General features: G+C 43.3%; 3 protein-coding genes across 3 annotated transcripts in view; 1 reads left to right on the top strand and 2 right to left on the bottom strand.

Moving 5' to 3' along the window:
* Positions 1-1,010: 1,010 nt before the first annotated feature.
* Positions 1,011-33,350, bottom strand: LOC311001090 (protein unc-13 homolog A; the record flags this gene model as incomplete). The annotated part of the gene is made up of 37 exons (XM_083992053.1): positions 33,340-33,350; positions 32,691-32,761; positions 32,404-32,458; positions 31,976-32,005; positions 28,935-29,148; positions 25,004-26,164; positions 24,792-24,894; positions 23,432-23,475; positions 22,755-22,833; positions 22,099-22,173; positions 21,771-21,990; positions 20,881-21,108; positions 19,721-19,862; positions 19,461-19,630; positions 18,605-18,720; positions 17,396-17,559; positions 16,512-16,665; positions 16,146-16,214; positions 15,840-15,929; positions 15,205-15,343; positions 14,933-15,050; positions 14,163-14,248; positions 13,862-13,988; positions 13,667-13,763; positions 12,535-12,678; positions 12,326-12,403; positions 11,780-11,857; positions 10,968-11,056; positions 10,723-10,866; positions 10,366-10,489; positions 8,903-8,959; positions 8,703-8,783; positions 7,756-7,903; positions 7,333-7,389; positions 6,445-6,531; positions 6,155-6,311; positions 1,011-1,299 (listed from the first exon to the last, which is right to left on the bottom strand). Exons 2-37 carry the CDS (start codon positions 32,703-32,705, stop codon positions 1,011-1,013), a joined length of 5,229 nt encoding a protein of 1,742 aa, XP_083848179.1. The 5' UTR covers positions 32,706-32,761; positions 33,340-33,350.
* A 9,397-nt stretch (positions 33,351-42,747) lies between these two features.
* btbd2b (BTB (POZ) domain containing 2b) lies at positions 42,748-48,510 on the top strand. Its single transcript, XM_083992070.1, has 9 exons — positions 42,748-43,292; positions 43,429-43,548; positions 43,746-43,902; positions 44,349-44,454; positions 44,539-44,736; positions 44,872-45,064; positions 46,159-46,246; positions 46,346-46,492; positions 46,587-48,510. Exons 1-9 carry the CDS (start codon positions 42,772-42,774, stop codon positions 46,746-46,748), a joined length of 1,692 nt encoding a protein of 563 aa, XP_083848196.1. The 5' UTR covers positions 42,748-42,771; the 3' UTR covers positions 46,749-48,510.
* A 300-nt stretch (positions 48,511-48,810) lies between these two features.
* Positions 48,811-56,356, bottom strand: part of LOC311001092 (elongation factor 2b) — a 10,967-nt gene continuing 3,421 nt past the window's right edge. The window contains exons 3-14 of the mRNA XM_083992056.1: positions 56,264-56,356; positions 55,927-56,138; positions 54,910-55,088; positions 54,626-54,731; positions 54,111-54,363; positions 53,828-54,023; positions 53,584-53,707; positions 53,196-53,438; positions 51,013-51,366; positions 50,286-50,468; positions 50,036-50,168; positions 48,811-49,499 (exon numbers count right to left, since the gene is read on the bottom strand). The exon at positions 56,264-56,356 is cut by the window's right edge and continues 89 nt beyond it. Coding sequence (XP_083848182.1) covers positions 49,306-49,499; positions 50,036-50,168; positions 50,286-50,468; positions 51,013-51,366; positions 53,196-53,438; positions 53,584-53,707; positions 53,828-54,023; positions 54,111-54,363; positions 54,626-54,731; positions 54,910-55,088; positions 55,927-56,138; positions 56,264-56,356 — 2,270 coding nt within the window. The 3' untranslated portion in view covers positions 48,811-49,305. The remainder of the gene's footprint in view (positions 49,500-50,035; positions 50,169-50,285; positions 50,469-51,012; positions 51,367-53,195; positions 53,439-53,583; positions 53,708-53,827; positions 54,024-54,110; positions 54,364-54,625; positions 54,732-54,909; positions 55,089-55,926; positions 56,139-56,263) is intronic.

Consider the following 56,356-nt stretch of genomic DNA (forward strand, 5'->3'; position numbering starts at 1 on the left):
TCCGTTTGTCGTGATGTGAAGCAAGACAAGTTCGATATAAATGCACATGGTGGCCACAACTTCTAGTCAGAGGCTCCCGCTGTCACTGTGTCTGTGAGTCGGCTCTGATTTAGAAAAAAAACCCAAAAACCTTACGGGACCGGGGTTCTACGCACCATGCTCACACAGGTTATGTGGGAGGGGGGATTGCCATGGTAGAATCACAGTGTTCCTGGGGTCAACATGCAGGACAATTAGTACATTACAGGACAGACTAGCAGAGATGTTGCCCCTGGACACTGATCTAAGGTCAGTGTTGTCGTGTGTTTTTATCTCTATTTGGGTTCTCGGGCGTCAGAGGAAGCTGATCGTATTGATCTGAGCTCCCGCTTCCGGATTACACAACACATCACACCGTGGGAAGACTACGCAGAGGAGACGACGGGAGGAGGAGGAGGAGGAGGAGGAGGAGGGGGACGGACGGGAAGAAGGACACACAGTCAGGCAGGCGAGCAGATGGACAGAGCATAGCTGGGTAAAGGGGCTGCTCTCCTGAAGACACAGACAACAAAAAGTGCAAAGTGGTCGTTGTCAAACTATTCACATGGTTTTTTTGATGCCGCTCTGCGTTGCATTTCATCGCATCTAAATGTACAGCGTATAAAAGGTGTGATGTGTTGTAGGAAAGAGTGAGCGAGGGGTCGACAAGTGCTGACGTGAGGCTGATGTTAAACTGAGGAGTGTGAGTTGAGCTGCTAAAATATTTGAAATAAATCTAATTTTCTTTTTTAAATAAACATGTTCCATCATGTTTGCATTGATACCATTGCGATGTAAATGTTGCATAATGTATGCAGATAAAGTTTATGTACAATAGAGGGTTTACATGTGTGTGCTTGTGTATTGCACATGGTGGTCTATCTACGTGGGTGTGAATACTATACGTGTGCATAATACTATGTCTATCAGGTCTCTATCAGGTGTTTCCGTGCACACGTGTGTCCTCTCTCTTTCTCTCTCTAGGTCGTCCCTCAGCTGCGGCCCTCCTCGGCCGAGCGCTGGTCCGACTTTAGCTTCACGAACTCTTTGGCCACGTCGTCGTTGTTGCGCTGGGAGAGGATGCGCAGCACCGTCAGCCCCGTCTCGTCCATGTGGACGCGCCGGCCCAGCGGCATCCAGCAGGTGACGCTGCTCTTGTTGGCGATGTCCTTCACCTGCAGCACGGCCATGCCCACGGTGCGGTCCTCCCTGGCGAAGCAGTAGTCCTTCACGCACACCTGCAGCTCGTAGCTCTCCGGTCCGACCTCGGTGCCCAGGGAGCTGAGACAAGACGGGAAACACAGGTCACAGGTGGAGTTTTATCTTATTGTTGCATGCATTGTGTATGTATGTGTATGTATATACAGCGGGGAAAATAAGTATTGAACACGTCAACATTTTTCTCAGAAAATATATTTCTAATAGAGCTATTGACATTAAATTTTCACCAGATGTCGGCATCAACCCAAGTAATGCACACATACAAAGAAATCCGAACATTAATGTCCATAAATTAAGTTATGTGTAATAAAGTGAAATGACACAGGGAATAAGTATTGAACACATGAAGAAAAGGAGGGGCAAAAAGGTATGGAAAGCCAAGAAAGCAGCTGGAGTTTGTCAGTATTTAGAATGTAATCCTGTCTCCTATCAGTGCAAAGTAATATCTGCTGGTTTAGTCCTGATTGATGCCTTTTAAAAAGGTTTCTCACCACCAAGGTGTCAGACAAGAAGTATTGCATGGTGGGCAATGGCAAAGAGCTGTCTAAGAGCTGTCTAAAGACCTACGTAGGGCTGGGCGATAAAACGATAACGATATATATCGCGATATAACTTTACTCAATAGCAATATGAAACGTGGTCGATAGAAAGTCGATAGGTTTCATTCATTCATGTTTTGAAACAGCCAATGAAAACGAGAGTTGCGCCGCGCTGAACCACTGGCTGAGCCAACCAGGTTAGATTGACACGGCACAGGAAGACTGTACACAGCACAACAACACGTGGGCTGCTGCAGCCTGGCGTCAGCAGCGGGGCATCGCCAGTAAAAAAGAGAGAGAGAATGAGTGTTGCCTCGAAAGAAAAAATGGAGGAGAACTAGGACGAGTGACCGCGAAAAGACGTGGTACGTCATGTTTACATTAACCCCGATTGATGGAACTCTAATACAGTAGGTGTAAACAACCCTAAACTTTAACAGCGGAGACAGCAGGCAGTCGGAGCGGCTCGCCGTCACACATCAAAGGGAGCGCAGCTCTGCTGCTGCTGCTGCTGCTGCTGCTGCCGCCGCCGCCGCTGCTGCTGCTGCTGCTGCTGCTGCTGCTGCTGCTGCTGCCGCCGCCGCCGCTGCTGCTGCTGCTGCTGCTCACACCAGAGCGACACTGTTCAGCTGTGCCGACATATACACTGGCCACTGGCGAAACAAGCGCTAACCGCGGCGATTTCTCTTCCTTTTTCTTTTTCAGCCTGGTTTAGGCTGAGAATGATCGCTAATTAGACGGACCACGTCAGGTCCGGGTTTTAATTTTCACGTCCGTTTATAACTGTAGCAGCAGCAGAGAGGTGGAGCAGCTCCTGTATGGCCTGGCTCTAGTCTGACCTAACTCCTGTCTGATGTGATGTTAAAGAACGCCTGAACAGCGGAGTGATAATGTCTGTAAAAAGACCCAGTGCTGTTGTACTGTATCAGCACTCATGTATGTCTCTTGTCCAATCAAATTATTTGGTTGAAACTAACTGTAGGCTATATAATACCAGTTTTATTTATCTGAAACTGTTATTAGGCTACTCATTGCTTTTATATGTTAATCATTACATCTGAAATGTTCAATTTTTGACGAAAAATAAATATTTAAATCAGAAATAACCTTCTGATATCTTCAAATCTCACTTGTGAGTATGATGGAACATTTAGGCTTCACAAAAACAGTGACTTGAGTCCTATCGTGATATATATCGATATCGACTGATATGAAAAAAATTATCGTGATAGGATTTTTTCTCATATCGCCCAGCCCTAGACCTACGCAACCAAAGATTTCAGACAGAAGAGTCAAAACAATAATCAGAAGGGTTCCCTAACAGTCCAGGACACTGGTGGAGAGCTTCAGACAGACCTGGAATCAGCAGGTACAGTTGTTTGAAAGAAAACAATAAGTAATGCACTCAACCGCCATGGCCTCCATGCACACACACCATGCAAGACTTTATTACACGTAACTTAATTTATGGACATTAAAGAGGAACTAAACCCCCAAACCACTTTTTTCTGCTGAAAACAAATATATTTGGGGATAAGGTAGTGTTGTCAGTTGATTCTGGTCCAACTTTTGACATTTTAGTCAAAATATTTCAACTTGGTGTATTTTGTAGTAAAAATGCAGTGTGACTGCCCTCTATGGGTTGAAACACGGCTATTACAATCGAATTTTTCTATTGATAGCTTTCATGTGACGTCACGGCCCGTATGGAACGCCCCCCTGGCGGTCAAAACAATCCACTTCCCCGCTGTCCGCGGATTAGGACAAGGCAGAAAAACACACACTGCTCCCTGCTGCTTCAAAAATACCGGTGTTATGGCCCAACTGGTGTCTGATTTAACTGGTTACCGTACCGAACAACAGCTGTGCTGCACTTCCGTCCGCAGATTTGTCACAAATTCACAAATAAAGCCGCAGTTCACATGTTAGTGCAGCCAATATGCGTCTGTGAGTGAACCTGTTCAGGCAATCTACAGTCAGTCAGCGCCACACTTCTCTCACTCTGCACAACACTGCACAGTACGACAAAGCCTGTCATGTTTAAGTTACCAACTAATGGAAAACACTCTGAAAATACGCTAAACAACACCGGTCATCGTCCTCGCCGCGCCGCGGTCGGTCCCGACCCTCGTTACCGTGTCGCTGCCGCCGCGGGCGGTGCTGTTGCCGTGTCCGGTGGCGGCGGTCCCGCCGGGTTACCATCGCCGCCGCCGGTCCTGCTGCTATCGGACCGCCGTCATCGTTGCCGTCGGTAGCGGTGCGTAGCAAAGCTCCGGGGGGAAGGAGGGGGGCAGCTGGTCACCGTGCAGCCCAGCTAAGGGCTCTGGTTTGTGGGTGAGAGGAGCAGGGAGCCTGGGCTCAGTGGGCTGGAGCTCAGCTGTGGAGCTCAGCGGAGCTGCGGTACCAGGACGGTGTTCCCGTACAGGAAAGTTACAGGTACATTTCTACCACTTCAATGAGTTCAGAAACATTATTTTAAGATAAAAAAAAAAAACTACAAAATGGGGCTTTTAATCAGAAACCAGTTGAGCCATAACACCGGAGGTATTGGTTGCAAGCGGTGGAGGATGATGACTCTCCACCAGGTAATACATCGCCCAACTGGAGCTTCGGCAGGGAACTGGTCATTTTAAACAGCTCGTATACAGCAGCTGGTGTTGAATATGGGTCACAAGTGCCCAAAACTTCAAAGTTGTTTTGTCTTTCTTTCTCGGCCGCTGACAGATGATTTAAGTCATTACTCGGTTGTTTGTCCATAGAAAGTCCATTGCGGGGCCATTTTGGAATGTTGCTTTTTGACCGCCAGGTCCCTGGGACGTGACGTCAGTGAAAGCTATCAATTGGCTGAGATGGAGGCAGATGACGTTTTGGAGGCAGCTTTCGTCACCGGCCACCAGCTCCCCGACCAATCAGCACCGGCTGCTGCCTGCAGCTAACGGTTGCTAGGCAGTCTAGCTGCTCTGCTGCGGCTAACGGCTGCTAACAGCTGCCTGAACGGGAATCGTTAGTGCGGCCGCTGCCGGCGCTAACGAGCCGTTAACGAGCTAACGAGCCGTCGGATCAGCTGTAGATGCACTGTGTCAGGGCTCCTAGTAGTGTCCGCGCTACTAGTGCTGTTAGTAGCTCGTTAGTAGCTCGTTAGCGCTAGCAGAAGTGTCGATGTGTGTTTATTACTTTTTTTTTCTCTTTTGTGTGATTTCGCGGGTGTGAATGGGGCGTGTCGCTACCCGATCCGCGACGCTACCGGATCCGTGACAGCCACGTACGGCAACTCCACTTGGACAAACTTAGTTGAATTGACTTAGGATCACTGCCCTATGTGCGTCGCCACAGACGGTTTATCTTTTTATTTATTTTTTTAAATACTTTATTAGTAATGTAAATTGAGGGTTGGTTGTGGTGGTCTGGATCTTGATGCTCAGAAAAAGGAACACAGGCGACTTTTAATGTTTACTGTCCTCTTTTCTCGCCGGCCTCATCACCATGACAACCACAAACAATCACAACTACCACAACACTCACTGAATAAACGAGTCTGCCACGGCTGTCTTATGACGGACCTACGCGGTTTTTATTTTATTTTATTTTATTTTTTAATCATTTTCACAGTACCGTATTTTAAATTCACAGAACTTAAAGCATGTACGCAAATCGGGCAGTGCCCAAATGAAGTTTGTTCAAGTGGAGTTGCCGTAGGCAGCTGTCCAAGATGGCGGCCGGTCTGCGCATGCGCAGACCAGTTTTGTCACGGATCCGGTAGCGTCGCAGATCGGGTAGCGACAGGGCGCAAGGGGGAGGGGGGAGGAGGGGGGATCGGAGAGTGCTCCTGGAGTCCCGCCCATAATCAAGGCATTTTTTGAATTTCAAGCTTAGAGCACGTCATCCAAAACTGAGGGGTTTAGTTCCCCTTTAATGTTCGGATTTCTTTGTATGTGTGCATTACTTGGGTTGATGCCGACATCTGGTGAAAATTTCATGTCAATAGCTCTATTAGAAATATATTTTCTGAGAAAAATGTTGACGTGTTCAATACTTATTTTCCCCGCTGTATATAAGTGTGTCTCTATATCTGATTAGATGTTTAGATTATTGGTTATATGCTGCTACTTTTACATACTGTATGTTGTTTATGTAGACTATTTATGGATATTTTGTGTTTGTAAATCTCTTTGTTATGCTTTGATTGTGTATTTCTGATTTGTATTTTTATTGTTACATACTGATCGGACCCCAGGAAGAATAGTTGATGTGTATCACATCAGCTAATGGGGATCCAAATAAAAGAAATCAAATCAAAAGAGACATCTGATCTATGTGAATGTGGCCGAGAGGGGAGCCGGGACAGCGAGGGGAAGCGGGCTGAAGTGGACACTCACTACTGGAAGCTCTCGCTGAACTTGGGCGACCAGCTGTTGTTCTTGGACTTGGTGGCAAATTTCCTCTTCTTGTCGCTGAGGTGAGGGCCGATGATGTAGACTTCCACGAACGGCCTGAAGCCCTGCGCCTTCCACTTCAGGTCGTTGGCGGCCACCACTGGAGGAAACAGAAAGGACGGGTGAATCACAGCTGGACGGCAGAGCGGCAGAGGAAGGACAGAGAGAACAAAGAAGTGACAGATGTTAGAAAAAGGGACCGTGAAGCAGTCGACTGTTTTTTTTTTTTTTACCTTTGACACTGATCTTGTGTTCTCCATTAGGTTGGGGTAAGATATCCACATGCATGACCACCTCGCCGACTGCATCCACTCCAGATGCTGTAAAGACACAGTCAGTAAGTGGTTGATTGGTCCATGAGTGTGTGTGTGTGTGTGTTTGTGTGTGTGTTTGCCTTGAACCCATTTATCTGAGGATGGATATAACTGGTGCTTTTTCAGTCTGCAATGTAGCACGGCTGAGATATATGACTTGAATGCATCAGCAGATTGTGAACTAAATTTAAACATGCAGTAACAACACACACACACACACACACACACAGGTTTTCTGTGATAATCAGATGAGCTGGACTTGGCTGGCTGAAGCAGCCTTTGTGCCAGCTCTAATGCTGAGCAAATGGCAAACTGTAATGCAGTAATAGCTGGTAATTCGTTCTTGACACTCGATTGACACCGAAGAAAAAGAAAAAAAGGCGACGGCACTGGAAGAAACTGCAACTCAAGTTTCTGGAGAAAAGCTGCGTTTCATCATCTGACACAGTCTGACAGCTTCACCTTGATCTCCAGTCACTGCGGTTTTTAACGTCGGAGCTCTGCTCTGCTGTTTGGGACTCTCTAGATATCGGCCTGATATCTCTGTCTGCTATCTACCACACGTGCACATGCATACGTCTGATGATTAAAAGCAGCTCCAACGGGGAAGTAAAAAGGAGCAGGATGAAGGAGAAGCAGAGGGAGAGTGGAGGTTGTGCCAAGGGCTAACGCTGCTCTCCACGTCCGGTTATCTTTAGGTGGTGACAGTTTGATCACAGAGATGTCTGAGCCTGAGTCAGAGCTGCTGTTAGCTGCTCGAGGGGGGGGGGTTGCATGAAGATTTTACAAAACACGGCTGACGCGTACCTTTCTCTGGCGGTGTGTCTTCATTTGCCGTACACCTGATCCCTTTGCCTCCGTGGACTGAGAGGAGACACAGAGCAGCGTTAACATCAAAGTACTAACACAGTGTTTTCTAATTAAAGAGTCACAGGTTTACAGATTTACAGCTTTAAAGTATATTTTGCTGGTCTATACTATATATAAAATATATAAAATCACATTTTTACATCTACTGTAATGTAACTAAAATGAATGAAACATTTCTTCCAACGTTACACTGTAAGCAAGTCAGTCTACTTAATCCCATAATCCTATTTAATTCCATAAACCATAGTAACAGAAAGAATAAGCAGTTCTTTGAATCTCTCTCTTTGAATGCATATTTGTGTCAAACTGTTTGAACCTATGCGTGTGACTCTGTGTGCGTGTGTGTGTGTGTGTGTGTACCCTGAGCGCTCTGTGAGAGGACAAACTTCCTGATGAGTTTGTCGGTGGCCTGCGTGTACAGAGACAAGGCGTAGCGCAGAGACTGCAGGTCCGGACTCTTCTCCAAGAAGGTTTTCTTCAGGCCAACGCCACCAGCGTGGAAGTATTGCTGCGTAACACAACACAAGAGTTGCAAGTGTTGTTAGATGGGTTGACTAAACGGCTTTAAGGTGCAAACGTTTGTTGACCTATGAAGGCCTGAGGCTGGTGTGGTGAGTCACACACTGTTAAATCTACAATAATGTAGACTGTGACAGACTGAAGCTGCCTGACTACAGCTCCAGCTGCTTTGGAAGAAACACTGATCAGCGTTGACCACGTCGTCTTCTTCATCTACGCAAAGAGTCAGTTTTTTTAATGTTGATTTTCATTGACGATCGTTTCACTTCTCTGTGGCTTCTGTTTCCCATTTCACCATCATGCTGTGGACTGTGAAACTCATGGAAGTTAAGTCAACAACTTAATTGTTCAGTTTTTTTTTTCTTCACAGGAAACTCAACCTTCTTGTTCCTTTAACTGAGATCAGCCCCAACTGTAAGCACTTTTAAATCCAGGTTTAAAACATTTCTCCTTTCATGTGCTTATAGCTGGCTCTTTTTAATAACTTTAAACTTTATCTATTTTATTTTATTTTACTTTTTTATTCTTCTTTGCTCCTGTTTTTAACTCTGTGTTTTTTGTTTTTATGCTGTTATGTTTTTGTCTTTATGTAAAGCACATTGAGTTGCCTTGGTATGAAATGCGCTATACAAATAAAGATGCCTTGCCCGGCCTTGCCTTGCCGTTAGTGTTTTTTTATGTTGAGTCACTCACATAAACCAAATAAATGTATTGAAAATAAGGGGGAAAAATCATTGCAGTAAATTCCCTGCTAAGTTTTGAAGTTTATGTAAGAGACCATGTGATACCTTAATAGTGTCCAGTGCCAGCTCTATTACTGCACACTGTTTAGGAGTCAGAGCCTTGGCCTCCTCTCGCCCCATGTGCTCCTGCAGGACAGATCAGACAAAGGAAATCAGACTTGTTGCTGCTGAAACAAACAACTGTCTACACTTCAGGTGCTCTTCACATGTTAGCATGTTTTGCAGTTGCCAGCTGTTCTCATCACCTTGAGCTTTGAAAGCTGACCCAGCTCCTTAGCAGCATTGAAGATCATCTGGGTGCCCTGCAGAGAAGGAACAGACAGATGAGTGAGTGCAGAACGTTAAAGGGAGGTCGTTCAGAGATCAGTGGGGGGGGGGGGGGGGGGGGGGGGGGGGTTTGCAAAGTGAGAGGTGACTTCAGGAGGTTTAGTGATGACAGGCAGCTGCAAATGCAAAAAAAATGAATTTGAAGAGTGAACGGGAGAAAAGTAAAACTACCTATTTATTATTTGTGTGACATTCAGGATAATATACAACTTGATCTACGTCTTGGCTCAAACCAGCATGATCTAAGTGCTGTGGTGCACTGTCAGTCAGTATTACAGGGACTCATGGGCAGGCTACGTTGTCAACCCAGTGTTTAACCCTTATATCACGTTTTGATGCACGGATATCCGCAGAGAGGGGAAACGAACTGTAAAAGCAGAGGTGAGGAGGCTGCAGAGGGTTGTGTTAAAGGGATAGTTCAACATTTTTGAAAATTGGCCCATCGCCATGATCCCCCTAGTAATAGCAGTAGGTTCGTTACCTTTAATTGTTGGTCCAAGCTGCTTTTAGATCGGGGGAGAAGAATACCGAGCGGCGCAGCTACACTACGGAGGCTAATGGAATTTCTTGGTTTTGCTCATCAAACTCAGCAAATACACAACCAAAAAACTCAAAAACGCTGTGGTGGACAAGTTGTGACCTGCACATTCACCACGCTATGAGATAATAGCGGAAAGTTGCGAGATGGAGTTGTTTTAGAGGCAAAGTCGGACTTTACACTCTAGACGGCTGCTCGGCGGAGTGATTTCAAAAGCGCCTGTTTACTGCAGATACGTCCGTATACTACGGCACTGGCTGAGGTGCGCACACTGTGTCCCTCCGACCAGTGGTTCACTGAAGAAAGTAGTTCCGAGTATTTGCTTCACTTCTCTTAACTTTCCGCTATTATCTCATAGCGTGGTGAATGTGCAGGTCACAACTTGTCCACCACAGCGTTTTTGAGTTTTTTGGTTGTGTATTTGCTGAGTTTGATGAGCAAAACCAAGAAATTCCATTAGCCTCCGTAGTGTAGCTGCGCCGCTCGGTATTCTTCTCCCCCGATCTAAAAGCAGCTTGGACCAACAATTAAAGGTAACGAACCTACTGCTATTACTAGGGGGATCATGGCGATGGGCCAATTTTCAAAAATGTTGAACTATCCCTTTAAGGTTCCTCTGAAGAGTGTTTCTTCATGCTCACAGAGGCTGCACACACACACACACACACACATACTTACAATAACCTAAGAAAGGGAGGGCAGTAGAGAGAATGGGGCAATGGCAGGATAGAGGGGTTAATGTACTGTCACAGTGGAACACAGCAATGAAAAGCAGTGAAATTTGGAAGGAGAGAGGGGGGAAAATACAAGTGGATGTCTTTTTTTTTATTTTTTATTACATACCGTCTGGTCAGTGAGTGTTGGAAGAACGATTGTTTTTTCCATTGTGTTCATCACCAGTTTCCACAGCTCCTTCAGCACTCTCTTCAGGACTGTCTTCTCACAGATCTTAGCAAACAGCGACAGGCTGAAACACACAAACACACAGGCTCTCAGTTATAAAGGCAGCAGTCAAACATGTTTTAAGTAAGGTTTTTTGATTCCAGTGCCAGAAAATGAAGCATTTTTCTGCAAACTTGTCCATTTCACTGAATTTTTTAATGATGCTGAAGAACTTTCCAACAAAAGAGACAAGACCAAGAACCTGTCCAAACCCTGAATGCCAACTTTTGAGCCAGATTTTTGTTCTGATGTTCTTACTTGCTGTCCAGGAAGTCCATGATGGGCTGCAGGACGTTGTCGGCCTCCTGAACCACGCTGCCATTGGCCGGTACTGTCTGACCTTTGACTTGAGCTAAGATGTCGCCCATCTGTCTCACGTTGTCCTCAATCTGGGACTGGAAACTGTGACACCACACAACACAAGTAACATGGGAAACATCATCAGGAGAAGCTGGTTAAAGTGTCTATATGAGTTCCAATGAAGGAATCAGACAAACACCCACCTGACGGCAAAGATGCGGCTGAGGTCGTCCATGACATTGTTGAGTTTGTTCTGCAGCTCCTTCAGGAAGTCACTGGCCTCCAGGTTGAGCTGGAGGAGAGTGACTGGGATTAATATAGCCTTGCTTTCAACTGATTCGTACTATTCCTATTATTTTGAAACATGCATTTAATTTAATTTATCTTATTTTCTTATTTATTTGTTTACTATTATTATCTTTTTTATTCTATCTTAATTCACCCATTCTTTTCTCTATTTTATCCCACTACACCTGCTTATTCTTACCTAGTGTCTTTCTGGTCTTCTCTTTTTATCTATTTTACCTCATTTGATCTAGTATCTCTCTTATCTTCTCATTCTATCTATCTTATTTCATTTAACCTAGTGTCTTTCTCGTCTTCTCAATTTTACTTATTTTACTTCATTTTATCTAGTGTTTTCCCCACTGCAAATGAGTGAGTATTAGATAGCGTTTCCCCGATAAAATCCAATGTTCTAAAATTATTGTGTGAATGTGTATGTGTTTGCGAATCTATGTATGTCTCCCTAACATGTGTTCCCTATGTCTCCCAATATGTGTCCCCTATATTGCTTGTTTTTAACATGTAAAGCACTTTGAGCTGCCATGGGCATGAAAAGTGCTATACAAATAAAGCCTGATTGATTGATTGATTGATTGATTGATTGATTGATTGATTGATTGATTGATTGATTGATTGATTGATTGATTGATTGATTGATTGATAATATGCGTGTCAAGTCAGAACAGCAGAATCATAACAAACATATAATACAGCGCGTGTGGAAACGTACATCTTTGCCTCCCATGGCCTCAAACATCTTCTCCAACTGAACTCTGAGCTGCTGGATGTTATTGATGATGATACATGGCTGTGCAGAGAGAAACAAAAATCATTAGACACACACACACACACACACACACACACACACACACACACACACACACACACACACACACACACACAGAGCATTTTATTGTAATCAATCAGTAATATCCCTCCTAACTTTTTTTTATTGCATCCTTGGCAAAAACACTCTCGGTGATGCAGGGCAGGAGAAGAAGGAATTTTCAGTAATTACTGCTCCTCTGGGGGCTCCTGGTCTCTCTGGGAGTGGAGTGCAGCCCCCCCCCCTCCAAGCCTATGCCACATTCAGCTAATTACACAGCCCTAATTCACTTTGAACCACTGCCATGCAGTAGCCATGCCCAGGTTGAGCAGAGCTATTGCACTGAAGAGCAGTTTACTGTGAGGGGATCAACCAAACTGATCTCAAAACCTTGATGGCCCAAACTTTTCTGTCTGTTACTTTCTGTCTTCCACTTTGAAATGTACCTACCACTTTCTCCTTCTTGACATGATTTGGAAAGTCTTTCGCAATGATGTCAGCGTAAGACAACAGGACATTGCCGATTGTCTACAAGACAGAAATAGAAGTGAGTGTTGCATAAAAACAGTGAGGAATTACAGTGGAAATATTGTTCTATTCTAAGCAGTGACAGCTGAGGTAGGAATGTTAAAGCGGGAACATTAGCGGATAAATGTCACCTTTGCGAATCTCTTCATGTAGTTCCCAACAATCTGAGGGTCCGGGCATTCGAGTTTACGGATGATTTCAAAGCTCTGATTGAGCTGAGAGAACACATCCACCACTGAGCAGGAGAACAAAGCGTGCTCCGACGTGACCTGGAACTGTAGAGAAGAACGAGACCGGAGGGAGAAGAGTGTGAGAAGCTGCTTGATGGTGCTGACGCTGCAGTACAGTCACATGAGCACACTTAACACTGAAAGCGATGGGTTCGGTTTTCCACTGAGGGGCGTCCCACGGGAGAAGTTGACTGTGCTGTCACACGGTGTAGAAGACAATGACAAAAGTTCTTCTTTAGCTGCGCGTCAAGATTCAGGACGTGAGTGAGAGCAGTGGAGGTGATCAGAGGGTCTGACGAGGAGCGGGGCCTTCATTAACAGCCCGGCCATTAACCCAGAAGTGAGTAGTGTTGTGGTGTACGACTGGGCTTGGGGACCGCCGTTCTGCTGACACAGGTAAGCGTGCACTGCCTCAGGTGACAGTAATTGGGCCCAAAGGGTCTCTGACATATGAGCCGGGAGAATCTTCAGCTGCTCCGCATCGACCTCGCCGCTGTGTGGATACGTAGGCGAGAGCGAGAGCGGGAGCGTGAGTCACTGCGCGGTATGTATATGTAGGCTGTGAGTGTACATCGACTCGCGCTGTAGCATCTGCTCTGCAAAGTTTTTTTTTTTTCTTCCATTTGCATTTGGTATTGAGTCTGTATTGATTGCCTTGAGGCCTTCAGCCTGCTCTTCTCAGCCTGGGATGTGCTGAGTCAGGAGAGATGGTGTGAAGGGCCTGAATTTGCATGAGAAATGCATGAATACATTTTTTGGGGTGGGATAAATGCTGCATGTAGGAGGTCAGATTTAAGCTTTCATAATGCATTTTATTGCTGTCTCAACAGGATTCGATGAATTTTAGTCAAACTTTAGTCTCATATAACCTCCTGTTTCCTGTTGCCTTTTTTTCCAGACTCTGTGCTCCACATTTTTCTGCCCAACTGTGTCGAATAGAATAGATGGAAAAGTGGAATAGTTTTGACATTTTGGGAAATATACAGATGCCTTTTCCTGCTGAAAGATGGTAACATGTGAAAGATAAAATTACCCCATCTTTTTTATCCCTCTCCAGAGCTCCGTGGAGAAAATCTCTGGACACCTCTTCATTTTCATCCAGCCACATGACGACAAATGGCTCAAACCAGCTGCAGGAGAAAAGCAATGAGAGGGAGGGATGTGAGTCTTTGTGCCATTCAGGCAAATGTGGCAGAAAAGGTGTGCATGCTGTACAGACAACACTCACGCTGGATATTCAGGTACGTGTTTCTGGAAAGTGGGCAGCTCCTTGCAGTACTCATTATAGAGCCACTTCACCTTGAAGTGCAGGTTCATATAATCTGCACTTTTACACAGGCGATTCTTCTCATGCTCTGAATATCAAAGAGAAAGAATTAGAAAAGTCCCACTTCACCACTCTGCTATGTTTCCATAAATAGTTTACACAGAAAAAAACAAATCCACAAAACACATTCCTGCTACAAACGACTGGCTCCTCTTTCGTCACATCTCCACCATAACAACAGACAAACAGAAAGACAACTCACCCTCCATGGCATACTTCATATCTTGTGCAAACATATTCCACATGACCTCTGCGCTGATCTTGCCCACGTTCAGTTCCTGGGGAAACCTAGAAGAGGCAGCACTCAGCCTTAAATCCAGCTCTCAGTGCAGTAATGATCCTTCATTATTTAACAAGATAACCCAGCGTCATTTTTATGTAATTCCATCAGTGTTTCCTCTGTATATATTTAGCAGCCACAGAAAGAAAAATCCGTCAGAGAAAACATGAAATTGGACAAATATTATTATCCTCATTGTCTTCCATAACAAAGCTAATGAGTACAATTAAATTCATAATAACACTATTAAATTAACACTTTGGAATGGGAGCCAAACTTCCCCCACCCTGTTGGGCAGGAACTACTTGTCTGTAAATACACAGAACTGACAAAGCACTTGGATCATAAGAACATAAACAGTAATACAGAAATCTATTGGTATTGATACTACATAGCTGTTTATGGTGTTTTTTAACACTCCTGAAGTCAAACAATTTTCTATTTTCCATTTCAGAACAGAGGAGTTGCCATGTGACTACAAAACAAACAAAGGTTGTTTGTTTGACTGTTTGGCATGTTTCTGTTTCACCCATGTTTTGACACTCCCCTCCTCTATTCCTCTCTTTCCTTAAACAAATTCCCCACAGTCGCTTCCTTGTAACGCCCTGGGGTATCTCTAAACTGGCCTTGACAACACTGCCTCTATATGATACACTTGAGCAGGTACACTGACATTACAAGCAAAGACTCACTGATTAAGGCAGGGGGTGTAGGAGTTTTTGTCCTCCTCTATGATGGAGACGATGAGGGTGATGAGTTTGGACCAAAAGTCCAGGTTTTTGGTGCTGGGACCCTGCTCATCTGGAGGCACTGCCTTCGACTGCAGAGAGAAAGAGGTTATGGATTCATATCTTAATAGATGCATCCATCAAGAACGTCTTTGTAGCAGCACAGGGAGAGGCACTAAAGAGCAAGAATACTGCAGCACACACACACACAAAGATACACACACACACACACACACTTACAGGGTCTGTTTGATATTCCCTGTTGTAGAGGTCGTGGCAGTTGTTGAAAATATACTCGTAAGTGGAGTTGAGACAGGCTTTCACACAATCCTTCACCACCTGGCTTGCCCTGGGGGGGCTCTGCAACTCCTGGACCTGAACACAAATGTTACACAACATATGAACACCACAAAGTGTCTGTCAGACAAGAGTTTCAGCAGGAGGGAATTTACCCATAAACTCACTGAACCACACAAATTGCACCAACATAGTATATTAAAACCCTTACACACATGCATGCAAACACACACACACACACACACACACACACACACACACACACACACACACACACACACACACACACACACACACACACACACACACACACACACACACACACACTCATACACACACAGTTTCATGATAATAGACTCTGTTTAGATAGGGTAATTTTGAGCTGATTTTCAGTTTGTGCCTCGGGCTACTTTCCAGAAAGTGCAGGAAATTTGTGCTGGGTATACTTTGGAGTTACATGCAGATGTGAAAAGAACATAACAGAAAAGACAAGGAAAGAAAAGAAAAGAAAAGAAAAGAAAAGAAAAGAAAAGAAAAGAAAAGAAAATGTTATATTTATTTTAATAATTCTTACCTTCATCCTGAAGAATGTGATGCTTGTCAAGAGATCCACTGTAGACTTGAGATCTTGTAGTCTTTCAGGACTGCTGGCAGGGAAGTTATTCTGAGAGCACAAATAGTTCACCCACATTTAAATTTAAATGTTTACACTTTCTTCAGGTAGAAAGACAAAGAAAATTAATATAAGTAGCTACGTTTTAATTCCCATGCATGTACAAGCAAAAATAGCATAAACAGAAGTAGCCAAGACTGTAGCACTAAGTGTCACAGAAACTAAAGGTTTTTTGAATTTGTCATATAAGTGAGAAGCCATCAGTACCCGGTACATGGACAGGTCGATTCTCAGGGAGTTGTGCAGCTGATCCAGCAGTTTGACAAACCTCTCCTTCTACACGGGGAAATACACAAAAAAGTACAAACCGCTCAGAAACACACCGCAGCTGAAAGGCTATTTGCTAATTTGCCTACACAAATCCAAGGCAGGGCTCAGCTAATTGGACGTGTTGAGAAGTAGGCAGGGCCGGGTTAAACAGAGAAACCAGGTGCTAGTCAATTCTAGTGTGTTTTTAAGAGTTGCGTTATCTTCTGGACATGTTCTAAGTCACCTCTGTGGAAAAGGGACAAAGTATTACAATAGTATTTCTAGTAATAATACAGTATAATCAAGTATTTCCCAGGGACTTACGCCAAAGTTTGATGCGGCAAATCTGTCTGAAGCAGAGACGTTGTTGGAGGACTCGGTGGTGTGTGCGTAGTAAGCGTTGATGTTGGCCAGCAGGGTGCTCATCACTGCCGGCACTCCAGGGCACATGTACTTAGATGACAAACAGGCAAAGTGTCTGTGGGGTGGAAGTGGAAAACAGAATATTATGCACATTTACTCATTCCATGTATCTCTATATTGATGGATATATTAAAGCAGAAGTAAGCGATCCGGTCGTTTTGGCTAATGCTGCGTTCCAGGCAGGCTTTTGAAAACCGTAAATTACAGCTTCAAGTCACAACTTACGACTTTGTAGCGTTCCAGGCAACCCACTCGTGTTTCTCCGACCTGTTTTACCGGTGAAAGTCACTATAACGGCCACTCGTAACTTCTGACCCGTGAACTCGTACCAGATCGAACTGGTACGACTTCACAGGTCAGAAAAACACGAGTTACGGGTTGCCTTGAACGCACCATAACAGTCCTCGTCGCTACGTCACCACATTCACGGCGTCCCTTGGCTGCACACACAGCCCTGCATGTCGTTCTCTCTCCTCATTGGATAAAAACTGTAGGATACGATAAATGTTTTCTCCTCGGCTCAGAGCAGAGCAGAGGGACTGACAGACCCGTGTTTCGGTCCAAACACTCTATGTAAGTGATTGCTGTCGGAAGATATAACTATTTAAGACTTATATTAACACAAATATATCACTCACTTCTGCTTTAAGCTGTATCTAAGCATTGTCTAAGTGTACATGTCACAAAGTGAGAGTAAAACCAATGACTCTAATTGAATGTGATCTCATACACTCATCTCATAACTTTTAGAGTTTATCATTCAGAGTAAAGTTAGAGGGACTGACGTCATGGCCTGGTAGATTGACTCTACTCCATATCTCATGGCGAACTCGTCCACTATCTCCTGAGCTGTCTCCTCGAAATAAACCTTCCAGGCGTCGTCGCCTTTGGCATCAGGGATCTTTACTACACCACTGTTCTGCTCCTCTGTGGTGTACTGGAACAGATGCTGAACACAGAGAAAAGGTGAGTGAGTATGTTTCTGTTTCTAAGTAGTAGTTCTAGTAGTAACTGTATTAGAGCTTTGTAAGAGACTAAAAATATGTTAGGCAGTTTTCCTAGACGAAGTCTTCTAACTTTATTTAGAAATATTTGTGTTTTAAAACAGCCGACTTGCCTTTACTCAAGAATAACATTTGTTCAAAACAGACATGGTCATGAAACAAGACAGGTGAGAAAGGGTCATGTTATGATTCCTAGACCAAGAACTAATGCTATGAAAAAGACAGTCATGTTCAGAGCCACTTCTGAGTGGAATAAGTTGCCCTTAATAATAACTCAAGCAACAAGTAAAGAATGTTTTAAAAAAACAGCTAAAAAGGTTATTCTTGGGTAAAGGCCTGAAAACTCTGTGACCTGTTTTGCGGGTTTGGATTTTCTTTTATGAAATTTGACCTCAGTGTTTTTGGTAACTTGTTTCATAGGCAGGTGTTGTGTGTGTGCTTGTATATGTGGGTGTGAGTGTGTGAGCATGTGTAATTCTGAAATTAGTGTTGAAACTGTATTCATGTATGTATTCATGTAAAATATTATTGTTACTTGAATTGCATGTTTTTAACATGGACCCCAGGAAGAGTAGCTGTTGCATTTGTAACAGCTAATGGGGATCCAAATAAACAAATAAACAAATAGTACTTTACTTATTTCAGGGTTATAACTCACAATCCTGTAATGTAACAGGAGAACACATGAAACCCTGAAATAGTCTCTAGGACTTCATGATAGTCTCATATGACACTATGCCCATGCACGTCTCATATTGAAGAAGTCGAAATTCCCCTTTACTGGTGAAATGATTCAATAATCCCAGATGTTCTACTCCAAGGACAAAAGCAGAGGCAGAATTTACAAGGTGATTGTGTTGGTGTGAAATTGAGTATAACTAATTATCTTGGAACAGAGAGTTTCTTCCATTGTTTTCATGTTTTATTTTGAGTGCAAATAATCACAACAGCTTTTGGAAGGTTTCTACAAGGCGTTCAGATCAGACTGACCTCGTGTAGACAGGTGTACTGGACGTGGTAAGGAGCTACCGTCTCCTCTCCTTTGATCTCCACACTTATGTGCATCCGGATGGCTCCCGACACAGCAGACTTATCTGTTCTCTTGTCTGTAAGTTCAAAGTAAGATATCATACACAGGGTTCCTACACATTTGAAATTTCCAAATTCCATACTTTTTCCAGACCCTAATTTCCAGACTTCTCGTTAAAATATTCATATTATTTGTGATATTTGAGTAAAAAGATGTGCATAATATAAAAAAAAGCATGCAATTAATCATTTGTTTTCATTATTCTGAATGTGTATGCCATTATGTAACCAAATAATTTCCTGGAGATTGTAGCTAGGTATAATAGCGCATACAAAATAATTAACCCAAATAACTTCAGATGAGACCAAACCCAGAGAAGCATTACATAAGAAAAATATATATCCATATAATAGTTTCCATACTTTTCCAGACCTGGAAATGTATAAAATCAAATTCCATACTTTTCCATACTTGCGTAGGAACCCTGCATACAACTTAGTTTGCTAAAATATTTATTCACAAGAGACAAGGACTTAAATTATGTGTTTCTTGTTGTGTTGTGTTGTCTTTGATAGATAGATAGATAGATAGATAGATAGATAGATAGATAGATAGATAGATAGATAGATAGATAGATAGATAGATAGATAGATAGATAGATAGATAGATAGATAGTACTTTATTGATCCCTTTGGAGGTTACCCTCAGGGAAATTGAGGTTCCAGCAGCAGCACAGCACCGATCATACATTAAAAACTCACTGCTCCCCTCACATCCATCTCTAATTCCCCATCCCCTTTATCCCGCAAAACTCACCCAGGTTGTACCAGACGTCCATCTCCCCGCTCAGAGTGCGGACCTCGATGATCGTTTGACCCAGGAAGTCATCGCTCTCACGTTTGAACCTCTGTTTCACGCGAGATTTGATGTCGTCATCCTCATCCCACACACGGACCTTGATGCGGTCAGATGAGTTGTGGCATTCGCTAGATGAGGCAGAAAGAGAAAATGTTGTGATGGTTGATTTACATGAGAGGAAAAAATATATAATATACATTTCTTCCCACCCAACTCACAAGTGGAAGTTTTCCTCCCAGACAGGGTTGAGGTTGCCGTAGATGGTCTTGGTCCTCTTTTTGGTCTTCCCAACTTGAACTGTGACATACGGGTCACTGGAGCCTGTTTTGTCTTTGGCCTGTAAGCCCTGAGCACAGACCACTGAGGAGGAGACAAGAGACATTTGAACAAAAATCCTGACACCTTTTACTGTACAGTGACAGTATCTTTATTAATACTTATTTTGAATGAGAAAATATTTTTGTGTCAATAATAACAAGAACTGCAAATTGGACTGCATTTATATAAAAAATATATAAAATAATAAATTACTAATTTGCTTTGTTGGCCTTTATCCCAATGCACGTCTTCTATGCCAGAGGATAGAATAGCCAAAAAAGTCTTTAACTGGGATAAAACACATAACTATCCTTGGTATCGTGACATGAAAGCTATTTTTAGCGAGGCTGATCAACAACATATTTTCACTAATGGTTTGCGTTGTAATGTTAATTTTGTGAAACATAAGTTATTTCTTGAGTATAAAGAAAAATGGGCTAATGATATCTGGTTTAAACCAAAGCTCAGAACCTATTGCCAATTGAAAAATGTATATTGTTCAGAACCTTATGTGACTTTGCCATTGGATAGATCCAAGAGATCTTTATGTGCCCAGTTGAGGGCTGGATTCTCCCTCTGGCAGTAGAAGTTGGTAGGTTTAACTCAGTACCTGAGGATGAAAGACTATGCACATTATGTAATTTAAATGTAATTGAGGATGAACTGCATTTTGTGTTTCATTGTCCGTTATATGACGAAGCCAGGCAGTTTTTGTTTCAGAAAATGCAAAATGTGAAACCTGAGTTGTTTTGGGTTGATGATGAGGTAAAGTTGGAATGGTTCTTCAGAAAAGAAGTCTTTACTATAGCTACTTTCATGAAAAGTGCCTGGTCAAAAAGAAGAGGTGAATTATTTATGTGAACTCCATGTGGTTTCTGTTTTTGTTTTTGTTTGGTTTTGTCTGTGCTTTGATTATTTTGTTTGGTGTCTGGATGTGATGATAATGTGTCTTGTAAGCCCTTATAGGCTGGGCGCCTTAATTGGTGCACGACACGTTAATAAATATAAATTCATTCATTCATTCATGCACAATCCATGATTCAGATGAGGAAACGCTCACCAGTGATGCTTATCTTTGCTGACCATTTAGAAGTCCCATCCAGCACGCTCTGTTTGATCTGCTTCATGTGTGTGCCGTGTGTTGACTTGTCGAGGGCAAACACGTCCTGTATCAGCTCAAAGATCTCTGGTTTGTTCCTCTCTCTGATTTTCATGCGGTCCTTCAGGACCATGATGATGTTCTGGGTCCGGTCCTCCGCCCCGTGCTTGGAGCTCTTCTCTGCAGCTCCTGATGAGACAGATAATTGAAGAGTGGGATGCAGGAGGAATAAGATGAAAGTATGAAATATATTCAAGGCAATATGGCCCATAGGCCCAACAGCTTATCTCCTGTTTGCTCCCAATTAAAGCTGAGTACTAAGTGAAGACAGTATCTGATCAACTTTGAAACTGGGACCTGGGATCAAACCCCAAACTTCTCAATATTATAGTGTATCCACTTAACCACTGATCTGGTCGGGAAAAAAATAGAGAGAGTGTAAGAGATCAACAGATGTTTTGGCACCAAGATCTCACAACACTCTTTGGAGACAGGGTGCGATGAATTTTGCATTGCATATTGACTCCAAAATCAGTATGGAATTGGATAAGACACCCCTTGCTGAATTAGACAAAACAGTATGGATGCAAAGGCTATGGGGTGGAAGAGAGAGGCGAGAAGCAGGGGTATGACGGGACATTACTCAGGAGATAAATTGGAAAGGAAGAGGGAGGAGAATGTGAGAGTGGATAGAGGACAAGAATAATGGGATGTCAATCGGGCAGAAGGATACAGAGGAGGGGCTAAATAGGTCTGGTTTTTGTGTGTGGAGGACTGGCGGTGTGTATACCTGAGTAAAAATAGGTATTTTATATTTTACAGTGTGTGATTATGTTCATGTGTGTCCTTACTCTGTAGACAGTCTGCATTGAGCAGATCCTGACACTTGTCGTGGCATTTGACACCACACTCAGAGCAGCGCATGCCTTGGCGGGCGATACCCCACAGCAGCCCTTCACATTCGTAGCAGTAGGTGGGGGTGGTGGCGGTCCACACCTCGAAATTGTGTGGGGTGGTGGAGGAGATGGGGTAGATCAGAGCCTGCAGGGTCTTTTTATAAACATGGCTCTTCTGCAAGGGGCACAGAGGAAAAGAAACACAAGTTTAATACGAGCAGTCATAATTAGTTAGAAAAACCTGAACAGAGATGTGAAAAATAAGAGTGAGGAGGAAACCCACCAGCTCTTCGTTCCCAAGAGTGGTGGAAGCCATCGCTGATGTGATTCCAGCTTTACGAGAGTTCTGCACTAGAGACTGTGAACAAGAAGGTGAAGAGTAAAATGTTTATCTTTGAATGTGAACTACGGTGCAGTGGTCAGATTGGTATTTGATTATATTAGGGATAAACAAGTGCTCACCATAGCCTGATGAGGGCAGGCAGTGATGAACAGAGGAGGAGAGGAAAGGGAGATACAGAAGAAACAGATGTGAACATATATTCTATTCAAACAATGAGCTGTACAAAACTTTATGATGGATTGTGTGCATGTGCATGCGCACACCCCTGTGCATCTGACAGGTGTGCCATAACCTCTAGAAGTAAATTACATTGATTAATTACCGTAATTACATTAACACCAAAGATATGCAAGCATTTCATTTATCAATAAATCAAGCTGATGACACAGCTGTGGAAGGGGCAACAGTGGGAAATCAAAATGGATAGCCTTGATGAGTTTATTCACTTTGGATTATTTAGAAATAAAAAAAAGATCAACAGAAGGAGCAAAAACATGCTCAGACTTTTTTTTTTTTTAAACCAAGAACAAAAAAAGAAGAACTGATCTCGGGACACCCCACAAGACTGGTGCATAATGAGTGTGTGTGTTTCTCACCAGGTCTCTGACAAGAGGAATGGCTTTCCTCTTGCGAAGGTCAGGCATGCTGTCAATGCTGTAGAGTGCACCTCCCATTCTGAATAGGAAAAGATATTAAACATTCATATATTCATATAGTTACACTCAGTCACGTGGTTTTATAATCAAGGAGTCTGGCTGTGTGGATTTGTGTTTTGTTACCAAGGGGCTGATGTATTTCCCTCAGTCAGGGTTTCTAGTGCTCCTCCAGTCAAGGACCTCTCAAGGACTTCAGTGGAGAGTTTAATTACGCTGGCTGCCTCATCTCAAATAGTGGGAATGACACTCCACACACCTGGGTATAATTATTGGGTTTCTATTTGGCTAACTTAGCACTTCTTCAGTATGCAGCTTCAGTTCCACTCTGAGGTCTGCCTCCTCTACAAATCACCTGCAAGCTAAAAGTCAGGGCAACCTACTGCTGTTCAATACTCACTGGCCAAATGCCATGAGCTGAATGAGACGGTGTAACAGAATCAAACAGAAAGGAGGATTCCCAGACTAAAGAAGGGCATTTTCCATCTCAAGAAGTGATGGCAGGTTTCCACAATGATCTGGGTTTAATTTCTGGAGTTACTGTATTAACTTGTGATATATACAGTGTGTTTAGCCTTAAAGAAAGGTCATTACTGGAGGGACTGACAGCAATCACTCACCCTCCTTTACCAAACCACAGTGAGCTGGAGGTCTCTCCTCGAGCCTGAGAGAGAAAGAGAGCAGTGTCAGAAAAAGAAAAAAAGCAATCTCAAGTTTGTTCCTGCAGCTTTTTCTAGACTCCATAAAGTGTATCAATAAAATTGTATCACTCACAGTTATTAGATTACAAAGCTGCTTTATCAGGCTCTTCACATCTAAAATCCTGCCCCATTTACATGTTATTGCATCAGGGGTGGCTCAAAAGTCTTAGGTAGTCTTATGCTTCAGTGGGGGAATTGGATTACCAACTTGTACAACTGAGAAATAAAGCTGAAGAAATCTGCTAAGCTATGTAATCAATTAGCAATCCATGAGACCTAATACGAAACATGTTATTCCATAAATATTCCCCTTAGTTTAATTCATTACTGAATACATAAACTGGTTATGTAACTACATGTTATGTAAATTTGAAATAAAGTATGCCTTTGGAGAATCTGAACCAGTGTGGCTTTTACTCAGACTGGAGGACAGCTCTTGGAGGATACAACAGAAAAGATCAAACTGTTGTGAAAATGAATGAGCAGAGTGAACGTGCCGTTTTATACACAAACAAGACGTTTCCATCTTTCTCTCAAGCAGCCAGTCAGGTTGTACCTACCTGTCAACATGCTCCAATGATGGCCGAGCAAAGTGCATGTGAGTGTCGCTATGGCAATGACATGAAACTGGAAAGAAAACAAAGTGGGTCGGCACAAAGAAACAAACGAAAGAATAAAAAATAAAAACAAAGGGAAGCCAAGTGCACAAAAACGCGACGCGACAGACATCAACATAAACATCAAAGCAAGTGATTAATCATCAGCACAACTGAATTCAAAGGTGATGAATAGCAACGAAACATATGAATTAAATATGCAAGTGGAAATTGACCAAGCAAAACTTAATGTACATAACAAAAGCAAACATTTTTGTCAAGCAGTGGTGCAGTGCTGCATCCAAAACTCAAATAAAAAGTAGCTGTCTATAGCTGTATGTATCCTAATTTTAAGAAAACCAAAAGGTATCAATTATAGAATATGAAACACAAGTCTGCTTTCTGGTGTCTCGCAAAAAACATTTTAAAAAATAACTCAAGAACTTACTGTATGTACCCTGTCTTTGCACATAAATAATGCACTACGCATACATATTTCAAAGACTTGGTAGACACTTTTAGAGGCTCTTGAACTCAAGTGTATCTCTTAGATTTCAGGGTGGAGCTGAATCAGACCTGCAGCTCTGTGACTTGACTGGGCGGCTGTGGACAGAAGGTCTGAAGTTTGGAGTGGGGGTGGGATTCAAACCAGGATTGAGACTGGGGTGAACTTGTGATCTTACCTCCCGAAGCTGCTCTAAGACTTTGTTGTAAAGTCTCAGCCAGTTCTCTTTGGCTCTGACTGCTGGATCTACTGGCTCTTTGGGCTCCTCTATAACTGGAGGACTAAAAGAAGAAAAAAAATTGAAGGGGTTTGTGATTTGTTTCTTTCTAAATCTATTTTTATTGTTGAATCAGTTTATTGATCTCATTCCCTTTTAGTCTTCACTCCTACCTCTCTGGTGGCATCTCTTTTAACTCTGCCGGCGACTGCGGTCTGCTTTCTTCAAATTGCTCCTCCATCTCCTCCATGGGGAGCTTCTCTTCTGGCTGTGCAGGCGGCGTCCTGGCCTCCCTCTCCATCCTCATTTCCTCCTCTAGCCATGGATCTTCCTCTAGGCCGGGAGCTTGGTCCTCGGGAGCAGGCGACTCTGTGGTGGCGGGATCACTGAGTTGGGAATGAGGCCGTGCAGAGGATGATGAGGATGTCTGCTGGGAGGACGGGTCCATGGCGTTGGGCGGAGGCTGGGAGGACGAGTTAGCCATGGTGGCTGGGTGGGATGGAGGGACGGAGCTAGCTGCGGCAGACTGGTGCTGCTGCTGCTGCTGAGACACGGCTGAGGCTGGAGGGTGGGCCTGGGCGGCCTGGGCAGTGGGAACTGATGACAGGAAGGTCGAGGCCAGGCCTGTGACTGCAGCTGTCAGAGGTTTGGCCATTGAGAAGAAGGAAGTGGCAGATGGGGCTGGCTGTGGCTGAGGCTGTGGCTGTGGCTGTGGCTGTGGCTGAGGCTGTGTTTGGGGCTGTGTTTGAGGCTGGGGCTGTTTAGGTGGTTGGGCGGCTGCTTGACCAGAGGGGGGCTGCGCTGCTGGCGTCGCTCCAGGGGGATGGGCCTGGTTGGATGTTTGGTTGGAGGGTTGAGAGGAGGGCTGCTGCTGTTGGTGTATGGAGGACTGTTTCTCTAGAGGAGGCCTGGAGCTGGGTGCATCAAGAGTTGGAGGGGCAGCTGATGTAGGTGTGGGGGTGAACGGGGGCTCCATATCCTCACTGAGGGTCCCTTCCAAATTGTACAAATCCTCATCATCATACATCATCTCCTCATCCTCATAGAGGCCATCCTCCTCCCCTTCATACAGTCCACCGTCATCCTCCTCGTACAGAGCAACCTCCTCTCCTCCGTCTTTGCTGTAGCCGCCCTCGTCGCTGTACGCCCCCTGGGTCTCATCGGGGTCCCAGTCCGGAGAGCCTTTACTGTAGCTGACTGAGGAATGGCAGGAGTGGTAGGAGTCGTTCTCATCGTAAGGGTCCCTCTCACCGTACTCGGCAACATAGTCCTCCTCGCTCAGCTGACTGCTGCACCGACTCAGCTCTGCGGACGACGCATAGCTCCCCGTGGGGCTGAAGAGACAAGACGAGAAGAGAAGAGAAGAGACGAGAAGAGAAGAGAAGAGAAGAGAAGAGAAGAGAAGAGAAGAGAAGAGAAGAGAAGAGAAGAGAAGAGAAGAGAAGAGAAGAGAAGAGAAGAGAAGAGAAGAGAAGATCCCAGGAGAGAAACTCATGTAAGTACTAAAGAGGGACACAGTTTTATAATGAACACTTTCATGTTATCATTGCCATATTATATGTATACTAATTACCATGTGCACATGGGTAAAATAAAAAGACTTAGCCTCCGTTTTCTGAACCATAATCTCAAAAATGCTCACATAGCACTTTATTAGAACACTTTCTGGCCTGTACACGTCACTCTATGGGACAACCCTACTTAAAACATTTTCTACATGTCTAGGGGTGGCCAAGAATAATGCTGATGGCTAATCAATAAAAAGCACTGAGGATACAAGAGTAGCAGACAAGCAGCAGCAAGAAATAGAGCAGAACAGAAAGGTGAGAGTCTTCCAGAAAGCTGACAAAAGAAAAAAGAAAAAGCAAACAGAAATGTAAGAAAGGGGGAACTAGAATTACCGTCATAAGGTAGTATCCCTCGGCCACTCAGGTCATTTTAAAGATAACATCCCTGTTCATCCACAATTGTAAGAAATATTTACCGATTGTACGATTTTTTCCCCCTAATTGCTGTGTGTCTTAAAATGTTTTCCGAGGTCACTGTGATCTTGACCTTTGACCCCAAAAATCTAATCAGTTCATCCTTGAGATCTAGTTACAGTTTTTCTCGATTGCTAAGACACATTTCTCGAAAGCTTCTCTCATTTTCTCTAAACTGTGAACACAAACCCCAATTTTCAAGCTACATTCACAAAACCTCAGACTCTTCTTGCAAAACCAAACTTTCACCTCAAAACAGTTTAATCTGTTCTCAAAACTGAACTCTGTTGTCAAATCGTGCCCCGAGTCAATCAAAATTAAAAACACTACTGAGCAGCCACTAAACACTACATAGAAAAATAGAAAACACAATGCTCAGCACATGAAGCTGTAGAAATAAATGTTTATCGTTCACTGTAGCTAAATGCATGTTGCAAAACAAAAAACCTGTGCATTTACTGTAGCACTTCTCTCCTTCTCTTTCTTTCACCCTCCTCCTTCTCTCTCCACATCCATTTCATCCCCTTTTCCTTCCTTCTTCTTTTTTCTTCCCAGTTCATCCCTCCCTCCCTCATCCTTTCTTCCTTCACCCTGTCGTCTCTCATATTCTCGTCTTGCAAAACAAAAAACCTGTGCATTTAGCACTTGTACATAGTACAGTAAAAAAAAAAAAAAGAAGAAAAGAAGTACAAAAACCAGAAATCTTGTGCATTTACACGTAGCACTTGTACAGTACAAAGACAAACAGAAATCTTGTGCATTTAGCACTTGTATACAGTAAGCCAATGTAAAAATAAAGTACAAAAGTACAGAAATGAGAAGTGCACAACTCAGCCACAGCATCATTTACTGTATCTGTACTGGATCAGGCCACAGGACTTCATCCTGAACTAGCTACAGTATATGTGCCCTCACATCATTGGCCACAAGTGTTATCAATTTTGAGTTGTTGTTTTCAACCGGTGAAACTTGTGCTTTACTTGTGTTTGACTTTTGCCACCTGTGCTCAGCATTATGCAACACAGGTGCATCACAATGAAAATGTGTTGGTAAGATGTGTCTAAACAGGTAAAAAGTGCTGATGGTTTTGCCAAAAGAGACTGATTCAATCAGTGGGTTCAGGCAACTGAGAATTTGGTTCAGACAACAGGGTTTAGTGTTTTAGCAACTGAGAAAAACTGTAATATTTCAGTCAAATTTAAAGAACTTCCATCAAGGCGTTACAGAAATGTCCACGGAAATGGGACGGACGTGTGTATGTCCATTTGGATGGACGGATGGACAACCCAAAAACAATATGCCTCCGACTCTCGCTGTCACCACAGAGGAGGCATAAAAAGTATTTATACTCCTTGATGAATGGGGCTATTAAAAACATAATAGAAGAACAGAGAGGAAAGAGGATGGATGGGGGGGGGGGGGGGGGGGGGGTGGGAGATAGTGAAAGCAGGAGAGGGGTGGAGAGCACAGAGACAAAATAGAAGGACAGGAGACAGGAAAGTAGGGGGGAGTGGAGAGAGCTGAGAAAATGAGATGAAGAAAAATGGGTGGGAGAGTGGGGAAGTCGCCCCGTCCAATACACTCACACAGGCAGCTAATCTTGTGTGTAGTATTGACCATTAGATTGCTAGTGGAATAATTCATGAAGCAAGAGGTGGAGGGATGTGTGTGAAAAATGCCTGGAACATGTAACAAACACTGCATGGCAGGACTCCATTGAGCATCTTCATTCACTAATGGGTGTTAAGAAAAGCACACATATAAATAATTAAATGAATGATGAAGAAGCTCAATTTAGCTGCTTCACTTCCAGGGACATGGTCTATTCAGGTTTGAATGAAAATGAATGAAAAGCAGGTGTCATTAGTAAAAGTTTAATTTGTTAAAGCAAAATTATGTTATTTATTCTTTCCTACGTAAGTTACATAGCCTCACTTTAAACTTTCTATCATATGAAAATACTAAACTTTCAAATCAAGCTCAAACGTAAAGAGCTTTATATTTAAGTTTCAAGTCACTATAAACTCAAAACAAGCCATCTGAAGTAATTTTACAGCCCGGGTGATTAATCAATAAACTATATATGAACAGATAAACGGATTGACTGAATAAAGGCACATACCTGACAGTTCTCTGATTGTGGTAGTCGAGGTCTTGGCTGTTGCCCGAGCGTGGATAAGAGAAGCTTCTGGAGTTGCGGTGCTGATGGCTGATAGGATATTGGTGGACAGAGGCGTTGGGCTGAGATGTGCTGTAGTAGGGCGGGGGGATGCTGTTACTGGTTTCACTCCGATAATCGCTGTCTCTGTCATCCACGGCGCTGTCTGGGTCCTCATCTACACACAGATACACATTGACATGGTGTAAGAAAAAAGCAGTGTCCATAGAGTGCAGCAGCAGTATAAAGCGGGACTTTAAACCTAGACTTTTATAAAATAAAGCAGGAAAAAGAGAAGAGCACAGCATGAAAGTGATGATCCCTGTCCACACTGTCACGTGGCACAGAGATAATACTCTAATCAGCACTATGGTAATTAAAGAAAATATAGATGAGCTGGCAGCATGCCACATCTGAAACCCTATTAGACCCATATAGGTCATTCAGAGTGCATCTTACATGAAGCACGTGATGAACATCATCTGGCACTTCCTCTGCACTCCCATCATCATAACTGAATATAGATCCATTCTGCTCACTGAGGAGATGCTTTATTTTTCTGTGGTGTCCATAGATCAGAGATTAACACCCCAGAGGGAAGTGATGAGAGACTTTAACATTGCTGAATCAGTCAAAAGTGAAACCAGCATCTATTAATCATTCAACATTATCCATCATCATCGTCTCTCACACTCTCAGGAAGGGCGCTGCTGCACCGCTAACGCCGTCATTTCCATCTGTCTGGGAGTGTAAACATTAATTAAAGGCACCGAACTTTGTTTCTCACTTTAACCGTGTCCCCCACGTGTCTCACTCTCCCTTTCTGTCTCACTCACCCCATCGGTTCACCATCTATAATCACCCCCCCCTGCTCTTACGTTTTTTTTCCTCTGAGTGAATTGAGATGAGATGAATCGCTGCAGTTGTGTGGGTGAGACACTTACATAAGACCATCTGCTAATCACAGCAAGAAAGAAAGCGATAGACAGGCAGGGAGACAGGAGAGGGAGAGACAAATGGAAGGTTTTTCTATTGCATAAATGCATATATGTTATCTAATGCAGGGGTTCTCAACTAGTCTCACTCTGGGACCCACATTTTCCCATGGTCTTTAAGTCGCGACCCACTTTTATAGAATTCAAACCAAGATTTTTTTTTTTTTTAAAGCCTTTAAAAACTCATTTTGCTCTTTATTGAGCAAAGTGCATTTCAGAGCACATGAATGAAACTGAGGAGGACCATGACAACTGCATGTACGGAAGTGAATAAAGAAATATCAAACTGCACAAAATGGAGACCAACAAACAATATATTTGACTTCTAATGCATCTCTGCATTCAGAGCATGTTCACAAAAGTGAATAAATATCAAATTGCACAAAATAAAGACCCACAAAACAAAACAAGATTCACTGCATTCAGGCCACATTAATAAGAAACTGATATCTTTGCATTCAGAGCAAATAATAAGAAACTGAGGAGGAGCATTACAACTGCATGTGTTCACGTGTCTCGTGTGCCTTTCAATATAAGTTATTTTTCAAAATAAAAGACATGTCCAACATCAGATGTGCATTAAATATGATTTACTTTTTTGACCAGCTGTCCGCGACCCATCCAGAACGGGTCCGCGACCCACTTTTGGGTCCCGACCCACCAGTTGAGAACCACTGATCTAATGGATGAGCTGGATATACGTACGTATGTTCATGTACTACAAGTTCCTGTATGCAGTATGGACAGTAGAGTCCATGTGCATGTGGACAGTACCACTTTCCCTCATTGTGGCTCCATACCAGATGAAGAACAAAAAAAGGCTAAAGGGTCAGTTCACCCAAATTACTCTCGATGATCCACAGACCTCACTGTGTCTCATTAAAACTACTTTCTATCGACGACAGGTATGTGAGTTATGATCGCTGTCTAGTGTAACAAGGACATCCTTTCTGGATGTTGTTTAATTTTCTGTACGTAAATCAAGGAAGCATAAACCTTATACCAATTCAATAACGTAGGCCATATTTGTGACCTGGTCCCATATTCACAAAGTATTTCATCACTAAGAGTACTCCTAAGTCACACTAGATGTTTCTAACTGTTTTCAAACAGTTTTCTCCTTAGTCCTACTCAGCAAGCAAGAGTGTTAGTGTTCATAGATTGATGTCACAGCAATTGGTTCAAGAAAGACCATGGAGAAAGTCCTGCTGTAATAATACAAAACCCGCTGAGAAATAAACACAAATTAACCCATAACAGATTAGATGCTGTTTATAAAAGAAATGCACTCAATCTGTATGATGTGGTTTGCCTTGACCCACGAGAATTCAATTTTTACAATGAATGCTTATATTGAATTCTCTGAATGAAAAACTCAAATGTCACTTGTCATGGAGTACCTAACTGAACCTAAGTGGCAGCCTGTTAGGCACAGTCAGTCGTACCAGGGTCAGAGTGCATTTGTTGTTTGGTGAATAGATCGGCTGACGGACAGCTGGGAGATCTCCAAGTTGTCAGCATTGCAAAGTTGCATTTTTTCTGTTGCCAAGTAGCACAGTGTTGCCAAACATTTCCGCACTGATGGAGTTATTTCAGTTGGTAGGAGATGTTATTGCATCCCCCACAAACTCCACAACAATCATTATTACGTTGTGATTGGGTCTCTGTATCTTTTAAGTAATTAAAAAAATACTAGTTCCACTCCTTCATACTTATTTTTAGCTGGGTTTTTTTTTCTAAATTAGTTTCTCCTAAATCAGCAAGTTAGGAGCTACTTTTAGTTGTAAGATGCTTTGTGAATACGTTCCCTGAAAATGTAAATAACTGACAGTCAGCTTTTAATAGTGCGTGAAGGCGAACAATCTGCGATTTGTATTTTATTGCGTAGATACTCCCTCTAATTAATGAACAAAGCAGCGAGACAGTGACAGAAGTCAGACACCTGTTTACCCTCAAACTACCAAGACAGTTAAGAATACCTATGGACTCACTCTACATATGTACACTTACTTTGTTGTTCTCCCCATAGGCTCCAGTTACCTGCAATGAAACAAGGGGAGTGTCAGTATCGATTATGAAACAGACTGGTATCTAGACACAAACACGCATTCACGTTATGAACGCTTCAAAGTTCCCAGATGGAGCGAGTGAATGGAAAGAGGGCGCAGAGTGCTGAGCCTGAGACAGCTGGCTCAGCAGGCTCAGCAACATGGGCCAGTGGTCTAAACGCAGCAGCGTCCTGGAGGAGCTCACCTCCGGACATCTGATTCCACTATTGATCCTTTACAGTGCAGCGATCCAGGACCTTTTCCTCTCTCACACACAGCAGCCCATGTGTGGTAACATGCATAATGCACACTAAAGTAATGTAATTACATCTCAGCAGCACACATAATTCTTGTGTTCAGCAAGAACAAATGACTGGTTTGGTCACTTACAGCACTGAGTGCCTGGTACACGGAGAGGGCGTTCCTGTTCCTCTTGGTATGAATACTACAGAAATGAAGAATGTACATTAATGGGAGAGGTTAGCTGGTGACAGAACAAGATTTAAATTCTATATTACATGGGAGGTCATTTTGGTGGGATTGGAGGAAAGCACATTTTTCGTTATACTTGATCTTGTAATGTGTAACATACTGTCCTCATTCCACTATGCTGACATATTCCTAAAATGTGAGGATCTGCTGGGGTATTAAATCAAATGTGGCAATCGATGGCTTACATCTTGGTCCCTCATGGCGTTGAGCTGCTCCAGTTTTTTGGCCCAGTACCTTGCCTCATCCTCAGGGATATCTGAGAACAACAAACCCAACAAACTCAGTAACAAAGCAGATCTGATGGCGCTTCGCCTGGCGCCCTGTGTACCAACTCTTTAATTAGTTACTCCTGAAACTTAACTTCAGCGTAGCTGTGTCCTGTGTAATAAATTCTACCCATATGACAACATGGGAATAAACCCATTTGCAAATATTATTTGACCCAGAACACAGTGACATTGGAAAGTGGCCTTTCACTCTACAGCCCCAAAGCCACATCCCTAAAAATAGGCCAGGTTCACCAGTTGAGGAGTCAGGTGTATAATATCGACTAGAGGAAGAGGAAAATGACACCTAATCAATTCTAAGAGGAAGACAGCTTGATCACTGAGAGGGAAAGGACACTAACACTTCTCTCCCCCACAGCATTGAACACATTTCACTGAAAGGTAGGTCAGGTTAATTAATCAGTCAGAAATTATTGGTGTTCATATATCACTGTATGCTGTGTAAATAAACAGACAGGCTTAATTTATTAAAGTCATTTTCCACTTTCCTCGAGGGAAGATGATTTCCTACTTTTCTCTCCCAACTCTCTGGCTATTGATTTCTCACCAAGAGGCAGTTCGAAGCGTGTGTCGAGCAGCACCAGATGGAGAGTGGGATCTTTGGTGCCACAGATCTCATTATCCGTCATGATGACCTGAGAGTCCAGCGTGAGCCACTCCCCTGGACCTTCCTGTGTAGAGAAAGACACACAGATGACACGCAAATAATATGATGTGCAGATAGGTGAAAATAATGACAGCAGATTCAACCAGCACCACTGCTAAAGTCCCTTAAGTACAACTGAGCAGTGGGATTTCTCAAGGGCTGGTGGTTAGTGGCAAACCTCATTGGACTGTCGGATGCTACGGAGGGGAATCCACACAGTGCCGACCATGGTGTCCCAGATTAACCCTTTGTTCCACACCTCTACTGTCAGACCCAGGTCCAGGCGGTTAATTTCACTGCAAAGAAAAACAGAGTCTGAAAGGTTAAATACAATACTCTTGCTGCACATTTTGAGATACTTTCATTGTACTTCACTATTTCTTTTGTACTTTGTACTTGTATTTCATTTCATTTCACTTCTGAGTGAACTCTACTTTTTAGTCAAATCCTTTATTGGATTAATAGTTACTTTTACAAATAGACATTTTGTAAAGAAAAATGAGATAACTTACAATGGACATGTCATTGAAATTAAAGATTAATGCAGTCGTTCCTAAACATTTTGGTTTGTGACCCTTTTCAAAAAAGCAGTGTCTGCTTGGGGTTCCTTGTTCAGTTCAGATGAAACAGGTTGGTAGCAGCTACATGGTTTAATTCACAGGCCCCATTTCTTGGCATGATGCTTTTATCTTCCAGTGCTTTTATTTTGATTTTTTTTTACTGATACTACTGTACAGTACTGTACTTTTATGAAGGACTCTGACTTGTATATGGATTACTTTAACATTGGTGCACTGGTACTTTTACTTGGGTAAAGGATCTAAGTACTTCATCTTCTACCACCGTTTTAAAGATAAATGCTAAACACACACTGGCAGTCAGGCACAGTAATTACTTCACTGTGACAAATATAAGACACGTCTCTGTGGGAGCAGTCCTGAGAGAATCTAACATAAAGCATTTACAAGACAGCAGGAAGCAGGACAGAGAGAGAGAGCGATAGATAGAGAGAGAGAGAGAAATAAAGGGAGGGAAGGGTGTAAAGAAGGCAGTGGAGGAGGTGATTGTATCGCATGCCTGGAGCGAGAAAGTGGGAACTTTAATTAAGAAATAGGGGGACTGGATTTCCCGTCTCAGTGGTGACTCCTTTTAAGAAAAGTGCCTGTTTGATTCATGGCAGTGACTGAGGGGGCACAGTCATTCAAAGTCAGTTTGAAGGAGGGGATGAGGCGCTCTCTCTCTCTCTCTGCAGCCCAAACATTACATAACACAGCTCCACTGATGCAACCCCAGTACAATGCTCAACGCCTCCAAACATACAAATACACAGAACTCTGCAGTCAGCCTGCTTTGCTACATCCCACATGCCTAATGATTCTCACCATTTATCGCCCATATGCTGCTACACTGTCAATACCACACTGGATACTCTGCGTGCTGCTGAATAATAATGATTTGATGATTCCAATATTCACTGAAGAACAAGCTCAAACAAAGTCATTTAACTGTGGGAAATGCTGCTGCTGATGCTTGGAGAGCAGCAATAAAATGAAAGCGGGAGGGAGAATGTGGGGAAAAGTAGGGTTGAAATGGGGAAAGGAGGAGGAGGAGGGGCTGAGCAGATGAAGATCAAGAAGCTGTGTTTAGAGGAAGCGACAGAGAAGGGGAGGAAAAAAGGGGTTGGATGGGAGACAAGGTTGAGAATGAGGATGAGAGGGGGAGAAGTGCCGAGGGAGAACAGATGAAAAAGAGGATGAGGCGGTTGTTGGAGGCGGATTCGGAGAGGAAGAGCTATGTGAAACAATACAAGGATAAAGGGCACTTGTGATGGAGGAGTGGAAAGAGGAAGGAAGGAAAGAGGAGGAAGGTTGAAATATACAGAAAGAGATTTTTTTTTAAAACACAAAAGCACTGAAGCAGCTGAAGTTGAGAATGAGAAGAGAGGATGAAGAGAAAGTGCAGAGGGAGGAGCAATGGAGAAGAAAAAAACAGAAAGAGAGGAGAGTTTTGTAAGAAGATGATGAAGGACTCACAACATGAAGTCTTGCTCCCAGCTGGGCAAGTTGCCCCGAACAGCGATGGTTGTGCTCTTCACATTTTGTACCTTTAGAGTCACATAAGTGTTGAACTTCTCTGTTAAGGGAAGACGGATGAAGAGATGGCTGGGTTAAAATGAGACATCTGTGTGATCGAAAACAATAATGTGCTCCCAGTCAGCCCTGCCGTTATATACATAGATACTGTATACTCCTCCATGCATTATCTGACTTCCATCCCTTCATTTCCATTTATGGCTGTAGCATGTGATGTGTCCTCGGCCTGCTTAAAGATTTATGTCACGTAACAGCGAGCCTCTCCCCCTGTGTGATCTACCTTTTTCTATTTCAAAGATCCCAGGTCTTACCTTGGGGTCCATCCAGCTTGGCTTTCTTCACTGTGGAAACACAGAGAGAGACAAAGTCACACACAGGAACGCCATCTGTTTTCGTTTCTGAACACTCCTGCATTCTGTTTTGGCTTTTACACAGAGAGCGGACAACATGAGGGAGCTCAGGATAAATTAAAACGCAGTCTGTGAAAATTTAATATACCAATAAATGACTATTAAAACAATTATGACGCATTTAAGACAAATAAGACATATTTCCATGTCAATCCACTGCAGCATGTGCACAATACATGTTCACATACTACATGAGTGTTGACTCACAAACTAAAAAATTGCAACTATGCGCATTTGGACTAAGTCCTCTGCCTTTTCTGCCATACGGTCCAGACATGTTGGCACGAAGTGTGATGGCAAAACATAGAAGGACACTGTGCTGGAAAAACATGGGCAGCTTTCCCGCTGTGCTTCATCCGTGTGGCACAGAAATAGTGCAGTATGCCTGCATGCAAATAAAATAGCACAGATTTAACAGACAACCGCTCTCCATTTATTATTAATAAGACACATTTATTAGCAGGGATTTTAATTGAAGTCATTGTAAATGGATAGTGAAGTTTAAACCATTCAATTATTTAGGATTTCATAAGTAAAACATGTCCACAGACATATAAAGGCCAAATTTTCTCTGTAAACTTTGAGTTTATTTACTGCACAAGAATGCAAAGGTAAAATTTGCCACTGTTATCAAACTGGAAATGTTAGAGGATTTTTCAGTGTATTTTCAGAGTACAGTTAAAGCCCAGGCTCTCTCTGCAGCACCTCTTTACCAGCTTTGACGTAACTCACACATACATTTTTAATGCTCTACTACCCGCTGTGCTGTGCTCCACCACACACTTGCTCCAGAAGATCCCCACACCGACCACACTGCAGGTTTGTACTGAGCATACACACAGGTTCCAATCAGCAAATTGCAAACGCAAGCTGAGTGTGTTATGTAAGCAAACATTTACTTTTATCATCTAAAAGAAATGTGACGTGGTGTACGTGTACCCCAATCCACTCACCTCAAATATTCTCAAAATTAAATCCATATTAGAGCTTGTCGGCATAGTAACCACCACAAAATGAAAAGTTGATGTGAAATTGCCCTCAGTCAGTAATGCGCTTTTTTTTGTTTGTTTCCATTTCTCACTCCTTTTACATCATATTTTTTTCATGCAATAACACACACACACACACACACACACACCCACACACTAAACTGCAGTGAGTCACTCACATCCACCTGCAGTAATGATAAAAAATATATATATAAATCTCTGTTTCCATTCATACCTCAGCCCCACGAATGTAACCTCAATGCATACAACATACAGACACACACATGTTAACATACACATGTCTTGTGTTATCTTCAAGTTCAGCTCTGGAAAGCAGGCTCTGCATCTTTTTGATATCAAGTTCAAAACATAATGAAATGTTTGAGTATATTATTGTGGTACATGAAGGAAACCAAGCCATGTTATCATCGTTATGGCAGCAGAGATCAGAGCCTGGTTTTCGCTGGGTTTCATTGTCAACACTAAAACAGCCCAGGAAATATATCAGTTCATGAGAGGGATCAATGAAAAAGGAATTGGATTTTCGACAGTGGAAAGCTGAAGCTTAATAATAGCACACACTCATAAATCTCTCTGACTGGCTGAGTTACGATGAGAAATGTTCACAAGCCCCGCGCCTCACAACAATATTTTGCCACAGTTGCATGAATCTAAGGAGACAACACACAAATACTGTACATTTACGTGCCTATAACTCATGAACAATAAGTGTGTGAAGGGCTGTAACATTGGATCAATTGGCTGAAATGTAGGTTATGGGTGAGTAGCCTATATTCAGAAAACGAGGTCAAAGCTATAACAATTCATCACCATCTGATTAAATGACTTAAAGGCCATAACAAATCCAAAGTATGGCTGGTATTTTATTCTTTATTCAGAGGAAGCGCAGCACCATCTCTAAGACCTGATAGTAAATTGTGCGCAATGCCCTTTTCCAGCAGCGACTTCATTCAGGAAGTACCTCTGACACAGCATACTCTGGCTTATGGGAACTCAGCAGATTGCCAAGAAAACAGAGACTTGACGGAGCATCAAGCAAAACCTTCAACTCAGAGAATGTAAAGTAGGGAGTTGGTGAGCTGAGTTCAGCCATCCAATGTCAAAACCAGGCTGACATGTTTCAGAGAGACCCTGCCTTATTCTGAAGGATCGCAGATTTGCAGCAGCAGCCTTTGCGATTGCTGACAGAGACATTACACTCCCTGATTTAGTGTCCAAATCAAGGCAGGGAGAAAACTGCTCTTGAAAGTAAGTGGAATATCTGCAGAAAAAGAGGCCAAGTTTTTCAGAGTTAATCTGTATCTGTGTCTGAATTCTGCTTTGTCGGCAGATGCTCCGAAGAAATGCGGCCTATTCAAGAGGCACAAAGTACTGTGGAGGCCAGAAATAGCTCCAGTCAGGTAAGCATGAATGATGTAACAGGAACAGAAAGGGGGCTCACTGCCAAGTCTCGTACGCCACTGACAGCCGCAGCCAGTGTTTATGAATGAATAACACTCAGGGTCTTAATGACACCTGGGACTGACTCAGAGCGGGGACAGTCAATGGGTGGACCCAGCGGGACAGAATAAGGTGGAGTAGCTTCTGTAATGGGCCTGATGTATCGAAGGTGACTTTGAAACCCCTTTAACTTTCCTTGACGCCCCCATATTGCCATATTTCATCTGCGACAGATGTCTAGACCTCACACATACATGTGCACACTCATAGAAAACTACTGTACAAGTATTATAATAAACAATATAGTCTGTATAGAAGGTCATGTTTCACTTATTCCATTAGGAGGGTTTTTTTTTTTTTAGTTGTGTGTGATCAAAAGCTGAGTATCTTTTAGTTTTGGTCTGCTGGTTGTACAAAACAAGCAGCCTGAAGATGTCCCCTTGGGCTTTAGGCAGTTGTGACTGGAACTGAAGCAGCATATAATTATTATTTTAATTATGGATTAATCTGCCAATTGTTTTTCCACCAAATCAATTATTGGCTCGGTCTGGGGAACATTAGAAAAATGTAAAAAAAAAAAACTGTCAATCCCATTATTCTAAAGGCCACAGTATTATCTTTAATGTAGTTTTGCCAGTGCCAACTTGCCATGCTTATGTGCATAATTATCAAAATAGTTATTGATTAATTTGATTGATTCATCCAAATAGGTTTCAGTATATTCTGAAATTTCCAAATTAGAAATTATCAATAATGAAAATGAAAATTGTTAATTGCACGTCTAGTCAGATCAGTTTTGGGTTTAGTAGTGAAATCAAACGTCCTTTTATGGGACCCCCTGTCTGCTACCTGTCTGCAGCACTTTGCTGATTCAACACCCATCTATCCAACAAAAGCCTCACAACACGTCCTGTCGATCTCCGCCTGGACTGTATATTCTCCTTGATTACTGCGCCCTGTAGCTACTGGATGTGAAGCCATGGAAATGCTTTTTTACTTCATGAGCAATCACACCAGATGCTTATTCATCGCACTGACAGACAGGCAACAGTGTCAGTCAGCAGCAGCATCAGGTGCTTCCAGGAGGGGAGTCTGAGTCTGCTGCCTGGTGGGAGGAGGTGACGCATCATTTCAGGGAAAACGTTGAGAAATGACGCGCACCTCCTCCAGCCGGCGGTGAGTATTCCCTCACGACTCCAGCGCAGCGGCGAAGCGGCAACGCGGCAAAGCGGCAGGGGCTTTTCCTCGTCCTCCTCCTCCTCCTCCTCTGACTATACCCACGCATGAATGAACAGAGTGGATGACACACACAACACAACACAACACAACACACACATGCATACAGCCGCAACAGTAACTCTCTAGGGGAGGAAACAGCGGTTTTCCTCCTCCATGTAGACATTTATAGAAACTCAAACAGCCTGTTATGTGTATAGCTTTGACTGCACTAACAGTCACGACTGTATAGCCTATATATCTGCTATAGCCTGTAGCAGATTTTCTTTCTGTTTTTTCGTTGTGAGATAAATTATGACAACAAACAATTAAGGCATCTTTCTTTACTTAAGGCCAAATGCTACATTTAAACACACATGTCATTCAGCAACAGAGGCGTGAGAAAGTAACCCACTATAATGTGTCTCCATTGAGTCGAGCAGGGCTGCTGAGATTTAATGACTATTCAGCACAAACCCTCCTCCTCCTCCTCCTCCTCCTCCTCCTCCTCCAGAAAAGCCAGTGCTGCTGCTCGGGCTACACTGACTTTTCCACGGGGCTGACAGCTCGCAGGCTTCTCTGCCTCTGTCACACAGCTGCTGCAGTTCAACCGTGTGAGCATTGCAAGTGATATACTCCAAAAACGTCAAAGCACCTTCACACTGGCGTTAATTCCCCCGACAGCTCCGTCTCTTACCTCCCACACAGAGCAGGGACATCTCTGCTGATAGCGGCGTGAGCGTCCCCGGCTGTCCTCTCCTCTCCTCTGCTGAGTGCTCCGCGGTGTGTTTGGTCAGTCCGTTTTGCCTCCTGATTACTGGAAGGAGGAGGAGGAGGAGGAGGAGGAGGAGAAAAAGCAGAAAAAAACACAACTCTAGCCGCCAAACCGTTACCCTAACTGGCTACGGAAACTCTCGTCTCCTTTTCTTCCTGTGGGGCTGTTGCTCTTTCAGCAGGACAAGACAACCCCCTCTGTTTCCTCCTCTGCATTGCCTCAGCTCTCCTCCTGCTCGGCTGCTGCTGCTCCTCCTGCGCGCACAGCCATCTTGTTTCAGCGGCAGCACCCCTCCGCGCGAGGACAGCTCCCTCGCGCCGCGCCGTGCCGCTCCGCTCTGACGTCACGATTGATGAGTGGGGGGGGGGGGGGTCTCATGGTGGTGGTGGTGGTGGACGGAGGAGACGGAGACGGGATAGGCTCTGAATTATTATCAGTGATGCACTCAATGAAATCACGACGTGGAATTTCATTCATTGTTTTTTTTTTCAGTCCTGCCAAGCATCTCAGAAAAGTTGTCCTCCTCATGTCAGGCTATTATTATTCATTTAAAATATTCAATGTGCCTGGAGAATCAACCATCCCATAGCCCCAGACATCCAGGGCTTGAAGTCCAAGGTATAATGTGATACATCCATAGACTGTAAATGCATCATGGGTGGGAAGTAAGTTCTGTTCTGCAGTCCAACATGTGTAAACACCAGGTAAACATGGCCTTAGCGTCCAGATTTTAACACTTATCCAGCTGTTTTGGGTTATATTCACAGTAGCCTATAGGCTACTGCATTTACACTAAGTAGGACAAATTTGCACAATCATGACTGTTGAGGTTTCATATTTTTCTGGCCATGTGTCTGCAGGTGTGTATTGTTTTGACAATCTTAGCTTGTTTGCATTAGAGCACTCTCAAGTATATGTGCACTGCACAAAATAGCGTACCCCAAAAATCTGATATAGGCTACCAGGATACTATGGTGTTCATACAGACAAGTGCATAAAAGGCCACAGATGTTATCAGCTTTGTTGTTAAACTGAAGAGCCTGATTTTTCTGAATAATGCTGGGATTTATGTGAGGTCAACAGTACGGCAAAGATGGGACTTTTCCTGCATCAAAGCCTTCCTGTTTTATCTGGGCTGTCTGCACTGTAGACTGCTTGAGTCCAGTGGCTCCTAATGGGTTAGGACCCGGTAAGTGATTAAATAAAATCTTACAGGTCATATAGCTAATTATTAAAAACAACAACAAATACTACTTACTTGAAACACTGGCAAATTGAATCACATACCTATAGGAGAAGGAGAACTGACGCATCTGAACCCACCAGCATCCCATTTGCAGGATGTGCACATTGAACATTATCAGGTGTGAGTCAGTTAGTATGTGGGCAATGTGAGCAGATCTTGGTGTCTTGGTGTTAAGCCACACTGACAAAGAGAGGAAGTGATATAGAGAAAGAACCTGAGCTCTCCAGGGGAATGGAAACCATCAAACATGAATCCCATAAGTGCTGAGTCTGTCAGAGGATGACAAGAGAAAGAAAGAGTGACGATGCAAGTGGATATGACGAAGAACCCACAACAAAGGGAACTCATTTCTAAGGAGTCTGACTGCGTAAAGCAAAATCTGGAGATGAAACACACACAATGTTCTGAGCAGCTATTTAAGACCAAGAGATGCAAAGAGCATTTGCATAAAACCTACAGTTACATCATCACCATTATTGTAAAACATACCACTATTCAAATTATGTAAAAAGATACACATGTTTTGTGTTATCTAAAGTCTTTATTCAAGATAAGATGTAATGTTTTCCTAAAAATAGATTCTTTTCAATGAAATATTGGATGTCATATGGATAAGAAGAACATGGATTTTTATGGGGAAATTTTGATAAATTGTAAAAAAAATAATAATAATAATAAAATAAAATAAAAATAAATTTTCAAAAAAGGGACATATTTCAACCTGACTATTTTGTAATTTAATTTAATGCACTGCGGCTCTAAAACTGTGCAAACATTCACTAATCACTAATGTCCTGGGTTTAACTGATAGTATCATGATCAGAGCATTTAGCCTATGTGAGATATGGACTCAAATGTTGTATTTCTGTGACTGTTCTACAAATAATACTGTTCTCCATGGGCAAATTTAAAACAGGAGCTAAAACAGCAACGCGTTGACCTTTATTCTAAAAGGTGTGCACCTCTGGGGCACTGACACGTGTACATGTGAGAGGACAGGACAGCTGCACCTGTGCAGGTGGAGAGCCGCCTGTAGTACCAGGAGTGGCCGCCAGAGGGAAGCCAAAGGAAGCCGTGGCCGTGGAGACTACTGCATATACACAACACGATCAAGTGTGTTGTTTACGCCTACGCTAGGTTCAAGATGGCTGCTGGAGACAACAGCGGCAGGCCTCCTTGCCTTAACTTCTCCGGCCCGGGTCCTTTGGGAAACAGCCAGCCCAGTAACAGCGTCTTCTCCATGCCCGCGTCCAACGGCGGAGCGGCCGGTGCGGCGGGGGGAGCGCAGGGGCCGCCGCGGCGCCCCAACCCGCAGCTGGGGCCTGGCGGCGGAGACAGCAACGGAGCTTCGACCGGAGCTCCGTCGACTGCGCAGAACTCCCTGCAGCAGCCCGGCGCTGCGGCAGGTGCTGCGGCAGCCGGGGCCATGGCCACCCCGGCGTCCAACATGGCAGCGACCGCAGCCTCCAACGCGTCGCAGGCGGCGCCGACCGCCACTCCGGCCGCTGCGTCGGTGCTGGTGTACCGAGAGCCGGTGTACAACTGGCAGGCGACGAAGAGCACCGTCAAAGAGAGGTTCGCCTTCCTGTTCAACAACGAGGTGCTGAGTGACGTTCATTTTTTAGTGGGCAAAGGAATGGGAGTCCAGAGGATACCCGCACACAGGTGAGCGCACTAACTAACAGCGGTGTGGGTGGGCATCGTCCCAACATCCGCTGCGTAAAGGTTGTTAATGTGTAAAGTGAAGCCGCTCGACCTCTCTAATGCTGCTTGTTGTCGCTGTGGCCGCTGACATTGGCAGGTTTGTCCTGGCTGTGGGGAGCGCGGTCTTCGATGCCATGTTCAACGGGGGGATGGCGACGACCTCCACGGAGATCGAGCTCCCTGATGTGGAACCAGCTGCTTTTCTGGCCCTGCTAAAGTAATGAGGCACAGCGTGTGATGATGCAGATGTCCTGCAATCGGATGTGCATCATCATCATCATCATCATCATTGTGATATTTTACCTAGACAATAGTAATATTCGACAGTAAAATGTAGGATCAGATGATGCATCATTAATCCATCATGATTATGATTCAGGCTGTCTTTTGAATTTGTGTTATCACCACCCACAGGTTTCTCTACTCTGATGAAGTCCAGATCGGGCCTGAGACAGTGATGACCACGCTCTATACAGCTAAGAAGTATGCAGTGCCGGCCCTGGAGGCTCACTGTGTGGAGTTCCTCAAGAAGAATCTGAGAGCAGACAATGCCTTCATGCTGCTCACACAGGTGAGAGTCCCTGATCATCTTGTAATGTCTAATCAGTGCAGATTGTAGCAGCATGGTTTCATGAACACCCACACATCAATGGTTTGTGAATGCATATCACAAATCTGCACAGCAGGCCATTGGATGTCTGAGTTCATGATCTGTTTAACAGCGGGGGGAAACTGTAGTCAGTCCTGTATATGCTGAAAAACTCCGCAAGTTCTTCCACCTTGAAGATAACAACAGAGAGGCAAAAATTATTTTTTGCTGCTTCACAGGTTAAACTTCCCACTTTGGTGCATATTTGTTGGACTGCACCTCAAATTAAACTAATACAAGTTATTTCTTCATACAGTACTTTGAAATGTAGTTGTGTAGGTCCAGTTACAGCTTCACAAAACTGAAGCTGTAACTGGACCGACGTGTACAAATACATTACATTAACTGATGTTTTATTTTGTTTCCAGGCACGGTTGTTTGATGAGCCTCAGCTCGCCAGCCTTTGTTTAGAAAATATTGATAAGAACACTGGAGATGCTCTCGCTGCTGAAGGCTTTACAGACATAGACCTGGGTAAAATCTCCTCACTCAAAGAGACGTTTCCACTCCTTCGATGGCTCTTAGCTCACCATTCATTGTTGTCTCTACTTCTGTTAGATACATTGGTGGCAGTTTTGGAGCGGGACACTCTGGGTGTGAGGGAGGTGCGTTTGTTTGGAGCTGCCGTGCGTTGGGCGGATGCTGAAGCTCACAGGCAGCAGTTGCAGCCCACACCCGAGAACAAACGCAAAGTCCTGGGCAAAGCTCTCACACTCATCCGCTTCCCTCTCATGACCATCGAGGAGTTTGCTGCAGGTAAACGACCGACGCTGTTCCTTTACCTCTTATGTTTGCACTGCTCTCGCTCTTTGTTGACTCTTTCATCTCCCAAAATTCTGATCTTTGTCCGACTCTGATCTTTGTCTTTTGGTTGTGTCATCGTGCCCCCAGGTCCAGCCCAGTCCAGTATTCTTACTGACAGAGAGGTGGTAAGTCTGTTCCTGCATTTCACAGTAAACCCAAAGCCTCGTGTAGATTTCATCGACCGGCCTCGCTGCTGCCTCCGCGGGAAGGAGTGCAGCATCACACGTTTTGGACAGGTGGAAAGCCGCTGGGGCTACAGCGGGACAAGTGACCGCATACGGTGAGTAATGGGAGTGAAGAGAATTAAAAAAAAAAAATTGGCCTCAGTCTCTTTGCAGAAAAATAATTTAAATTAAGTCGGATATCATGACATATTAATTAAATGTAATCTATTATTTACAGACAAAAATGGTCTATGATTTTAGTCCGCCAAGATAATTACACTGTAGTCAGTGAAAATGAGTCAGCTCTCACAGTTTAACCCAAGAATAAGAAAATGAAATGGTACCACTCTTTCAGTACTGATTACATTTGCTGCATTTAAACATTTTTCATTTTATGCAAACCTTTATGAATTAATGATTTGGTGAGAGAGATTGATGTCAATGTATTCAGTTAAGAACTGACCATTAAAAACACAATGTGGCCAAACTTTACTTATATTACATTGGATAACAGAGGGCCAGAGATTCTAGTTTGTTAGCATTACCACAATTTTCTCCTTTGTTCACTCATTCACTACTTTATCGACTGCAGACATTGAAAAGTATTCTCTATAATAACCAGGAGATTGACTATCAGACACATATTATGATAGGCCCCTAATAGGTGTAAAGTCACAACATAGGTACGTTGCTTTTTGGGTTTGTTAACATTAAGGAGGATACATGTCTTGGACATTGCTTTTTTTTGTCAGGTAGTTGAAATATTTTAAAACGTTATATAGGGCAGAGTATATAGCAGTCCTGGTCTTGGAGGACAGTATTTCCAAAATGCGATCATGGATGAGAGTTGTAGTCTCTAAAAGATCTTTTATTTTCACAGCAGACATTTTGTCTTGTTGAAGCAGGAAAAGCAGGTGTAACTACTAACATTAATGAAGTGCTCTGCTAAATTTAAGTGCCCCAGTTTGCAAACCGGCTCGCTGTCGTACCTTACTGAGACGTTTAAAAAGCACAGTCATCATTAATGCAATTAGTTGCACACGCATGCTTTTCCTGCCATGACAAGTCAAAATGTCTAATGTGTAAAGGTCTGTTTTCTAAACAGAAAACTACTTTGGGATGGAAAATAAGATAGTGTAGGCCTACATATAGTTGTATAGCTCGGCAGCATTGCCATTGAACCCTCCACATGCTCCCTGTCTCCTCTCAGGTTCTCGGTAAATAGAAGGATATTTGTGGTTGGTTTCGGCCTTTACGGCTCCATACATGGACCCACAGACTACCAAGTCAACATACAGGTATGGACCCAGACCTTACAGAAACCTGGTTTCACTGTTGTGTTGAAGCTCCTCCTGTCCTGACCCCCCCCACCCACCCCTCCCTCTCTCTTCATGCAGATAATTCACACCGACAGTAACACGGTTCTGGGCCAGAATGACACCGGCTTCAGCTGTGACGGGTCAGCCAACACCTTCAGAGTCATGTTCAAAGAACCGGTGGAGATTCTACCCAACGTCAACTACACTGCCTGTGCTACGCTTAAGGTCTGGGAAGCGTTGACAGCAAATATCAAGAACGTATTTATTATTAACATGCGCATGCCGTGTGTATTCAGACTCTTCTTTTTCTGGCTTGCAGGGCCCAGACTCTCATTATGGGACTAAGGGAATGCGAAAGGTAACGCATGAGTCATCATCCACCGGCACAAAGACCTGTTTCACCTTCTGCTACGCAGCAGGCAACAACAACGGCACTTCCGTGGAGGACGGACAGATACCCGAGGTCATCTTCTACACATAGTCACCTCTGACATCGCATCGATCCTCCATCAAATGTGACAACCTGACATCAGCGCAGGGCCACACCTCAGCCGCCGTACTGGGGACTAATCTGTCAGACATTATTATTGACTGTTCCCTCCATATAGTGCACTACTGTTGGCCACATGGGAAGACTAATAGCTGTGAGGCGATGTAGGTCACTACATGGGGCGTAGCTTGTCATTTGAGATGCTGTCTCTCTCTTTCTTAGCGGCTTCCTTTATCCCTTTGTGTCGTAGTGATGCCAGCCTCCAAAACAGACATGACTGTAACCGTCTCCACAAGGGAAGGAGGGAGGGAGGGAGGGAGGAGCCTCTTAGATCATTCACAGTATCCATGTCCCTGCTATGAATTTTTACGGCATAAAGGCTTGACACTGAATTTTACTTGAGCTGTACGATTCCCCTTTCTCTATTCCACGGCATTAGTGCAAAGGAGAGTCGCAACTGTATGAATGTACAGTACATCAGATTTTCCAAGAAAAGATCCTCATCATTGTCCAGTACAGACCAGCATTTCCATTCAATTCCACATCAGCTGTAACTTCCATAGACTCACAGACCTCTTGGGCTTTATGAACTGTTGGCAAATTTGAACCAAACTAAAAATGACTCTTAACAATATAATCATGGTAAGCAATTTTGGGGGGTTTCTACATACAGTACAATCTGTGATTATCTTGTGTCCTTGCTTGGTAGTTGCCTATACCCAAGATACCTTGCACTTCTTGGCCTTGCATATGTTCATTTGGTAGTTCTATGGATGCACACTGACTCTTCTGATATGTTTCTTTTCAGCTTTGTTTTAAAAAGTGTGGGTGGAAGAGCTTTCCCTCTTGGTGCAGGAGTTAATGGGTTGTATATTAAAGTGGCATTTATTAACATTATATATGTAACTTGAAATAACTATTGATTAAAGAGTGAGGAAAAGGACTGTGGTGCTTGTTTATTTTTTTTAATCTAAAACAGAAATTCCTCATTTTGGGAGAACATGCTTTTTATGCTGTATTGCAGAGTTGGTGAGGATTGGTACCACCTTTAAGTCTGTCCTTTAAAAATAATGTTGGACTGAACTCAGAAGCCACTTAGTTTAGCAGAGCATAAAAATGGGGAAAGAGCCTACATACCTTGGCCAATTCAACCAATCCAATTATCAGTATCTCTCAAGTTCATGTTTTTACAGGGTCATGTCAAGAACTTTTTCTAATTGAATGAAATATGAATGAAAAAGTAAAAGTGAGCAAGAATAAATGAATTGAGGAAACCATTTAGTGGTCTTTACAGTATGGTACATTTTTGGCGAATTTACTTTAATGTGTGTAAAAAATAGTTGCAATAATTACACTGCTTGGTTTTTTGTGATACAAAGCCAAACATTACTTTACTGGATAATTTACTGGTTGCATGGTAACAGCTCCCAGCCAGACAGACATATAGTATCATGCACATTGACAGCCATGTGCTGCACTTGGACAGTAGCTGAATTGTGACATCTCTGAATGGAGCTACGATGGCCATTCTTCCCATGGATGATCAATATCGACATGAGGGGTCCTCTGTCATCCATCTTGTGGTCATATGTTGTGTAGAGGGGCTGTATTCTCTTATTTTTAGAAACACTGTAAAACTAATCAAAAATGATTCTATCATCTGAGAGTTATTTTCTCTAATAACCCACTGTTTACTTCAAAAAATGTACAGAAAAAGTGAAAAACACCCATCATTATTAAAAGTTAAACATGTTGTAAGTCCTTGATTTGTCCGACCAACAGTACAGTACTAAACTTGACATGCAAGAATCACATTTTTGAGTGTTTTCCTCAAAAAGAAAAAAAGGATGCCTATTGACTTTCTGTCAGGTGACTAATCAATTAATTGGCTAATCATTTAGCACTAGAGTCCCAACTAAATTGTTGCCCCAGGGCCTCATGGGAGATACATCTGGTAATTATCTTATCTAACAAGTCTAATGGTGTAGTTCCCCAAACAAATGCTTCAGTTCGTACCTGCTGACTGGAGCAATGACAGAAGTTCAGGAGCCACTTTTCATCATTAGTTGAATGTTTTTAATTCATTACATCCACTGAACAAATGTCCAATCCAGCGAGTTTTGACTTCTGTAACACTTTATTGTGGTTTCCATGGTTTTTATCTGGCCATGTTCCATTTAAATACGCATTATTGCAGCAGTATCACAGTGCACTGTACAGGCCCATCCTGGCAGATGAGTGGGGTGAAAAGAGGAATAGAAGAAACAAGAAATTGATAATACAACTGCTTTGATCCAATTGTTCCCCAAAACCCTTGGCCCTAGGCACTTGGTGTACTGTAGCTGTGAAATGAAAAAAAGCATTACTGCTTCCACTAGCCTACAACAAAAGCATAAGCTTCGTTTCTGCTCGGGACTCAAAGTCAAAACAATTTGTGCAATGTACCTTTAAGCCTGTGCAAAGATTTTAAAGTGCCCACGGGATAGGGTTTAGAGATTGATTTGGTTTTTTTTGTTTGGTTGGGTTTTTTTTAATCCAAGCTCAGTGTTTACAGTTTGTCCAAGTAGTTGTCGAGTGCAGGAATGCCCTCCTTCAGACCTTTGCGCTTCCTAATTTCTGCAACAACTTGGAAAGGTCTGGTGGTGGCGTCGCTGGGGTCTCCCTGGAGAATCTGCCAGTGGTCGAAGACGCACTGAGGGAAGGCCTGGCCTCCAGTATTACTGCGCAGGTCAGCCGTGAACCCTGGAGGAAACGAGTACAGATATAAATAGCACTGTTTCAAATTGTAGAACATCTTTCTCTGCCAAGAATGTGACTCTGATGCACATGCAGTTGGGATTGCTTCACACTTTCATAACTATTGGTTACTTGCTGGAAAGTCAAAATGAGAACTGAGTATGTGTAAACAGGTTTTATAATATGTGTAGTGGTGTAGAGCTGAGATCTTAAAATCATTTAGCTATGTGTATAATATGATGTTTGTGTATAATGATAAGACACACTGATATGGATCCTCACAGACACCCCAATGATCCAACTGAATCTTAACACCTTTTTTCCAGTTTTTCCTTCACTGACTGATATTTGACTCATGAAGCCTTCCCATAAGCCTGCTCTGCTAAAATGACTAACAAAAAACAGATAAACAGATTTTTTTCTGCTCCTTTGGGTCAAATTACTTAATCCTAAACCTAAACCTAATCTAAAAGGTTAATTTATTATGAAAGTAAGAGTTTGATCCCACGATAAAAGATACACACACTGAGCCACACACTCACCGAAGGACTCGTTGACAGGCAGGAAGGCTTTCACCACAAACATAGGGGTTCCCATCACTTGGGATTCCTCAAACACGTGACCTCGTTTCCTGTTCAACACACCATAGATTCCACCCACCACCTGCTCGGGGCACTGTGTGTAGACAAAAAGACACAGCAGTCAAGACACGGGGACTGTTGACGAGCACCAATAACTGAATATCGAGTATTTACAGAGATTCACGGAGGCGAGAGGCGCCTCTTTACGTACCTGGATCTCCACCAGGTAGACGGGCTCCATGAGACGTGGCTGAGCTGTGAGCTGGGCGGCGTACAGAACCCTACGAGCTGTGGGAATAATCTGTCCTCCGCCGCGGTGGATGGCGTCCGCGTGCAGCGTCACGTCATGAATGTCGAAGCGAATTGCGCGCATGTTCTCCTCACACAGAACACCCTGCGACATAAAGACAGATAATATCACAGATGAATCCGATTCCACACAGCCTTTAAACCTAAACCTCTAACTGGAGTCGAGAGTAATTGTCAGGTCGCTCTGCACCTAGGGATGGTGGTGGCCAAGAAACTTATTCTCTTAACTTGGAAGTCTACCACTCCTCCCACCTTCGCTCATTGGTTCAGCGAGATGTTATCGGTTATTCAAATGGAAAGACTGCGCCTGCACAAACCCAATGAACAGAACAGATTCGAGAGAATTTGGGGACCCTTCCTGACCCAATGTCAGGTGTGATACCTGACTTAAACTTTCACATGGTACTTGCTTTACTTTAACAACTGCAACTATGTTTTTCTTTCTCTGAGTCTATTTATGTAAAAGGTAAATTTATAAATGTCTGGCAGCCCCTTTTTTCTTTTTCTTTTCTTCTGTTTTCTTTTATGTGTGACTGTTCCTTTACTGTGTTATGTTTTGTACAGTTTTGTAAAGTTAAAAACTGTAAATAAAGTATTAAAAAAAAAAAAAAAGAGTAATTGTCGCCCACCTCTTTAGTCGCCCACTGGAAACCGGCCACAACGCTATCCTTGATCTCGTTGAGGTACTGGACTCCCTTCGTCATGTCCGTCAGCAGGTTGGGCCCGCTTCCGTCCGGACCGAAGCACCAGATCTTCCTGGCTTCTGTCACCTCCCACTCGTACTTGTCCGCGAGGTAGCGGGCACGAGCCTTAAGCTCCTGTCGAGCGGTGACGTCCCCCTTCTCGATGTCTTCAGCCAGGCCGTCGGGGAAGGGGCGGCACTTCATGAAGAGACGATTGTGCTTGTTGGGGGACTTGGACAGACACATCTGGTTCGACTCCTCTGCCACTGTCTCTCTGTAGGATACGACTGGATCTGATTTCTAGAAAGAGACAACAGGAGAGTCAATCAGAAGTGAGGATGTGGGTGAAAATGTCCTTCCTCATATCAAATATTTATACATTTTTTATGGCACGAGTGCAGCCAAGAGAATTTGAGGCGTTTTTGTACTTAAAGCAGAAGTAAGTGATATATTTGTGTTAATATAAGTCTTAAATAGTTATATCTTCCGACAGCAATCACTTACATAGAGTGTTTGGACTGAAACACGGGTCTGTCAGTCCCTCTGCTCTGCTCTGAGCCGAGGAGAAAACATTTATCGTATCCTACAGTTTTTATCCAATGAGGAGAGAGAACGGCATGCAGGGCTGTGTGTGCAGCCAAGGGACGCCGTGAATGTGGCGACGTAGGGACGAGGACTGTTATGGTGCGTTCAAGGAAACTCGTATTTTTCAGACCGTGAAGTGGTACCAGTTCGATCTGGTACGAGTTCACCGGTCGGAAGTTACGAGTGGCCGTTATAGTGACTTTCACCGGTAAAACAGGTCGGAAAAACACGAGTGGGTTGCCTGGAACGCTACAAAGTCGTAAGTTGTGACTTGAAGCTGTAATTTACGGTTTCAAAAGCCTGCCTGGAACGCAGCATTAGCCCAAACGACCGGATCACTCACTTCTGCTTTAAGTAAAGCAATGAGACTGGATCTGTTCGGACTCCTGCTCTTTTATATGGACGTATTCATTTAAATGCAATAAGGAGTTTTCACTAACAACATTGTTGCTCGGTTCATGTTACTTTCAGTTTGTCTTTGTATGTATGAATGTGTTTGTATATGTTTTTATATGTATATGACTATATAGAGAGATAAAGATTAGTAATCATATGTTAGAATAAATCTATATGTATATAAATATAATAATATATTAGAATAAATCCAGTTAAATAACTCATAAATTAACTTACTGTATATATTATAATGACTAGATAACTTGATAGATAAATTCAAGTAATAATGACTAGATAACAAACAAATAAACAAACAAAACAAAACAAAACAAAAAAATCTAATTACCTTTATTTTTCAATTATTTTCTTTTATTTTTTTATTATATATATATATATATATATATATATATATATATATATATATATATATATATATATATATATATATATATATATATATATATTTCTTTTTTTGTTCATATGTTGTTTTTGCTAAGTTTTTATATGTTATGTCTGTCCATTTCTGTATTATGTTTTATTTCTTTTAACATGTCCGAAATAAACTTAAACTAACTAACTAACTAACTAACTAACTAACTAACTAACTAACATCCAAATATCTGTCTTTTTCACTTAAAGCTCCAAGTAAACTCTGCGGCTTGGTCGGAAATTTCAATACAATACTCCGTCAGGTCCCTTTATGAACCTCTGCCGAGCACCCCCTACACACACAGACACACACACACACGTGCAGGCACACACACACACAAAGTAGCCATAAAAGCACCCACAGAACCCAATGTGTGTGTCTGTGTGTGTGTGGACGGAGGGAGGGGGGTTGACAGAGGTGAAAAGAGGGAGCTGACTGTGTGTCATCTTGAAATTTCTGACCAAGTCGCAGACTTTACTTTCACTTTCGTCAGTTTACTACGATGCTGCTACCTGACTGGTGGAGAATATTCGGTCGCGGTGGATTTTGGTAAATACGATTACAGGCTGTAGGTGGAGCCAGAGGAGTTGGATTAAAATGACCTAAATTACCCATTTAATGTCCGACTATTAGAATATAGTGACAGTTCCAGCAAATATGATATTTTTACTTCAGCACCTCTTCACAACACCTCTGCAGCTCTGTCCTGCTCGCTCACCTTCAGTGGAATGCAGGCGTGGTCCTCCTCCAGGTCTTTCAGGCAGATCTCCAGGTGCAGCTCTCCTGCTCCAGCGACGATGTGCTCCCCGGACTCCTCGATGATGCACTGCACCATGGGGTCGGACTTGGCCAGGCGCTTCAGACCCTCCACCAGCTTGGGCAGGTCAGCGGGGTTCTTGGCCTCAACGGCGACTCTGACCACGGGGCTCACGCTGAACTTCATCACCCTCATGTTGTGGGCCTGAGGACAGGAGGCAACAAATGACACGCCGGCGGTTTATGTTGTTGCAGCAGGATGAGTTGTTCCAACAGCGTGAATAATTAATGCATCGCTGTGTATAAAGCTACAGGATCAGTTCATACAGGAGATATAAACAACACACTACCTGTTCAAAGGTGGTAATGGTCCCTGTTTTAACAAGGAACTGGTCCACCCCAACAAGACCTACGATGTTGCCACATGGGACGTCTTCAATGGGCTCCACATACCGGCCCATCATCAGAATGGTCCTGGATGAAAGAGGAGAGGGATGTTTTGAAAAAAAACAAAAAAAAACGTTGCCAACAAATCCCAGAAAACACAAGGGGCAGTAGAAAAGCCCTGGTCTCTGTACTGTCAAACTGTCTCACCTCTGGATGGGTTTAACATAGAGGTCCTCTTTCTTCCCAGGTGTGAAGTTTGGCCCCATGATGCGCACCTTCAAGCCAGTGGACACACATCCAGAGAACACGCGGCCAAAGGCGTAGAAACGACCCTTATCGCTGGTTGGCACCATCTTGGAAATGTACATAATCAGAGGAGCCTTGGGATCACAGTTCTTAATACCTGAGCAGAAGAGAAGATAGTATGTTTCAAAATCAAGTCAAGGGATCATCAGGTTTGCTCGTCGGTGAAAGACGTTCTACTACTGACCCATGGCAGCCTCGTCGTCCCCGGGCCCCTCGTAGAGGAGCTCACAGCGGTATTTCTGTGCAGTGACGGGGGAGGGCAGGTGGATGGTGATCATCTGGAGCAGGGCCTCTCCAGCGGGCAGCCAGCGACGCATCACAGCCTTCAGCAGAGGCTTCCCCTCCTTCTCCTTGTCCTCCGAGTCCAGCTTGACGTCAAGCTTTTCGATGAGTTTTGCTGTCTCGTCCTTCTTGAAATTCATAATGGCATCAAACACCTAAGAGGAGAGAGAGAGAGAGCAAAGAAATAAGACATAATTTTTCATCCTTTACTGGTCAGAATCTCTATTCATATGATATTTTTAACGTTTTATCCACTTGCCATCCTCTGAAGTGTAATTTTCTATGCTACCAAAGGGCATTAAGGTCATAAATGAATTAATTTGGAGCCATATAGATATACAGAATATGTAAATTTACATTATTCATCACATAAATTAGTTTCAAACTGCAGGGTCGTCTGAGAGCATTTTCAATTACCTTAAAGATGGGGTCCAAAACAAGCTGGGAAAAGGTGCGAGGAAGTTTCTGACCATCTGGACCTGTGGGGGACTTGCTGAACTTGCCGACACTTGGATCAAAATATCTGGAAGATACAATTTTTAATTAAAACATGACATATAAATATCAAGTTGACATTAATTTTCCACTGAACATCCTTAAGGTGCAAGAACATTTTAAAGAACAACATCACTGAAGCAACCAGAGAGGACGCGCTGCTTCAAAGCCTGATGTTAGCTCACGGTCTTATGTTTCATGTTTACCTGTCTCCCCACAGTTTCTTCATCATGTCCTCCACTTTCTTACACCTCTCTGCTGATCCCAGCTGAGAGTCGCCTTTAGCAGTGAACTTAGCCACATACATCTCGGCGAACTGCTTTAAGGTGAAAGCCCAGCCGTGGAGGCCAGAGCCAAAGCCAACTGTACCGATAACAGGGTCGATCTGAGAGAATGGAAAAGTGTTATTACTGTAGTACACACAAATAAAACATCTGTTTTCAAGCTATTTTAGTGTGTATTTGTGGTACCCTGAGCGCTTGCTTCTGCAACGAGAGTCTTATCACATCTATGCTTTAAATACTCTGTCGCCTAATGGTTTAAACGAAGAGTTTGACATTAAACCATTCCTTTAAAGGGTTTTTGATAGCTATTCTCTGGTAACATTTCGATTGCTGTAACTGTTCTTCTATAATGTCGAAATAGTTTTTTATAAAAAATATATATTTTTCTATATCTTTCTACATATTTTTTCTATTGATCTTCTCTATATTAGCGTACATATATTTTTTGTATCTCTTGTTACTGATTGCCTCGTATTTAGTATCTGATAATGTTTTGGTTATGTGTAGGCTATATGTGGGTCTCATCTCATTATGTGTTTTGTAATCGCACAGATTTTTGATGTACACAATCCATGATGTCTTTTGATGTTTTAAGTGTTTCAGGCCTGCTACTTCAAACCGTGACCTGTCCATGGATTGTTATGGATATGTAAACATGTGTTGATGTAACGACTGTGATTATGTTGGGAGGGTAACAGGTGCCATTGATTATTGGTAACCTCCCCCTATTTAAGTGCCCCACCCCCCTACACATCAGATGACCTGATGAAGACCCAAGTGGTCGAAACGTTGTCCTTATAATACATTTTTGGGAGCTTGATTATAGCAGTTGTGCGGACATCGTTTGTTTTTTTCCTCTTGTTAGTTTTTGTCCTGCACCTGCCTGCACTGTCTTGGATGTGCGTGCACTGTCCTTCCTTGCTATTTGTGGTACCCTACCATGATGTTCCCCATGGGTCCTCCCTCATCCTCTCCATAGGTGGAGATAATGACGTTGACATTCTCCACGATACGCTGGAAGGTTTGGAAGAGCTCATCTGGCTCCAGCTGAAGCTCAAGCAGAGCACGGTCCATCTTGTTCATCATCAGAACGGGTTTGATGCGCTCGGCGATGGCCTGTCGCAGCACTGTCTCAGTCTGCACGCACACACCTGGCAGAGGAAACAAACAGGTGAATCTAGGTGAAAAGCATGTGTGTGTGTGTGTGTGTGTGTGTGTGTGCGTGCTGGTTGGGCGGGATGGGAAGGCAAAGATGCGAGACGGTATGTAACTTTACCAGAGACGCAGTCCACCACCACCATGGCTCCATCAGTTACCCTGAGGGCAGCAGTGACCTCAGAGGAGAAGTCGACGTGACCCGGAGAATCAA

The sequence above is a fragment of the Trachurus trachurus genome (assembly GCF_905171665.1).
Source record: "Trachurus trachurus genome assembly, chromosome: 17".
Classification (NCBI taxonomy): Eukaryota; Metazoa; Chordata; class Actinopteri; order Carangiformes; family Carangidae; genus Trachurus; species Trachurus trachurus.

Bases quoted from the DNA above. Each gene is read 5' to 3' on its own strand.
- btbd2b (XM_083992070.1), top strand. From the start codon at position 42,772: ATGGCTGCTGGAGACAACAGCGGCAGGCCTCCTTGCCTTAACTTCTCC. The intron at 46,247-46,345 runs GTATGGACCCAG...CTCTTCATGCAG, and splicing joins ACTACCAAGTCAACATACAG to ATAATTCACACCGACAGTAA. The intron at 46,493-46,586 runs GTCTGGGAAGCG...TCTGGCTTGCAG, and splicing joins CTGCCTGTGCTACGCTTAAG to GGCCCAGACTCTCATTATGG.